The sequence below is a fragment of the Cucurbita pepo genome, chromosome 19, assembly GCF_057944985.1.
Source record: "Cucurbita pepo subsp. pepo isolate OVF chromosome 19, ASM5794498v1, whole genome shotgun sequence".
Classification (NCBI taxonomy): domain Eukaryota; kingdom Viridiplantae; phylum Streptophyta; class Magnoliopsida; order Cucurbitales; family Cucurbitaceae; genus Cucurbita; species Cucurbita pepo.
The window spans coordinates 3029773-3097200 of NC_141816.1; the positions used below are offsets into that span (position 1 = coordinate 3029773).

At 37.1% G+C, this 67428-nt stretch overlaps 5 protein-coding genes, 2 long non-coding RNA genes and 1 other non-coding gene across 9 annotated transcripts; 6 read left to right on the plus strand and 2 right to left on the minus strand.

Moving 5' to 3' along the window:
- The first annotated feature begins 6958 nt into the window (after positions 1–6958).
- Positions 6959–7098, plus strand: LOC111794171 (small nucleolar RNA Z247). Its single transcript, XR_015414600.1, has one exon. It is a non-coding gene; the product is annotated as a small nucleolar RNA Z247 (small nucleolar RNA).
- On the plus strand, positions 7034–8183 carry LOC147786683 (uncharacterized). Its single transcript, XM_087120220.1, has 2 exons — positions 7034–7520; positions 7694–8183. The coding sequence occupies exons 1-2, from the start codon at positions 7034–7036 to the stop codon at positions 7732–7734; spliced, it is 528 nt and encodes a 175-aa protein (XP_086976346.1). The 3' UTR covers positions 7735–8183.
- Positions 8184–12270: 4087 nt separating this feature from the next.
- LOC147786684 (uncharacterized) lies at positions 12271–14690 on the plus strand. Its single transcript, XR_015414339.1, has 4 exons — positions 12271–12463; positions 12569–12639; positions 12852–13298; positions 14503–14690. It is a non-coding gene; the product is annotated as an uncharacterized LOC147786684 (long non-coding RNA).
- A 20144-nt stretch (positions 14691–34834) lies between these two features.
- On the minus strand, positions 34835–37710 carry LOC111782335 (NADPH-dependent aldo-keto reductase, chloroplastic). Its single transcript, XM_023663198.2, has 7 exons — positions 37461–37710; positions 37068–37118; positions 36612–36688; positions 36315–36402; positions 35760–36035; positions 35363–35611; positions 34835–35221 (listed from the first exon to the last, which is right to left on the minus strand). Exons 1-7 carry the CDS (start codon positions 37578–37580, stop codon positions 35138–35140), a joined length of 945 nt encoding a protein of 314 aa, XP_023518966.2. The 5' UTR covers positions 37581–37710; the 3' UTR covers positions 34835–35137.
- A 3031-nt stretch (positions 37711–40741) lies between these two features.
- Positions 40742–42767, plus strand: LOC111782018 (CASP-like protein 5B2). Of its 2 annotated transcripts, none has more exons than XM_023662776.2 (3): positions 40742–41155; positions 41722–41827; positions 42420–42767. In XM_023662776.2, exons 1-3 carry the CDS (start codon positions 41025–41027, stop codon positions 42621–42623), a joined length of 441 nt encoding a protein of 146 aa, XP_023518544.1. In that variant the 5' UTR covers positions 40742–41024; the 3' UTR covers positions 42624–42767. The 2 variants fall into 2 exon arrangements, with proteins under 2 accessions (XP_023518544.1, XP_023518543.1); XM_023662775.2 differs by having other exon boundaries at positions 40746–41155; positions 41722–41854.
- Positions 42768–42812: 45 nt separating this feature from the next.
- Positions 42813–45142, plus strand: LOC147786685 (uncharacterized). The gene is made up of 3 exons (XR_015414521.1): positions 42813–43131; positions 43548–44574; positions 44810–45142. It is a non-coding gene; the product is annotated as an uncharacterized LOC147786685 (long non-coding RNA).
- On the minus strand, positions 43311–46880 carry LOC111782017 (wall-associated receptor kinase-like 20). The gene is made up of 3 exons (XM_023662774.2): positions 44793–46880; positions 44633–44695; positions 43311–44540 (listed from the first exon to the last, which is right to left on the minus strand). Exons 1-3 carry the CDS (start codon positions 45571–45573, stop codon positions 43465–43467), a joined length of 1920 nt encoding a protein of 639 aa, XP_023518542.2. The 5' UTR covers positions 45574–46880; the 3' UTR covers positions 43311–43464.
- A 10310-nt stretch (positions 46881–57190) lies between these two features.
- On the plus strand, positions 57191–58438 carry LOC111781921 (putative transcriptional regulator RABBIT EARS). Its single transcript, XM_023662655.2, has one exon. The coding sequence runs from the start codon at positions 57427–57429 to the stop codon at positions 58129–58131; it is 705 nt and encodes a 234-aa protein (XP_023518423.2). The 5' UTR covers positions 57191–57426; the 3' UTR covers positions 58132–58438.
- The last annotated feature ends 8990 nt before the right edge of the window (positions 58439–67428 follow it).

Sequence of the window (67428 nt, forward strand, 5' to 3'; positions counted from 1 at the left end):
TATCTATACTAACAAGATATATCTTCCTTTTTAATTGCTTAATCATAGAAACTTCATGGTTAAGCATGCTTATTACATGGAGCAATTTTATATTGGAACATTTGGAATTACTCACGTACTTACCCTATATGAGAAGGATTCAATTTCATCTCGTAGCGTGATGGAACGATCATGTTTACACCTGTCAGGGCTGCAAGACCTTCGGCATTGGTAACCGATTCCGATGCCATATCTGCTCCGTCGACGTCCACATCTACTGCCTCGATTGCCCACCTCAATTATCCTCCTTCCTCCACACTCACTCCCTAGCTCTCTTGCCCCCGTATGGACCATCGGAGCTGCGACGTTTGTCATGAACGCATCGAGGGCTTGTTCTACCGATGCGATAGCTGTGACTTCGATGTGCACCCACTTTGCACCCAACTCCCCGAGCAGCTCCACCATGTCATCGACAAATGCCATAAGCTCAGGCTCCACAAGCTCTCCTCTGGCCGTTGTTCTGTTTGTGAATCGGATTGTTCTTCTCTCTGGGTCTATAGCTGCAACGTTTGTCGAGTCAATATCCATCCCCAATGCATCCTCAAGCCGTATGGTCCGCGCCTGTTAAATAAAAGCCATGCCTTATTTAGTTAGGTTTGTAAAACATCTAAATTCACGCGAATGGAGGAGCGTGATTATAGGAGCCATTGTTTTGGCAATTTGGGCGAAGTCTTCGTCCACTTATTCTATTTTTGTATAATTGGTTTTTCTATTTTTGTAATTAGATTTGTTATTTAAACCGTTCAACTGAAGTAAAATAAAATTATCGAGTCTTCAGCAATTTCAGCAAATCTCTCACTCTCTCTCCTTTTACTTCCGCAAATTTTTCTTTCGAAGAAACCTTCGGCCAATTTTTCGTCGACACTGTCTTCCGAATTGCCAGAGTCAACAAGTGGTATCAGAGCCTCGTTGAAGCGATTGGTAGTATACCATCACAGAAGAGCCAACCTATCAACAATCAAGTTGAATAGCTCAAGTGGTTAGAGTGTCGACCTAACAACACACAGGTCTCAGGTTCGAGTAGAAGAAAATGCAAAGGGCGAAAATAAGCACATCGTGGGGTCCATCCTGAGCAGGCTCGCTCACTCCTCCACGCCGCCGTCAAGTGCAGGCATCTCCATCACCACCACGAAGAGGCCGACGCCGTGATGACGGGCGTCGAGTTGTCGTTGAGTGAGTGATCAGGGAGACAACGACTGTCGTCGTTCAGTACCCGATGTTGACAAGGTCCAACTACAACGAGTGGGCCTTGTTGATGCGCGTCAACCTACAGGCGCAAGGGTTATGGCACGCTGTCGAGCCAGAGGAAGAAGAAACGATCGAGTACCGGGAGGATCGGCTGGCGTTCGCCGCCATATTACGATCTGTGCCCCCAGAGATGCTGGCTTCTCTTTCCACCAAGCGCACCGCACAATCGGCCTGGGAGGGAATCAAATCCCGTCGGGTCGGTGTACAGCGTGTGCGGGAATCCAACATTGAGCAACTGCGAAAGGAGCTCTCGGAGATCCGGGCGAATCCGTCGATGATTTTTCAATGCGGATCACGGGGCTCGCCAACAGCATCACCACCCTCGGTGGTGGCATCAGCGAAACAGAAATCGTGAAGAAGATGTTGCAGGTCGTCCCCGATCACCTCGAGCAAGTCGCGATTTCAATCGAGACATTGCTTGACGTGAACGACCTAACAGTGGAAGAGGTGACCGGAAGACTACGTAACGTTGAGCAGCGGAAGAAGAATACCACTTCAGCTGTTGACAAGGAGGGCCGTCTACTCCTCACGGAGGAGGAATGGCTTGCACGCCTAAAGCTCCGCGACAACACCGGCGAGAGCAATGGGTCCTCCTCCAGCCGCAAAGGCGGCAAGAAGCCATGGATGTCCCACGGGCGCACGCGTGGGAAAGATGGGAATCAAAAGAAGGAGTCGACCAATGGCAGGCCGATCCAATGCTCGAACTGTGGGAAGAGAGGACACCTGAGCAGAAATTGCTGGAGCAAGCTCAGGAATAAGGAGAAGGCCGAAAAGGCCCATGTGGCTCAATCCGAGGAGGACGAGCCAGCTCTCTTCATGGTAACTGCATGCGTCCCCAGTTTCGATTCCAAATCCGACGACGATGTTGAACCCAAAAAAGAGCTCCAGTTGGGCGTAGCAAAGATGGCACCAGCTGGGGAGCCAATTCAACTGGAGGAGGAGCGAGTATTCGCTCAGATCGGCGAGAGGGACGAGCAACACGAGCACCGGCAATGGATCCTTGACACAGGGGCAACAAACCATATGACCGGGGCTAGATCTGCGTTCTCCGAGCTCGACTCGGGGATCCGTGGGACGGTGAAATTCGGCGACGGCTCCGTCGTCGAGATCGAAGGGCGCGACACCATCCTGTTCGTCAGTAAGGGAGGCGAGCATCGCAAGCTGACCGACGTCTACTTCATCCCGAGGCTCAAGGCTAACCTTGTGAGCCTAGGTCAACTCGATGAGACAGGTTGCTTCATTTCCATCGAGCGCGGACTACTCAAAATCTGCGATAATCAACGACGGTTGCTCACGCAGGCAAGGCGCACGACAAAACCGTCTTTACATCCTGGAGTTAGAGATAGACCAACCCGTCAGCCTCTCGGCCAAGACCGAAGAGGTATCTTGGAGGTGGCACGCAAGGTACGGACACTTAAACTTTCCTGCCCTAGAAAAGCTGCAGAAGAAGGAGTTGGTGCACGGCTTGCCAGAAATCAAAGGCGTGAACAAGCTGTGCGACGGGTGCCTCATCGGCAAACAGAGGCGCACACCCTTTCCGTCTCGAACAGCCTACCGAGCCGATGAGCCGTTGGAGCTTGTACACGGCGATATCTGCGGGCCCATCAAGCCGGCGACCCCAGGCGGTAAGAGTCTCTTCCTCCTGTTAGTCGATGACAAAAGCCGCTTCATGTGGCTGACTCTGCTGCAAGCGAAAAGTGAGGCGGCAGAGGCGGTTAAGCGCATTAAAGCGCGAGCGGAGGCCGAATGTGAGAAGAAGATGCGAGTGCTGCGCACAGACCGAGGCGGAGAATTCACCTCGGCAAGTTTCAGTAAGTACTGCGACGAGATCGGCATACAACGGCACCTAACGGCGCCCTACTCCCCCCAACAGAACGGAGTGGTAGAGCTCCGAAATCAGACCATTGTCGGGACAGCAAGGTCATTGTTGGTGACGGCCGGGATGCCTGGGAGATTCTGGGGAGAGGCAGTAATGACGGCTGTCTATCTCCTCAATCGGTCACCAACCCGGAGCCTCGACGGGAAGACGCCATATGAGGTCTGGTACAACAAAAAACCAACAGTACATCATTTTCGCGTGTTCGGCTGCGTCGCATACATGAAGGTAACACGTCCCCATCTCGCCAAGCTCGATCCCAGGGGGCTGAAGGTCGTCTTCATCGGCTACGAACCCGGGAGCAAGGCGTACAGACTCTATGATCCTGTAGGGGGGCGAGCTCACGTGTCTCGCGACGTCGTCTTTGACGAAAGCACCTTCTGGCAGTGGAATGACGTGATCGAGGCAGACCGTAATCCAAATCAATTCACGGTGGAGTACCTCGTCACCGAGCCCGAAGAAGGAGGAGCCCAGCATCAGGAGACGTCACCGCCGCCAGCAGGTGCACCACCTGAACCAGTGGAATTCGCAACACCACGGACTGCGGATTCGACGCTGGATGCCGATCACGATACTGATCTGGAGGCTAGGTACCGGAGGATGGATGACCTAGTGGGAGGAGGTGAACCACCTGGACTAGCAGCGCGCGAGCTCGAAGAAGTGGCCGAACTACATGCCGTCAGTGCAGATGAACCAAACACCTTCGCCGAAGCAGAAAAGAACCCGTGCTGGCGGAAGGCAATGCAGGAGGAGATGACATCCATCAATGAGAACCAGACGTGGAGTCTGGAGGATATGCCACCGGGACACCGAGCCATAGGGCTCAAATGGGTCTTCAAACTGAAGCGCAACGAAAAAGGAGAAGTTGTGAAGCACAAGGCTCGTCTGGTGGCGAAGGGCTACGTCCAGAAGCAAGGAGTGGACTTCGAAGAGGTATTTGCGCCAGTAGCAAGGTTAGAATCTGTTCGTTTCTTGCTGGCAATTGCGGCACATTACTCTTGGGAGGTTCACCATATGGACGTAAAGTCTGCTTTCCTTAACGGAGAATTGAAGGAGACCGTCTATGTTCGTCAACCACCTGGCTTCCTGGATAACGACAACCCTAATAAGGTACTGCGCCTGCACAAAGCACTCTACGGGCTTCGACAAGCCCCACGAGCCTGGAACGCGAAGCTCGACAGTACCCTACTGTCACTGAACTTCAAACGTTGTGCCTCTGAGCATGGCATGTACACATATGGCCACGGCAAAAAGCGACTGATCGTGGGAGTGTACGTCGACGACCTCATAATCACTGGAGGCGACGTGGGAGTCCTCGGAAGGTTCAAAAAGGAGATGTCGAAAAACTTCGAGATGAGCGATCTCGGTGTGCGCAGCTACTACCTCGACATCGAAGTGCAACAGAACTCTTCCGACATCTCCATCTGCCAAAGTGCATACGCGAGGAAGCTGCTGGACACAACTGGGCTTGTGGACAGTAATCCTACCAGGACACCAATGGAGGCCCGACTTCAACTAAGGAAGGCCGGCACTACGACGACAGTCGACTCCACCAATTACCGCAGCATTGTCGGGAGTCTGCGCTATCTGGTAAACTCTCGTCCTGATCTTGCTTACTCTGTTGGCTATGTGAGCAGGTTTATGGAAGCACCTAGGGAGGAGCATCTAGTGGCTGTCAAGCGCATCCTGCGCTATGTAGCCGGAACCAGAGGCTGGGGTGTAAGATATTGTGCAGGGAGCGGAAAGGAGAAACTCAAGCTGGTCGGCTACAGTGATAGTGACATGGCCGGTGACGTCGATGATCGTAAGAGCACCAGCGGAATGATCTACTTTCTCTCAGGCGGCGCGATCTGTTGGCAATCAACAAAACAGAAGGTGGTTGCTTTGTCTTCCTGCGAAGCAGAATACATCGCCGCTTCGATGGCAGCAACACAAGGGATCTGGCTTGCACGACTAATGGAAGAACTCATCGGGAGAGAAAGCGATCCACCAATGCTATACGTAGACAACAAAGCTACGATCTCCCTGATCAAAAATCCAGTTTTGCACGACCGGAGCAAGCACATAGAAATCAGATTCCACTATATTCGAGAATGTGCAGATCGAGGGCTCATCAAGATTGATTTCATCCGAACAGAGGAACAACTTGGAGACATTTTCACCAAGTCCCTGGCGCGGGTGAAATTCGAAGAACTACGCTCAAAGATCGGAGTTCAAATAATAAGGTACAGCTTTTAGGAGGAGATTGTTAAATAAAAGCCATGCCTTATTTAGTTAGGTTTGTAAAACATCTAAATTCACGCGAATGGAGGAGCGTGATTATAGGAGCCATTGTTTTGGCAATTTGGGCGAAGTCTTCGTCCACTTATTCTATTTTTGTATAATTGGTTTTTCTATTTTTGTAATTAGATTTGTTATTTAAACCGTTCAACTGAAGTAAAATAAAATTATCGAGTCTTCAGCAATTTCAGCAAATCTCTCACTCTCTCTCCTTTTACTTCCGCAAATTTTTCTTTCGAAGAAACCTTCGGCCAATTTTTCGTCGACACTGTCTTCCGAATTGCCAGAGTCAACAGCGCCCAAGTGAGAACCCGGCTGTCCCGCCGTCGGATTCTCGCTCAATACCATATGCGCACGCGCCGTCGGGGTTTGGCGGTTATGGTTATGCAGGAGTAGGAGGTGGAGGCCATTCTTCCCATTGGAGATTTCCGAATGAACCTAATTCTTACGGATCTGTTCAATTCCCACACAACAATCCGTGTCCGAGGCCAATTTATGGCGGACAGACTTTGTCACCGTCGCCGTCTCTCTGGGGATCGATGTTTGGGGCTACAATGATTTCTTCTTTGGTTGAAAATTTAACAGTAGGCGCTGTTACCGACTTTATTTTTGGTTCCACTGGTTTCTAATTCTTCATCTAATTAGTGTGCTTTGTTTATCATCTTAAATTGAAAATGGCTTTCACTTCTATTCCTTTGAATTGTATCGTTCATAATGTGCATCATTCAGTTAAACTATAATTTTATATGTGGAACCTGTTAAACCTAAAATAGATCATAACTGTATATACTAAAATAGTCGTTATGATTTGAAGGGTTTGTTACCAAATCTATGATTTTATGGTTTGTTACCAAATCATAGATTTGGAATGTAATCTTCATTATACGCATCTATAAATACATGAGGTCGTGACCCATATAGGTCATCGTGCCATTCAATCTAACATGGTATCAGAGCCAAGGTTTATTTTTTAAACTCCTCGCCATGTCTTCTTCCTCCTCTCCATCCACCATCTCCAACACCGTCTCAACTACCATGGCGACTTTTGGCCTTAAACAATATCCAATCCCTCTACACCATGTTGTCACAATTCGTCTAACCAAAAACAACTTCATCATATGGCGTGCCCAGCTCCTCCCCTACCTACGGAGTACGAAGCTTATGGGCTACCTCGATGGGACCAATGTTGCACCTGTCAAGCTGATCCCTTCCTCAACTGCTGCTGGTGCTGAGCTGGTCTCTAATCCGGCCTATAATCAGTGGTATGATCAGGATCAACAAGTCCTTAGCGGCCTTCTCTCCTCCATGTCTGAGGAGATTCTTCATGATGTGGTTGCCGCTACTACGTCCAAGGAGGCGTGGGATACCCTGCAGCGGATGTTTTCATCGTCAACTCGTGCTCGCACTACTCAGATTCATGTTGAGCTCGCCACGTCCAAGAAACGAGATCAATCTGCTGCAAATTATTTTTGCAAGATCAAAGGGCTAGCCACCGAGCTGGCCGCCGCCGGCTCTGCCTTGCAGGATGATGATGTGATCGCGTATCTTCTCGCTGGTCTTGGCCCTGACTATGATCCCTTCGTCACCTCAATGACTACCAAGAGTGAAGCCCTCACCCTTGATGATGTGTGTGCACATCTAATGACGTATGAAGCTCGCCAACTACAACACCAGGCTGAACTTCAGTTAAATCTTGGATCTTCTGCCAATTATGCTAGTCGTGGTGGTCAGCAGAAGAATCGTGGGCGTAGGGATCGCGGTCGTGGTCGTTCTCAAGGTTATGCACCCTCTCGTCCTGCTGGTGATCGTCGTGGCCCTTCTGCTCGTCCTTCCTGCCAGATCTGCGGCAAAGTGGGGCATACTGCTATCCGCTGCTGGCATAGGATGGATGAGTCCTATCAAGATGAACCTTCTTCTGCTCCTCCTACGGCACTGGCGGCTACTTCCTCTTACAAGATTGACCCAAATTGGTACAGCGACACAGGCGCTACAGACCATATCACCAGTGACCTGGATCGTCTCGCTGTGCGTGAACGTTATCATGGAGGTGAACAAGTTCAAGTCGGCAATGGAGCAGGTTTGCGTGTTTTGCATACTGGTCATTCTCTAATTAATACTGCTACTCGTCCTCTTGCTTTGCGTAATATTTTGCATGTGCTTGAAATTTCCAAACATCTTCTTTCTGTTCATAAATTTTCTCGTGATAATGACGAATTCTTTGAATTCCATCCTTGGCATTTTTCTATAAAGGATCGACAGTCGAGGAAAAGTCTCCTAAATGGGAGGTGTGAATCTGGTCTTTATCCTATTAAGCCATCCGATGTCGATAATCTCAAGCACGCCTTGGTGAGCAGATCTACTACTCACGCCCAATGGCATGCACGTCTTGGACATCCTTCATCTCAAGTAATAAAATCCATTTTGCGTCTAAATAATATTTCGTGTGCTAGTGAGTCATCTTTGTCAGTTTGTAATGCGTGTCAATTAGCAAAGAGTCATCGATTACCATATACTAGTTCTTCCCATAGGTCTTCGTTAACTTTGGAACTTATTTTTTCGGATGTTTGGGGCCCTGCACCTCCATCTGTTGGGGGTTTTAAATATTATATTAGTTTCATTGATGATTTCAGTAAATTTTCGTGGATCTATTTGATGCATGATCGTACAGAAGCTCCTCGTATATTTTTGCAATTCCAAGCTCATGTTGAGCGCCTCCTAGATACTAAAATCAAGTGGGTCCAATCTGATTGGGTGGGGAATATCAGAAAATTCATAACACATTTTTTCGTTCCCTTGGAATTGGTCATCGTGTTTCGTGCCCTCACACACATCAACAAAATGGGTCTGCTGAACGCAAGCATCGTCATATTGTTGAAACTGGCCTAGCCCTTCTAGCTCATGCTCATGTACCTATTAAATTTTGGGACGACGCGTTTCTTACAGCCACATATCTCATCAATCGTCTTCCTACTCGTGTCATCGATAAAAAAATGCCCCTTAGAGCTTCTTTTTCATACCCCACCAAATTACTCCTTATTAAAAATTTTTGGGTGTGCTTGTTGGCCTCATCTTCGTCCTTATAACAAACAAAAGTTCTCTTTTCGATCAAAGGAATGTGTCTTTCTAGGCTACAGTTCTTCACATAAAGGGTATAAGTGTCTTGACACCGATTCTGGTCGTGTCTATATGTCTAGAGATGTCATATTTGATGAAAATGTTTTTCCATTCAAGAGAGCCTCACCTAATTCTTCCCCAATCATGCAGTCGACGCATAATGCCCCTGATTTGTGCACCTTACATTTGGGTAATAGCAGTACTAATTTGGAGAATGATCACATGCATATGTCTGGGCCTACTAACTCTTTGGATGCAGAAAATTTGGTGTCTACATCAGCTTCGGAATTGCCGCAACAATCCTCCGCGTCGCTGCCATGCGAATCGGCGTTGGTTGTTCCGCCAATGATTGAGGCCTCGGCTCCTCCGCCAGCAGATGATATTGCGCAATGCCCGGTTGAATCCTCGGCCGTTGGTCAACCAACTGCTGTAGCATCGGTTGCTCCCCTCGCAACGGCTGATAGGGCCGTCCCCTCAAATGTGGATCCTGCACCTACTACTCATCCGTATGGTACTCGATTGAAGCACAATATCAAGAAACCCAAGGTGCGTACAGATGGAACAGTAACATATCTTGTAGCTCGGTCTTCTGCCTCTGAACCTACTTCACATATTACTGCTATTGAGCATCCCCTCTGGCGTCAGGCAATGAATGATGAATTTCAGGCACTTCAAAAAAATAAGACATGGCACTTAGTTCCTCCTCGTGCTGGTCTTAACGTTATTGATTGCAAATGGGTTTTCAAACTCAAACAAAAGCCAGATGGCTCTATTGATCGCTACAAAGCACGCCTGGTTGCTAAAGGTTTTAAACAGCAGTATGGCGTTGATTATGATGATACCTTTAGTCCAGTTGTTAAGCCCACTACCATTCGGCTCTTATTATCTCTTGCTATTTCTCGTGGTTGGGCTATTCGGTAGATTGATATTCAAAATGCTTTTCTTCATGGCCTTCTTAATGAAGATGTTTATATGAAGCAGCCCCCTGGATTTGTGGATTCTCAACACCCTGGTTATCTGTGCAAGCTGGATAAGTCGCTTTATGGCCTTAAACAAGCTCCGCGTGCCTGGTTTTCTCGCCTTAGCTCCAAACTATTACAGCTGGATTTACACCTTCAAAGGCTGATGTCTCTCTTTTTATTTTTAACAAAACGGGCATTCAGATGTATATCCTCATCTACGTTAATGATATTATTATCATCAGCTCATCTTCTACGGCTACTGAGAAACTTCTTACACAGCTTCAGGATGATTTTGCCGTCAAGGATCTTGGTATTTTGAGTTATTTTCTTGGGATTGAGGTCCGCCATACTTCTAGTGGACTTATTCTGACACAACATAAATACATTCGAGATTTATTAGCCAGAACCAATATGCTCACCTCCAAAGGTGTGCCCACACCTATGCTTCCCAGTGAGAAGTTGTTATTGAATGGTGGTGAAAAGCTCTCACCTGAGGATGCTACTCGCTATCGAAGTGTCGTTGGTGCTCTCCAATATTTGTCTCTAACACGTCCTGATATATCCTTCTGTGTCAACAGAGTGTGTCAGTTCATGTCCTCTCCGACTTCTATACATTGGGCGGCAGTCAAACGAATTCTCCTTTATCTACATGACACGATTGATATGGGTTTGTGTCTTACAAAGTCCAGCACTGATTTGTTGAGTGCCTTTTCAGATGCTGATTGGGCTGGGAATCCTGATGATCGTCGAAGCACTGGAGGCTATGTGATCTTCTTTGGTGGCAATCTTATCTCTTGGAGTTCGAGGAAACAATCGACAGTTTCTCGCTCTAGTACGGAAGCCGAATATAAGGCGGTTGCTGATGCCACTGCCGAATTAATTTGGATCCAAGTCCTCTTGCGTGAGCTCGGGATCTCGCAAGCGCGAGCGCCTAGCCTATGGTGTGACAACATTGGTGCCACCTACCTATCCGCCAATCCAATCTTTCATCGACGGACGAAGCATGTTGAGGTTGATTATCACTTCGTTCGTGAACGAGTATCGACTCGTCAGCTTGATGTTCGACTCATATCTTCCAAGGATCAGCTCGCCGATATCATGACAAAGCCACTGCCAGCTCCTTCTTTTAGCTATTTTAGGCGCAATCTGAACTTAGTAGTACATCGTCCAGATTGAGGGGGGGTGTTAAACCTAAAATAGATCATAACTGTATATACTAAAATAGTCGTTATGATTTGAAGGGTTTGTTACCAAATCTATGATTTTATGGTTTGTTACCAAATCATAGATTTGGAATGTAATCTTCATTATACGCATCTATAAATACATGAGGTCGTGACCCATATAGGTCATCGTGCCATTCAATCTAACAGAACCTTTGAGCATGTTGTGTACTCATATGTACTTGGATTTACTCTCCAGATATGTTATTTTGTGTTATATTTCTTTACGTTGATTTTGACTGTGTGAGAGTCTACAAGTCCTTAGGCAAGTTGAGGGTTTAACCTATAATATGTTATTCTCTGTTCTATTTCTTTATGTTGATTTTGATCGTGTGAGAGTGCACAAGTCCAGTTATAAGAACAATAAAACGGGTAAGCTCAGCAATTGTGTGAGTCATTATATATTTATGTCAGTAAAATGACTTATAATTTTACGAATAAATTTAGGAAAATGATAAGCACAACACACAACTCCGTGAGTCATTATATATTTATGTCATGAAAATAATTTAGAAATTTAGAGATTTTAGAAATAAATTTCGTAAAATGATTTAAGTAGGTTAGGAATAAAGATATCTAATTATTTTAGGAAAAATATTGAGAAATTCTAAGAATAAATTGTGTAGCCTCTACGGTAAATATTCATCCACTCTACCTAAGTTATCATCTCAAGAAATACAAAGATTAAAAAGTGTCTTGTAATCTCTTCTCGATTGGTCTTAATAGAGTGTGCGAGTGTCTCCCACAAAGATTTGTATTCAATATCAGAGTGAGGTTGATGTAGGGTGTCAGATCTCTTGGAATTTTTAGTATGCGATCTCCACATCATAATCAGTTTCTTGAGATTATTAGTGAGTGAATTTTTTTGTGTTGTGAGTAGTCAATGACTCTGCAAATTTTGTGTCGAAAAGGCTTGTTTGGTATTACTTAGGTCTTACCAACAAGATGGGTGATTTCCAAATTGTTGGAGGAATTAAGAAACTCAATAGCAACAATTACAATAAGTGGGCAACATGCATGACGTCCTACTTACAAGGACATCACTACCTTTGGGAGATTGTGGGCAGGAGTGAAACTACAGCGCTAGAAGAGGATTCTAACAGCGCTTGTGCAAATGGAGAATCAAAGCAGACAAAGCAATGTTTGCTTTAAAGACCACAATCGGAGAAGATATGTTGAAGCATATTTGGGATGACAAAGACACCGAAAAAAAATATGGGACATGTTCATGATGTTGTTCTCAAAGAAGAACGATACGAGGCTACAACTTCTAGAGAACGAGTTGTTATCAGTTTTATAACGTGACATGACGATTTCTCAGTACTTACACAAAGTTAAGTGGATTTGGCAGGAGATTACTCAATTAGACCCCAAGTCCGCTGTAATACCCGAATTTTTAGATAAATAAATAAAAAATAAATAAAATAACAACATAGGGGCAAAAGGGTCATTATGCCCCTACTCTTACCTAAGGGGTCTAGTTGTTTGCTAGTTGTTTGGGCTACAGGAAGAAAGAGAAAGAAAAGAAAAAAAAAAAAAAAAGAGAGAGAGAGAAAGGAGAAAGGCGAAAGGCGAAGAAGTTAGGGTTTGGGAGAGAGGAAGAGCAGAGAAGACAAACGGAGATCGAATCCAAGGCAAGAAACTTACTTCTCTCAGTGTTGGAAAAGGAGTTTGGGTGATGGATCAACTCATTCCGGCAAGAAAATCCGAGAACAGACATAGTAAGGTTCCGAATTTCTTGTTTCGATTTTATCTAGATAGGAGGAGTTTCTTGAGTGTTAGAAGTGGAGTTTTTGAGGTATGTAACTAAAATAAGATTCACACAGGTTTCTTGAAGTTCCTGGACGAAAATCGGAGTTTAGTCAGAGTTTGGGTAAACCGATCGAAAACAGAAAATGTGAGTTTTTCCGTATCTTTGGACGACCTTAGCTCATCCTGTGCTCAAGGAAAAAATAAAGGAAAAATATATTGTAGAAGTAGAATATGAGATCTATAATTTTCGAAAAGAGACTTTGTTGATATGGATTAAGGATTGAAAGATAAGAAAATCCGAAGAAAATAGATCGAAAACGCGAAAACGCTAACATCCGAAATTTGAAACACACGCAGGAGAGAGAAAGAGACCACCACGCGTCGATCGGCAAACGGAAGAGCGCGGCGGAGCCGGAGTGCGTCAGGTGGCAGCGTTCCACTAGTGCGCTGAGTCGGGTCGACCTGTACGCCCGCCAAACCAGTCTGGAAACCTGCGGTCCAACCCGACGTTTCCCGCCAAACATTGTGCGCCATGTGTCGCGCTCGTAAAATTTGAAGGTCCGCGGCCACTGGGGTTCGAAACGCGGCACTACCCGCGTGCGTGCCGGTGTGTGTGGGGACCTGCTGGCGCGTGGGACCCCATCCCCATTCTCTCACCCGTTTGGCCTCCGTTTGCTTGTTTTTTGCCCTGATTTCAACTCTGATCCTATTTTTATGTGAATTAGGACCTATCAAGGAAATTTTAGAATTTTTGGAACCTTTTCCGGCAATTAATTCGAGCTTGGGAAGGCACGCGTCAACCATGTAAGTAGCCATTTGGATTCCCACGAGCAATACTTGTAGGAATCGCTAGGAACAAGCATGCATGCTTCCACCCATTAACTTAGCTAGCCGGACCTTGCATATTAGTATGAAAACTGCGAAAATGAAATGATTAAGGAAAGCTAGATACGAAATGTTTAATTAAATCTGTTTTGATTGAGAATCTGATAAAGTATGTATGCATGAGGAGGATGGGAAACTTGTGAAATCTGCGCTCCGGGTGAAGATGGACGTTATCTTCCCGTTGAGCATGTTTGTTAATATTGCATGAACTGTTGCGTGTGAACTCTTATGCATGATGATAGCTTGTGTTATCTTTCTTGTTGAATAGGAAGGAATTATGAGTGTGGATTAGGGTGCTTGTGACTAAGTAGGCTAGACGAGATCTTAGATTGGGAGACCTCTAGAACACCGTGCATATAAACCCGTGAAACGATTACTGGCAGATCCAGAGCCCAGAATTCCAAACCCGATAGGTTTGTGAGACCAGGCACGAGAATCCTAGAGATGCATGAATCCAAGTCTAAGCCACCAAGTTCCACCCTAGAAAGGATAGTAGGACACCACAGTAACGGTAGGTAGCCCGCTAGAGTTGAGCAGTGTGGGTAGTGTCATCAGAACCTCCATTTCCCTCTCTGCTCCGATACCGTACTGTCGAGACAGAGCTCCGATACGAAGATCGTTGAGCTTGGCAGATCCGGATAGGGAAGTGTGACAGGTGCCCAGACCTAGTGGTAATAGCTAAGGGGTCTTCTGAATAGGACTCCTAGGTCGTAGAAACCCGTCCCTGAGTGGGGAACGTAGAGCCACGTAGGATAACTCAATAGCTGACCGGCACACAGGGGGTCGCACCCCGAATTTAGTGGATGTATGGTCCCGTGTGAGGGTCGTCAGCTAACCTCCACGGATGATGTTCAGAGAGAGTCACGTATTCAGATCCAGCCATACGATCCCCTCAGATTTACTTATGAGGTCGCGCCTCACCTCAAGACACTAACCATTTCACTGCATAAGATGGGCAAGCCTCCTAAGATACAGAAAAGAGAGTTGTAGCGTGATTCGTACTCACTACAACCCAGAGATAAGACCGTGGATACGTACTAAGATAAGGATGCGAAAAGAGCCTACAAGTAGGTTGCTTACTGAGTATAATTTTATACTCACCCCTTTCTCCCATTTTTTTCAGGTACCAGTCGATACGGGGAGGTGTTCGAGAGCTGAATTGTCACAAAGGGGTGTCGTTCCGGAGCGTCAATCCCTTGTCGGTCTTTTAGAGTCCTTTGTCCGTTTTCATATTTAGAGTCTTTTGTATTTCATTTTATATTTGTAACAATTGACTTTGATTTTATATTTAATTTTGGTATCCTTGATTTACTTTTCTTGTTTTAAATTTTGCTGGATTTTTACCTTCTATTTTACCTTCTTTTTATTTTTATTTGTTTTCGAGTTCGTCTTTTTAGTCACGATTCGGTCTTTCGAAGCCTTGAAAGTCGGGTCCTGACATCCGCCATTGGAGAATCCCGAATAAAAAGAATCATTATCCACAAATTGTGATCAAAATATAGAAGCTTCGTTATTGCTGTACGAGGATGGCTTGCTCAACCATCACTTGTAGAGTTCAAAAATTTGTTAGCCAACCAAGAAGTCATGGCTAAACAAATGGGATGCATCACATTGAAGAGTGAAGAAGCACTCTACACAATTGAAATTCGGAGCAACAATAAGTCATCTACCAAATATGAATACAAAAATTTTAACAAAGGAAGAAGCCACCAAGGAACTGCACAACCAGGGAGAGCTCAGAAGAACGACAACAAGAGCTCTCAAGAGAAGAGATTTGAAGGTGTTTGCTACAATTGCGGGCACATGACCATGAATTGTTGGTCTAGAAAAAAGTCTATCGAAAGAATTGTGACATTCTCCAACATGGAGATGGAGGAGGAATGAGATACAGAGGTACTATGTATCATAGAAGAAGACGAGCTAGCTCTCATGGCGATGACGGGAGAGCATATCGAGTATGAGAATGATTGGATCGTTGATTCAAAATGCTCAAACCACATAACTGGCAATCAGAGAAATTTGCAAGACAAGAAAGAGTACAAAGGAAGCCGTATGGTACGCACAACAAATAACACATAGTTGTCAATTGCTCAGATCGACAATACGACAATCATGCCTCACAAAAAATCTGATATAGTGTCACTACATAATGTTTATCATGTACCGGGAAAAAAGAAGAACTTGTCAGTGTCACAACTAACAACATCAGGAAACTATGTCTTGTTTGGGCTAGATGTGAAGTGAAAGTCTACGAAGATATTAAGATAACAGGAAAGCGAACAATGAAAGGACGAGGAGTGGATTCTGTTTACGTCCTATCTGCAAGGTCTGCTTATGTTGACAAGACCCGGAAGAATGAGATAATAGATCTATGACATGCAAGATTGAGACATGTGGGCTACCACAAGTTGAAGTTGATTACGGAGAAATTAATGCTCAAAGGCCTACCTCAACTTGAAGTCAAAACAGAAGTTGTCTGCGCTAGATGTCAATATGGTAAAGTTCATCAATTACCATACAAATAGTCAAATTTCAAAGCAAAAAAAACCATTAGAATTAATTCACTCTGATTTGTTTGGTCCAGTCAAACAAGCATCGATGAGTATGCGGTATATGGTGACGTTCATTGACGACTACTCAAGATGTGTGAATTTTCTTTATGAAAGAAAAGTCGGACACGTTCTCAAAATTTTAAAAATTTAAGATGATGATCGAATGAGGAGTAGGAGTGAAGATTCGTTACCTACGTTCAAAAAATGGCGGAGAATACACATCAAATGAGTTCGATCAATATTTACACAAGTGTGAGATACGACATCAGTTTACATGTGCCAACACACCACAACAAAATGGTGTAGTAGAAAGAAGAAATCGACACTTTGGGCTGAAATTATGCGAACGGCTGCTCATGTGATCAATAAGATTCCCAACCAAGGCTAGGTTTCATCTCACCATTTGAGATACAATGGGACATGAAACCTACGGTTAGCTACTTCAGAGTATTTGGTTGTGTTTGCTATGTGTTTGTGTCTGACAATCTAGGTAGCAAGTTTGACAAGAAAGCAATAAGTGTATATTTGTTGGATTTGACAATCAAAGAAAAGGGTGGAAGTGTTGTGATCCAACAAGTGGATAATACAGTACATCAAGAGATGTAGTTTTCGATGAAGCATCTTCATAGTAGCCCTCAGAGAAGAAAGACTTACCAGATTCAAATAACATCGAAGAAATTTTACAATAGAAGATGAGGGAGCAAAATATGCAAGTTCAGTCAAATATTGATGTGCTTGAAGATCCAAGTGACATTGATGTTGACGAACAAGAAGTGACTCAATCAAGCATAAAATTGAAATGAAAAATTGTAACGCTAAATAAAAAAAAATGTCGGTCAAAGTGAGAGGGGCAAAAAGGGCATTCTGCCCCTCAACCCTTATAGGGGGCTTGAGGATTTTCAACAGAGCACCTGCAAAAGAGAAAAGTGTGAGAAGAAAAGTTGGAGAGAAAAACTTGAGAGGGAAAAGTAACGCGCCGGACTTCTCTGTTGTTTTTCGATAATCGGCAAGTGAAATCCGGTGAGAGGAAATCGTTTGACGGGAAGTTGTTGGAAGAAAATAAAAATGCGAAAAATAACAAAGAGAGAATTGTGGAAGACTTTTGCTAGAATGAGGTGAAAAGATCATTTACCTATTTAAATATTTAAGTTATCCTAAAAATGTCTGGAGAGTGGCCAACTAAATCTGTGCCACTCCCTACAAAATTGCCATCTAAAAGTTTGGTAATCCATTCGACGTGTTCGTCAAATGGTCAAACGAAGGTATTCAATCAACTAATGAAAACGTGTAAATCTAAATAAGGAAAACCTCAGGTAAAACATCAGGTTTTATCTAACAATCTTCTCCTAAAACCTGTGGTATATCTACCTTATTTTGTTTGAACTCCGATTTGAGCCCTATGGCTCGGTGTCCCTGGCGGCATGTCCTCCAGACTCCACGTCTTGTTCGGCCACCTCTTCTTCGAGCTGGCGCGCCGCCAGTCCAGGTGGTTCACCTCTTCCTAATAGGTCTTCCATCCTCCGATACCTGGCCGAGAGGTTGACTGGTTGCTCTATCTCCAACTCTAGGATGTAAAGACGGTTTGCCGTGCACAGAAGTTGCGTGAGCAACCGTCATCGATCATCGCGGATCCTTATTAGCCCGCACTTGATGGAAATGTGGTAGCCGACCTTATCGAGTTGACCCAGGCTCACAATATCAGCCTTGTGCCTTGGGATGAAGTAGACGCCGGTCAGCTTGTGGTGCTTGCCTCCCTTGCCGACGAACAGGATGGTGTCGTGCCCTTCGATCTCGATGACGGAGCCGTCGCCGAATTTCACCGTCCCGCGAATCCCCGAGTCAAGCTCGGAGAACGCAGACTTGGCCTCGGTCATATGGTTTGTTGCCCCCGTGTCGAGGACCCATCGCCGGTGGTCTTGCTGCTCGCCTCTTTCACCGATTTGAGCGAACATCGCTCCTCCTTCAGTTGAATTGGCTCCCCAGCCGGTGCCTTTGTTATGCACAGTTGGAGCTCTTTCTCGGGTTCAACGCTCACCGGAGCAGTTATGCTGTCGTCGATTACCTCCGTGGATTTGAAATCGGAATTAGAGATGTCAGGTAGGACTAATGCAGTCACCATGAAAAGAGCCGGCTCGTCCTCCTCTGATTGAGCCACATGGGCCTTCTCGGCCGTCTCCTTGTTCCTGAGCTTGCTCCAGCAATTCTTGCTCAGGTGACCTCTCTTCCCACAATACGAGCACTAGATTGGCCCGTCATCAGTCGGTTGGCTCGTCATCAGTCGGCTCCTTCTTTTCATCAGCCTCTTTCCCACGCATGCGCCTGCGAGATTTCTATGGCTTCTTACTGCCTTTGCGGCTGGAGGGCCCATTGCTCTCGCCGGTGTCGTCACGGAGCTTTAGGCGTGCAAGTCATTCCTCCTCCATGAGGAGTAGACGACCCTCCTTGTCGAGAGCTGAAACGATATTTTTCTTCCGCTGCTCGACGTTACGCAGTCTTCCGGTCACCACTTCCACCGTTAGGTCGTTCACATCAAGCAATATCTCGATTAAAATCGCGACTTGCTCGAGGTGATCGGGGACGACCTGCAGCATCTTCTTCACGATTTCTGTCTCGCTCATGCTGCCACCGAGAGTGGTGATGCTATTGGCAAGCCCCGTGATCCGCATTGAAAAATTATCGACGGATTCGCCGTCCTTAAAGCGGATCTCCGAGAGCTCCTTCTGCAGCTGCTCAATGTTGAATTCTCGCACTTGCTGTACACCGACCCGACGGGATTTGATTGCAGCATCTTCCTCACGATTCCTGTCTCGCTCATGCTGCCACCGAGAGTGGTGATGCTGTTGGCAAGCCCCGTGATCCGCATTGAAAAATTATCGACGGATTCGCCGTCCTTAAAGCGGATCTCCGAGAGCTCCTTCTGCAGCTGCTCGATGTTGGATTCCCGCACTCGCTGTACACCGACCCGACGGGATTTGATTCCGTCCCAGGCCGATTGTGTGGTGCACTTGGTGGAGAGAGACGCCGGCATCTCTGAGGGCACAGATCGTAATATGGCGGCGAACCCCAGCCGATTCCTCCCAGTACTCAATCGTTTCTCCTTCCTCTGGCTCAACAGCGTGCCATAACTCTTGCGCCTGTAGGTTGACGCGCATCAACAAGGTCCACTCGTTGTAGTTGGACCTTGTCAACATCGGATACTGAACGATAGCGGTCGTTGTCTCCCTGATCACTCGCTCAACGTCAACTCGACGCCCGCCATCACGGCGTCGACCTCTTCGTGGTGGTGATGGAGATGCCGGCACTTGGTAGCGGCATGGAGGAGTGAGCGAGCCTGCTCGGGATGGACCCCACGATGTGTATTTTTGCGCTTTGCATTTTCTTCTACTCAAACCTAAGACCTGTGCTTTGTTAGGTCGACACTCTAACAACTTGAGCTATTCAACTTGACTGTTGATAAGGTTGGCTCCTCCGCAATGATATACCACCGATGGCTTTAACCGGGCTCTGATACCACTTGTTGTTTTTTGATAATCGGCAAGTGACATCCGGTGAGAGGAAATCGTTTGACGGAAAGTTGTTGGAAGAAAATAAAAATGCGAAAAATAATAGAGAGAGAATTGGTGAAGACTTTTGCTTCAAATGAGGTGATAAGATCTTATGAACACCTTTACTATTTAAATATCTAAATTATCCTAAAAATGGCTGGAGAGTGGCCAACTAAATCTGTGCCACTTCCTACAAAATTTTCATCTAAAAGTTTGGTTATTCGACGTGTTCGTCAAATAGTCAAACGAAGGTATTCAATCAAGTAATGAAAACGTGTAAATCTAAATAAGGAAAACCTCAGGTTTTATCTAACATTCTCGTCGGAGAACCACCATCGAAGTTCACTCTCGACCAAGACTTACACGTTGGAGCTTCTTCTTGAAGAAAAGGAGGACTCGTGTTTTTGAAGTTCCATCTTTTGTCAAGATTTGAGAGAAATCCGCAAGGTAAGATCTCGAACGTTCCTCTTCATATATGAGACCTTTCTTTAGGAATAGAGTGCTAAAGGTTGTTATCTTCATCTAGGGAAGATCTGCTGCTCATTTCGTGAAGAAAATCAGACAGAACGATGAGATCTGAGAATTTTTCCAAGAACGGTAAGGATGTTAACGGACCTCCTTCTGACGCTCATAATTCATCATATGGTTAAACAAAAATCAAGAAAAAAATACTAGCACATAGTTTGTAATATGATCTAAAACTTTGATGAAGAAATCATTTCAGTTTGGACTAGAAATCGGGAGATAAAAAAAATGAGAAGAACATCGAAAAACTAATTAGAAACTCATTTTTCTATAAGGAGGAGAGAGAAGGCGACGGTGTGCCACGTGTCAACCGGCAAGAGGGCTCCCGTGCGCCAATAGCCACTAGACACGCTTCGAACAATGCCTAGAGCGATGCAATTCCAATCTTCCAGCGACACGCGTCCGCGGCACCGTCAACCCAACCTGCGTTCCTCAGCCAACCCGGTACCCGCGCGACGAACCGAACCACAGCGACCTACGGTCCAACCGAATCACCATACCCGAACCAAATCGATGACCGGCGGCTACAAAAAAGCGCCCGTGAGTGGAACCTGCGAGTGAGCTTGTCCCGACGCGTGGCTAGCGCGTGTAAGCTTTTTTTCATCTCATTCAAACCTAAGCATTTTCTTCTACTCAAACCTAAGACCAGTGCATTTTCTTCTACTCAAACCTAAGAATGTCAACGCAGTTATTGTAGAAGACGGAGTTAATGAGCCAGAGACATATGAAGAAGGATCACAAAACTCGACTTGGCAGAAAGCGATGAAGGAAGAATACAGATGACCAAGTAGCAAACTTGTTAACTTAAGGGGTTAACATGAGAGCTTTCATTGTCAGCTCAACATGGTGCAACGAATGAGAACTAGTGCTGTGGAGGAGTGTTAAAATATCATCACTAACTCAATAAGGTTAAGCCTAACAATTATGTGAGTCATATTTATGTTAGTAAAATGATTAGAATTTTAGGAATAAATTTAAGAAAATGATTTAATTATTTTAAGAATAAAAATATCTAAATATTTTAAGAAAAAGAGTTATATTTTAGAAAAAATGAAACAAATTTTAGGTTATCATCCTAAGAAATACAAAATAGTGGTATTCTACAACAAAGTGTCTTATAATCTCTTCTCGATTAGTCTTAAAGAGTGTGACGGTTTCCCACAAAGATTTGTGTTCAACATATTCACCTAATACCACATAGAGTGCTTCTTAGATTCTTCAATTGGTAAATGCTGACATTTGTGGACCATATCTCCGGGCTTGGAATGTCTATAGATTCAAAAAAACAATTAGAGCTATTTTTGAAGAAGAAAATTTATGGGGTTTTAACTATAACCTCTACCTTGGTTTGAATGTTACTTTCCTAATATACAAATTCAACTTGGGAGTGAGGGAGGTGTATGGAATCTTTCATAGTTGGTTAAGAAAAAAAAAAACAAAGCCCATGTGACAGTGACCTGTAAGAACAAGTCAAAGAAACAAAAAAAAAAAAAAAAAAACCCAGCACCTAAAGTCGTCGCCTTTGCCAAAATCATAGAGAGGAGACTATAAAAGAAGTGCTCTACAAGTACATGAAACACAACACCCAAAGCGTCTTTTCCTCTCGGCTGATCGGATAAAAATGGCTCCGCCGCCGACAGACCCAAACCACCCAAACCATCCTCCATTGCATCACTCCGACTATCCCCGCGAACTCTCCTCCTTCCTCCACCGCCACCTTCTCACTCTCATGATCCGTAATCCTCTAGTTCCGTCGCGTACGCATCGGATTTGTGACGTTTGCCGTGAATCCATCGACGGCGATTTCTACGGCTGCAACCACTGCCATTTCCACGTCCATCCATATTGCACCCACCTCCCCAAGAGCCTGCGCCATGTCATTGACCCCACCCATAAGTTGAGGCTCCACAAGCTCTCTGCTGGCTGCTGTTCCGTTTGCAAAGCTGATTGTTCTTCTTTTTGGGTGTACGGCTGTGACGATTGTAGAGTTAAATGTTCATCTTAGATGCCTCCTAAAGCCGTTAGGTTCGCGGGAGAATACCGACCAGCCTTCGGTTCACGTGGGATACATAACCATCACCATGCACCGCCGCCACCGTGGGTGACGGGGCCACCTCATTTTCCCGGTGGCTTTCCCGCTGGTGGGTGGGCTTTCCCAAATGGTCACGGTTGGGAACATCCGAGTAACCATTTTGGGCATCTTGGACCTGTTCCATTTGCACATAACAACCATCCAAGTCATCACCCAAATCATGGTGGACACGGACACGGACACGGACACGGACACGGACACGGAGACAGCCAAGGACATGGACATGGACAAGGCCATGGACAAGGCAACGGACATGGTCAATGTCATTGTCATGGACACGAACATGCACCTTCGTCGAGTTTGGGATCGCTGTTTGGTACTACAATGTTTTCCCTCGTTGGGAACTTAGCAATCGGTGCTCTGACTGAATTTATTTTTGGTTGTTAATCCTTTAATTTGTAAGGGTGTTTTTTTCATCCTCTACTACCACTCTTTTGTGTTGATATGATAACTAAAATAATTTGGCGGAATTCCAATAGATGAAAGTTCCCCAGCTAATTTAGGGAATGATATTTATAATAAAAAAAATACTCTCTCCATTGGTACGAGGCATTTTCAAGAAGCCAAGTCATGATAGCTTATGCTCAAAGGAGGGGGACAATATTATACTATTGTGGAGAGTCTTATACTATTGTGGAGAGTCGTGTTTATCTAATCCATCCTACTTTTCAAACAGTTTTAAGGCGTATTTAAAACAATTTACAAATCGAGAAGATGAGCTTCACTTCTCAAAACATATATAGACATTCTATATTTAATAATTAGATTTGAGCATTTAAACATTCATTAAACTTCATATAGAGACAGAGACAGGTCAATTTCATATATGTTTAGTCCCAATTGTAATATAATACTATAGATATATATGACATACAAATCATGAAGTGGGGATCTATAATATGAGTTTAATAATTATACTTGAGTATTTAAATTTTGAGATTTTTAAAAGACATATTAGGAAGGGCACTATGGCCTCTTTGGATGCCACATCCATGGTCCCTTGGGTGTCCTTGAGGACTGACTCAGTTAGATATTTAAATGGATATTATCTTGTTTAAATATTTTAGTTTATGTTTTTAGTATTTTAAGTGATTAATAGCATTATCTCCCTAATTAATTTGTTCCAATATTTTGATTATGTATATTATGTTTGGGGGATCGATAGGATGACCTTCATAATAAGACATGTACAAGAGAACTACGTTAAGATTAGGACACAAGATTTAGAGCGGTTTCGAGTTGACCTAAAGTAGTACATTTTTAGTAGATTGAGTACCCTAGAATTGTGAATGGCGATCAGAGGTTTAGATTTATGTGCATCCACAGAATAATAAGCTCGAGAAGATAGTCCCTAAACGTCTAGAAATGACAAATGAGATTTAAACAGCCTAAACGCCCTTAAGAATCCTAGTAGACTTCCATGGCATCCAAGAATGAATAAGGTAACACTCCAAGCTATAAGCAATAGAGACGATGTTATCATAGTCTCCACAATCCTTTCCACTCCAATATCAATATTGTCGAGCTAGGCCTAGGCCGATTAGGGTAATGCATGTCCCAACCTTGTGGAAATGGTTAGGAGTCTCCTAAACAGGGCCACTGAGCTATAAACTTGTTTTTTTAGAGGGGGCGTGGGACCACATAGGTTGACACAGTAGTTGACCAGTACATGGAGGTCACTCCTCCCAAACTAGAGAGACTTTATGATTCTATGGGAGGATCACCCAACTAATCTTCCACGGATGATGTTCAAATTAGCAAACACCATGTTGTCCCATCAAATTTTTATGAGGTAGCACTTCAACCCAAGACATCGATTTCACATTGCATCGACAAAAGAAGCTACCCTAAGTCAAGTAATAGTAAGGTCGTAGAACCTATACAAACTCCTAGGAGGTAAGATTTGAAACATAGACTTGCTCGAAACTTCGAGGCACCTCAGATGCTCATATAGCAGTAAAGATTAGACTCGAACTTCTTAGAGCCTAATAAAAAGTCTGTAGATACCTATTAGGTTAAAGATGTGACAAGAGACTACAAGTAGCTTCTTTTTTCTAGATGGTCGTAAGTATAGGTCGAGGTGGGGGATTTTGGAGCTCGTTGTCACATAGGGGCGATCCGAATGGAGAATATGCCTGCCCCATCAACCAACTCTCTTCTTTAGTCAGCTCCTTGCAAACTTTTGCAGTTTTGAACAAAACCAGAGCTTCTTTGTTGAGAAATTGCTCACACCAATGGCTCTTGCTCGTCCAAATGCATACAAACCCGCCATTCCATTCCATGTTTCCGACGTACACAAATAGTTCCACGACCTCGGGACGAACCCTCTCAACCTTTGTTTCATCCTAAACCGCCAATCAATCTATAATCAACATGTCACGTCAATATTTTATTCTCTAAGTCGATTGTAAAACGTAAAAAATAGGAAGTCATTTATTATTGCAATGTTTAGGGTTAAAAATTCAGTTGTTCATCCAACCTTTATTGAAATAAAAAATGACATAATGTTGTAATGGAATGAATATTATTTGTTAAAGTAATACTGATAATGATGTTAGTACGTGAGAATATTATTATAAGAAATTTCTAGTCAGTTGAATTTAAGAACCCTAGTAAGTGCTGGGATACACAAACCCACGAACCCTTAATTCGCATATGCTCAAACTCCCATATCAATTTGATTTCACTCCAAGAGAAAGTAATACTTGAATCACCTTGTTGATCAAATATTTCAAGCAAAAACACTTATTTGAGATTCAAATCAGTCCACAAATAAAATTGATCTTGTCAAGTTTACATGATTCCAAACATGTAATCTAAACGTCTTGTCTAAAGTAAAGCACAAATATTCTTACTGCATTTTTCAAGTCTCATTTGCAAGGATAAATATATGGTTTTATATAGTCTCAAAATGAAACCTTTGACCTTCCACTAGTCAAGAGTACATAACCTTCCTATTTTATGAGCATAATTAGCCACTCTAAATGTAACCTAAAAATAAATAAAAAGTTTTAGAATTTAAAATACATTAATCAAACACCATAAATCTAGATTTTAATCATTTATCATGTAACCATCTAAAAATAAATGAAGTCCGGTCTAGAGTATCTTCAAGTTATTGCTGCATAAATGAGACTTAATTCTTCTTAATATAAAATTGATTACAATTTAGTTCAACCTTGATAGAACTTGACTTGGTGTTAATTTGAACAACATTCTTAACTTCTTATTCATATTATAGTTCATATTATTAACTTCAACCTTCATTTATATTAATTATTTTTTAAATGTTTTAATATATTTTGTTCTTACAAACATTTTTAACTCTGCACATTAATATGCCAATTTGCAATTCATACCAACCACCCGAGTATTTACCATGAAAGTTGTTGGATCGGTATGGCAACCCTAGAGGGGGGGTGAATAGGGTTTTAACGATAAAAGTGTTTAAACGTGATTAATTTTTCTAATGATGAAACTTTTTACAAATAAGTAAAAGATGATAATTACTATAACAAAGTAATTCAAGTCAAAACAATAATCAAGTAGAACATGCAATAAATCACAATAATAATTTTGAAATTAAATAGAAAAGAGTCAGAGAAAATGACACCGTAGTTTTATAGTGGTTCGGTCAAACTCGACCTACTCCACTCCCCAAGCGCCTCTTGGGAATTTGAATAAAGAACTTTCTCGACTCTTTCCACGGATCTGAGCCAAACCGCTACACCGCTCTTTTTACGAGTTCAAGAGCAAACTCAATCCTTTCCACGGCGCAGGATCAAACCGATACAAGTATTTGAGTTTGATAATAACACACCACAACTCTCTCAAAGAGTAGATTTACAATTTGGGATACTCACAACTATTTCCTCACAATACAAAAATAATCCCTCTCAAGAATAAGATGAAAAGAAATAAACTTGTAAGCTTGGAGAGAGCAACAAACAATGAAGACTTTGAACAAATGAGGATTGGAGAATGTATGTAAGTTGTGCATTTTAAAATGTGGGAAAGATGAGTTTATATAGAGGAGAAAAGTGGCAAAATGTAGGATTGAATATTGACCATTGGATTGTGTTAGGAATAATGGAAGGTGGAGATTAAAAGTAAATAAATAAGAAAATTTTCTAAATTCATTTATTTCAAAATTTTAATATAATAGTAATATAATATAATAATAATAAAAAGTTATGTGAGTAAGGGTCAAATGAAATTCAAAATTTATTATAAATATAATAATATAATAATAATAAAAACGATGTGAGTAACTACCAAAATTTTAAAATATAATAATATAATAATATAATATAGTAATAATAAAAATCGATGTGAGTAACGGTTAGATTCAAATTTATATTTTGTAAAAATAACTTTATTTAAAAATATAGTAATAAGAAAAACTCCACCATTTGTTACTCTCCCAAAATCATAAATGTCATACTTTGATATATTTTGATTTGTCCATCATTTTGATTTTGCTGCCACATCATCACGTCGGGTATGTTGTCTCTACTGTAATTTCTTCGTTTTAGCTCTGATTTGAGTAATTGAAAAGTCGTTGAAATTGTTATTCCCGACCTTATACTGTGGACAGTTCAAAATACTGAAAATAATTAATAATTAAAAAGTAGGTTTGTTATCATCAAAACATCAATTAATTGATTGAAATTAATTAAAGTGAGATCAAGGCCAAAAAGCCAACAATCTCCCACTTTTTGATGATGACAAACCATTTAAAGAAAAATTCATAAAAACCAAGGTAATACACCATCCATGTAATAATACTAATACATGCTAATATATTATCATAAATTTTACTCAAGCATATTCTCCCCCTATATTAATGCCTCAACCTCAAGAAATTATGAAACATCAAACAAGTAAATGATTCATAAATAATAAAACAACAAACTTAGAGCATATTTTTCTTAATTTTCTCCCCCTTTGTAATCATCAAAAACAACAATTGAAAGAGAATACATTTAAGAATGACATAATGGCTCCCCCTAAAAACATGCATTAAAAAATTATAAAATTCAAGATATATCACAACGAATAATACCAAGCTCAAGCCTATTTTTGCAAAAATTTTCTTCATTTAATGGCTTGGTAAAAATATCGGCTAGTTGATTATTAGAGTTTACAAAATCAAGAATAATATGTCCATTTTGCACATGCTCTCTAATAAAATGATGTCTAATGTCAATATGTTTAGTTCTAGAATGATGAATAGGATTTTTAGTTAAATTAATAGCACTTGTATTATCACAAAATATAGGCACACTATGAAATTTTAATCCAAAATCACAAAGAGTTTGTTTCATCCAAAGAATTTGAGCACAACAACTAGCAACCGCAATATATTCCGCTTCGGTAGTAGATAAGGCAACCGAATTTTGCTTTTTACTAAACCAAGAAACTAAGGAACTACCAAGAAATTGACAAGTTCCACTAGTACTTTTACGATCAAGTAAGCTTCCGGCAAAATCCGCATCAGAATATCCTACCAATTTAAATTCAACATTTCTAGGATACCACAATCCTAAATAAATAGTTCCAAGCAAATATTTAAATATTCTCTTAACCGCATGTAAATGAGATTCCTTAGGAGAAGATTGAAATCTAGCACAAAGACACACACTAAACATAATATCGGGTCTACTAGCGGTCAAGTAAAGTAAAGATCCAATCATACCTCGATAAGTTTTAATATCCACACTTTTACCTTTTTCATCCTTGTCAAGCTTAGTGGATGTGCTCATGGGAGTTCTTGCAATCTTACCTCCATTGAACTTGAATCTTTTGAGCAAATCTTTAGTGTATTTCTCTTGATTGATGAAGATACCATCCTTGAGTTGTTTGATTTGAAGTCCAAGAAAGAAACTAAGTTCTCCCATCATACTCATCTCAAACTCATTATGCATACATTTAGCAAATTCTTCACATAAAGAAGGATTAGTAGAACCAAATATGATATCATCCACATATATTTGCACTAATAGCATATCATTTTCTTTAATCTTAATAAAGAGTGTAGTGTCGAGTTTGCCCATTTTAAAATCATTCCCGATAAGAAAATTACTAAGTCTATCATACCAAGCTCTTGGAGCTTGTTTTAAGCCATAAAGAGCCTTTTTCAACTTATAGACATGATGAGGAAATTCTACATTTTCAAATCCGGGAGGTTGTTCTACATAAACTTCCTCCATAATATAACCATTCAAAAATGCACTTTTCACATCCATTTGATATAATACAAAATTTTTGTAAGAAGCAAAAGCAAGTAACATTCTAATAGCTTCTAATCTAGCAACGGGTGCAAAAGTTTCTTCATAATCTATGCCTTCCTCTTGACAATAACCTTGAGCTACAAGCCTAGCTTTATTTCTAATGATATTCCCATTTTCATCCATTTTATTTCTAAAAACCCATTTGGTTCCAATAATAGATGTATTAGATGGCCTCGGCAATAATTCCCAAACTTTGTTCCTTTCAAATTGATTTAGCTCTTCTTGCATGGCTAAAATCCAAAACTCATCATTTTCGGCATCCTTAAGACTTTTTGGTTCAATTTGAGAAACAAAAGCAAGATTATTAAATAAATTAATAGAAGAGCGAGTTTTCACACCTTGTTCGAGATCACCAAGAATCAAGTCTTTGGGATGAGACAAGGCATACCTCCATTCTTTTGGCATTGATGAAGAACCTTCTTCCTTTAAGCTCACATCTTCTTTACTCGTAACCATTTCTTTGCCGTTGTCACTAACGAGTAAATCTCCAAAATTTCTTTCTAAATCATCACTACAAATAGACTCATTAGAAATATTATTGCAAGATTCATCAAATACCACATGCATAGATTCTTCAATAACTAGAGTTCTCTTATTGAAAATTCTATAAGCTTTACTAGTAGATGAATAGCCAAGAAAAATACCAATATCCGTTTTTGAATCAAACTTTCCAAGCTTTTCTTTGTTGTTCAAAATAAAACATTTACAACCAAAAACTTTGAAATACCCAACATTCGGAATTTTGTTATGCCAAAGTTCATAAGGAGTTTTATTTAATGAAGGTCTAATTAAAACTCTATTTAAAATATAACAAGCGGTATTAACGGCTTCCGCCCAAAAATATTTAGGTAAATCATACTCATTTAACATTGATCTAGCAAATTCTTGTAAAGTACGATTTTTTCTTTCAACCACACCGTTTTGTTGAGGAGTCCTCGGAGAAGAGAAGTCATGAGAAAGACCATTATCTTCACAAAATTTTTCAAAGGCAACACTATCAAATTCTCCTCCATGGTCACTCCTAATTTTAGTAATTAAAAATCATTTTTCATTTTGAACTCTTTTTACAAAACTAGCAAATCTTTTCAAAACATCATTCTTATGTTTTATCATCAAAACCCAAGTAAATCTTGAAAAATCATCCACTATAACAAAAGCATAATAATTTCCTCCATAACTAGCTATTTTAGAAGGGCCAAATAAGTCCATTTGGAGTAGTTGAAGAGGTCTAACAGTAGAAATCATATTTTTAGATTTGAAAGAAGACTTAGTTTGCTTACCCATTTGACAAGCGTCACAAATTTTATCTTTTTCAAATTTAAGTTGAGGAAGACCTCTAACTAATGAATTTTTTGAAATATTTGAAATCAAGTACATACTAGCATGTCCTAGTCTTCTATGCCATAGCCAAGAGTTATCAAGCAAAACCGAAAGACATTTATCATTTGTAGGACAATCATTCAAATCAATAGTATACACGTTATCATCTTTATTTCCTACAAACAAAACTTTTCTATCACTAGCATTTTCAATTATGCAATTATTCTTATCAAATACAACTCTAAAACCTTTATCACATAATTGACTAATGCTAAGTAAGTCATGCTTTAAACCATCAACTAATAATACATTTTCAATGAGAGTACAAGAGTCATTACCTATAGTACCCTTACCAATTATTTTACCCTTCTTGTTATCACCAAAAGTTACTAAGCCACCATCCTTCTTGGAAAAATTCACAAACTTGGATGGATTACCCGTCATGTGTCTTGAGCAACCACTATCCAAGTACCACTTATTTTTCTTGGAGGCTTTCAAACAAACCTAAAAACAAACATATTCAAAATTGACATTTTGGTACCCATACTTGTTTGGGTCCTAGAAAGTTAGTGTTCACAAATTTAGGAATCCATTTCATATTTGCATTCATATTAAAGATATTGTATTTGGATAAGTAACAAGAATAATCTTTATGTCCAAACTTACCACATGAAAAACAAACAACATTATGCAATAATTTATTTCTTAGACTAAATTTGTGTATTCTATTTTTATTCGAAAAATTATTTTCTAAAACATTGTTAAATTTTGTATTTTGAGAAACTTTTCTTGCTAAAGGGATGTTTTGAGAATTTTTCAATTTAAAGCACTTAGGTCTAATATGACCTTCAACACCACAATAATGACATATAGGCACAAATCTAGATTTATCATACTTAGATACAAATTTACTGTTAGATTTAGACAAGATAGGGGATGCTTTAACAAATATTGTTTTAGAATTTGAAGGTGTAGAGCATTCATCAATATAGCCTAATCCTCTTTTATCACCATATGACTTACCTCCTTCAAGTATTTTATCTAATTTTTGAGCACCTATCGTTAACATTTTAATAGACTCCTTAGCCCTACCAAGTTCTTGCAAATTATTTGATTCATTTTCTTTGAGCAATTTAATTGATTTATCTTTTTCACAACAATCATGCTCAAGAGACTTGACTTTATCAATTAATGCATTTTTCTCATCACAATCAAATACATGCTTTTCACAAGGTACATCAATTTTAACAATATTATGATCCTTCTCTTTTAAGCAAGAAATTTCATTCAGTAAAGACTTATTTTCAATAATTGAAGTCTTATATTTCTTTTTAAGCACAACATACTTTGAACTAAGTTTTTCTAAATCAATTGTCATCTCATCAACAAGTTTAAATAATTCATGATAAGAAAGAGATTCAAGAGTTACCTCATCTTCTTGTTCATCATCTTTGTCACTATGAGCCATGAAGCAAAAATTTGCTACTTCTTCATCACTTCCACTTGCACTTTCATCACTATCATCCCAAGTAGCCTTCATTGCTTTCTTCTTGGATTTCTTAGATGATTTGAGGAGAGGACAATCCGTTCTTATATGACCCGGCTTTTTACATTCATAACATATTACCTCATCGTTTTTGCTCTTTTCACCTTTTGACTCTTTTTGATTTGTGAAATGTTTCTTGAATTGTTTCTTCCTTTTAATAAAATTTTTATACTTACGTGTGAAGTAGGCGACATCATCTTCATCAAGGACGTCCTCATCTTCAGAGTCAACTTTGATGGACTTTAGGGCTATACTTTTCTTCTTTTTGGATTCTTCTTCCATGTGGCCGTTCATGGTAATCTCATGTGTCATGAGAGAACCAACGAGTTCATCCAAAGGAAGCTTTGTGAGATCCTTTGCTTCTTGAATCGCCGTCACTTTTGCCTCCCAACTTTTAGGTAGAGACCTAAGAATTTTTCTTACATTTTCGGAAGTAGAATATACTTTTCCAAGATTTTTCAAAGCATTTAAAATATTAGTAAATCTAGTAAACATATCACCAATAGGTTCATTTTCCTCCATTTTAAATAGTTCATAATTATGAACTAACATGCTAATTTTTGTTTCTTTAACTTGATTGGTTCCCTCATGAGTTACTTCAAGAGTTTTCCAAATTTCATATGCCGAAGAACACATACATACTCTATTAAATTCATCATTACTTAAGGCACAATACAGACAATTGATAGCACTAGCATTTAAAGAACATTTTTTCATATCATGCTCATCAAATTCATTTTCTAATTTAGGCACCTCAATATTATTAACAATTTTTATTGGAATGTAAGGACCATTACTAACATTTAACCACAATTGATAATCAACGGATTGCAAATAAATTTTCATTCTAGCTTTCCAACATGTATAATTTGTTCCATCAAAATAAGGTGGCCTAGAAGTTGATTGCCCTTCACTAAAACCATTTTTAACACGTAGGTTTGCCATAAGCTCGAACAATAAAGTTTAGATAAAAAATCTATGGGAGCAACCTGCTCTGATACCAATTGTTGGATCGGTATGGCAACCCTAGAGGGGGGGTGAATAGGGTTTTAACGATAAAAGTGTTTAAACGTGATTAATTTTTCTAATGATGAAACTTTTTACAAATAAGTAAAAGATGATAATTACTATAACAAAGTAATTCAAGTCAAAACAATAATCAAGTAGAACATGCAATAAATCACAATAATAATTTTGAAATTAAATAGAAAAGAGTCAGAGAAAATGACACCGTAGTTTTATAGTGGTTCGGTCAAACTCGACCTACTCCACTCCCCAAGCGCCTCTTGGGAATTTGAATAAAGAACTTTCTCGACTCTTTCCACGGATCTGAGCCAAACCGCTACACCGCTCTTTTTACGAGTTCAAGAGCAAACTCAATCCTTTCCACGGCGCAGGATCAAACCGATACAAGTATTTGAGTTTGATAATAACACACCACAACTCTCTCAAAGAGTAGATTTACAATTTGGGATACTCACAACTATTTCCTCACAATACAAAAATAATCCCTCTCAAGAATAAGATGAAAAGAAATAAACTTGTAAGCTTGGAGAGAGCAACAAACAATGAAGACTTTGAACAAATGAGGATTGGAGAATGTATGTAAGTTGTGCATTTTAAAATGTGGGAAAGATGAGTTTATATAGAGGAGAAAAGTGGCAAAATGTAGGATTGAATATTGACCATTGGATTGTGTTAGGAATAATGGAAGGTGGAGATTAAAAGTAAATAAATAAGAAAATTTTCTAAATTCATTTATTTCAAAATTTTAATATAATAGTAATATAATATAATAATAATAAAAAGTTATGTGAGTAAGGGTCAAATGAAATTCAAAATTTATTATAAATATAATAATATAATAATAATAAAAACGATGTGAGTAACTACCAAAATTTTAAAATATAATAATATAATAATATAATATAGTAATAATAAAAATCGATGTGAGTAACGGTTAGATTCAAATTTATATTTTGTAAAAATAACTTTATTTAAAAATATAGTAATAAGAAAAACTCCCCCATTTGTTACTCTCCCAAAATCATAAATGTCATACTTTGATATATTTTGATTTGTCCATCATTTTGATTTTGCTGCCACATCATCACGTCGGGTATGTTGTCTCTACTGTAATTTCTTCGTTTTAGCTCTGATTTGAGTAATTGAAAAGTCGTTGAAATTGTTATTCCCGACCTTATACTGTGGACAGTTCAAAATACTGAAAATAATTAATAATTAAAAAGTAGGTTTGTTATCATCAAAACATCAATTAATTGATTGAAATTAATTAAAGTGAGATCAAGGCCAAAAAGCCAACAAAAGTGAATGGATTTGAAACTCTTATCTTTTAAAAGATCGCTAACATTTTAACTATTTAAGTTCTATCTTTTAAGTTGAGATATCTTTTAAGTTGAGAGAACATCTTTTTACCCACCTTGCTAAAAGGAGAGATATGATTTAAGTTCTTTCTTAAGTTAAAATGGTGCCCGTGGAGCTTCTATATGGTGTCCAATTGACATCAAATTTGTCTAGCTTTCATCTTTCATACATACATACTTAACTCTAGAATAGCATGCGCAAACTCCTTCTAAAATGATTTTTGAGGTTAAGGCTTGAGATCATTACCTCCGTCTACTTCAAGCACATCTTCCTCCTCGGTCGCACATGGCACTCATCTATCTTAGCCCTCACGTGGCCAGGGATGAGCACCACTTGAGGGTCGCTACTTTGCTTGTCGCTATATGAGAGTCACAATCTATTCTATTCATAGTATGGTAGAGGGTCACAATCTATTTTGTTCATAGTGTGGTATTCATAGTATGGAAGAGAGTCACAATCTATTCTATTCATAATATGGTTGTGACGCTTTGTCCCATTACCACTTTTTTACATATAAAAATAAATATTTTTCTATTATAAATTATAATAAATCAATTTTTTTTATATTTCTTTCCTTTATAATTATATTTTCGACTTTCTATAAATGGACCACCAAACCAATTATAGCCAAAATAATGAACTTTGAGCTTCTATAAAAACTATAAAAATGAACTTTGGAGCTTCTATAAAAACTATTACTCTACATCCAACAATTTTATGCTAATATTAAATTTTGATTTTGAAAAATTATTTTAGTAAAAGGTTATATTATATTTTTGTGAACCTTAATTTAAATTTATTTACATTTTTTTTAAATAAAAACTATATTGTAAAATGAAATCATGTAGTCAAAAAGTTTATTCAGAAAAATTATTTAAAAAATAAAATAAAATAAAAACATGAAAAACCTTCAAAAAAAAAAAAAAAAAAAAATTCACATGAAAAATGAAAAAAGAAATGGGATAGGGATAGGGATAGGGATAGGGATGGACTTTCAAAAGCTTCAAACAAAAAAAAACATGAGCTTTCAAAACTCATGCCCATTCCGACCTTCAAACCAAACACCCCTAAAAGTTCTGAACTTTGATTCTTCGAAGTTCAAATCTTTACTTCTCTCCTTGATTGGTTGTTTGAATGTGTTTTCAAAATATCAGGTACCTTTTGGTTCATAAGAAACAACTTACAAGCACGGTTCAATCAGTTGAAAATGCTTTAGAGAAGCACACTTGACTAAAAACAGCACAAACCAAAAGCGTTCACACTAAAAGTACATCCGTACGGTGTACTCAAAAATTTTAAGGCATCTCATCTCTCCATACAGACTCTAAAACTAGAGCACAATGTACAAGGAGAAGAACCCAATAACTAGAGAATACAACCAGATTTGGAATGAAACAACTTCAAATCCCCACAGGAGAATATTCAAACTTCAATTATTTTCTTTCAACCGTCGGCGATACGGGTTATCTACTTACCCTCTAAATGATAGAGCTGACAGCTTTAGATCTCTCCATCCCATAAATCCTCAACAGTTCGGTAGACATAATTCTCATTCGCGGCAAAGGTTCCTCTGAGTAGCCTTGCCTGTCCAAGTGAAGAAAAGAGTGGATCTCAGTACAATAATACAATAACTTTGTGAATAGAACCACAACATTCATCATTAAAATTATAGGGAAATATATTCCCTACAAGTATACGAACAAGAATATAACTCCATTTACTTACCTGATCAAACTTAGAAAACTTGGCCATCAAATCTTCAGGTATGGACCAATCGGAAACATCTAAGTTCTCTTTGATCCTTGACTCGGTAGTACTTTTTGGAAGCACGCTATGACCCTTTTGTAGTCCCCAGCGAAGAGCAACTTGTGCAGGAGTCTTGCCAAGTTTATCAGCAATCTCTTTAAGAATTGGGCTCTGGAGAACATCACTCTTGAGCCAAGTTGTCCCAGGTGAACCCAATGGAGAGTATCCCTGAATTAAGGTGAAAGTCAAGTGTCGTAATCATATAGTTTGAAACTATTCAAAAGCAGACATATTCCACAGCCATGAAGAGGAGGCTACCGTTGTGGATTAGATAGTGAACTGATAAAGGAAAATCAGTCAGGACTTTGCTACTCACAGATAGATGAACTCCTTTTGATTTACAGAATTCATGTAATTTGTCCTGCTGCCATGATGGGTGACACTCCACCTGATTGACAGCAGGAGGAACACGAGCCACCTCCAGTAGATCTGCAAGTTTCTTGCTAGAGAAATTGCTTACACCAATAGCTCGGGCTTTTCCAGAATCGAAGAGTGCTTCCATGGCTCTCCATGTGCCCGGTAAGTCTGGGGCCACAAGATTTTCAGGGGTAAAGCCAGTCGATCCCTTTTTCATCCGAACTGGCCAATGGATCTTCAACGAAAAATTTATGTTAAATAGTACGAGAGTAACACCATTAATAAAATGACCTTTCATAAAAATGACAGAGAAACAATTAAACGTGCATTAAACAGTAGCCAAGCTGACGAGAGACCAATACTTTAAACAAGTTTGTTTATTTATTCTCCTTCAACATATGCAAACTTGTTTTCTTAACATGCAAAGTAAGTTTAGATGAATTTCCAAAAGACTGCTAACTAAGGCAAGAGAGAGCTTGTAGTGACAACTTTTTAGTAAACTCGCAATACATACAAGGTATAGATCAACATAATCAAGCTGCAAGTCTCTCAAAGTTCTGTCAAGTGCTGCAGGAACATCTTCTGGAGCATGATCAGTACACCTGCAGATCATGGCCCAATTAAATAATTTGCAGTCCTTTTTTATCCTTTTATCATTAATAATTTTATGTCCAAATTCAGTTCAGAAATTAGCAAGGAATTTTACACAGATTTTACACCGTAATATAAAGAGAAAAGTGAAATTTGCGGCAAGTTCCATAGTATTGCAAATGAATAATTTTGCCAGAAGAACTAGAATCCTAGAACAAACCAGAGTTTCGAAGTGATCCACAAATCTTCACGCTTAACCACATTATCCTGAAAAAGTTTTTGGAGAACTGAACCAATCTGCCACAAACAAGAACATATTAATTACCAAAAGTCCTACAGCTTGAGCTACAATCAGAATATGAACTGCTATGTATTAATATCCTAATCTAGTAGCATCACAAAGTGTAGAGTATAATCGTAGCAGTCTAGATTACATTGCATGAAACAGCAGGAAAAGAAATGAAATAGACACAAAAGAAACCTTTCAGACCACAAAGAAGTTAGTCCAGGACTATTAGTACCTACTTTCAAGAACTGTTATATTTCTGAAAAAAGAACTTGTAAAGGTCCAGTGTAGAAAATCACAATCAACCACAATACATGAACAGATATCATACAAAATGTAAAAGAAAGACATGCAAATTGCTTCCACGGAATTAGAAGTCGATGTAATTACCTCCTTCTCGTTGCCATAGATTTGAGCACAATCAATATGACGATACCCGATCTGCAGGAATAATAAACACTCAATTTAAAACACACAATAATCCGCCACAAGATTCCTACAGTATACGTAAAATGTGTTCTCTGTAGTGAGCAAAGTAAACAAAAAATCAATTTAATCGCAGCTGCTCAATCTCATTTTGTTATGGCTAGTAATTCTACTTCAACGTCATTCCATCAGAACAAATACAAACAAACTTCCGGAAGCATCTTTCAGATTCTAACAGCAGATCAAGAATCCTATTACCAGTATAAAATAAAAACTAAAAAAGAAAAGCAGAAATCGCCATTACTGCTGATTAAAATTAGCAAGAAAATAGAAAGAAGATGGAGTATACGATAAAACCTTGACGGCGGCGGCAACGGCGTTACCGACGAGACCATCGGGTGCCTGCCAAGTCCCGAGCCCAACGGAGGGGATCTTAGCCCCGGTATTCAACTGGAAAAACGAGATTTGAGTAGCCATTTCCAAGCTTTCACGAGAGACGGAACTTGAGTTCGAGGGAACCAAACGCAAATGAAATGGACGGAAATGAACAGATACGAAGTGGATTGATTTTCCCCCCCACTTTTATAATGCTACGTTTTGGTAAGTGGTTCAATATCCAAGTAACGCCCCCTTTTTATTCACTTTTTTTCTTTTTCTTTTTTTTTTTTAATTATTTTTCTTAAAAGAAAAAATAATAATAAATAACACTATTTATTTTTCTTGGGTTCGTTCACGTGACATTTTGTGTGGTAAAGCCATTTTTTATCCGGAATTTTCTCCTTTTAATTTCTTTATAATTTCTCTAATTTTTAATTTTATGTCTAATAAATTTCTAAAATTTAATCCTTTATGTTTAATAAATCTTTTATATATTCCCGTATTTTAAAATCATTTAATTGATTTTGGTGTGTATTACTTTTTTTTTTCATAGATTCATAAATTGTAAATATATACATATATATATGATATAGGCATTAATATTAATATTATTATTATTATTTTAACATAGGTTAAAATTTTATTAAACAAAAAAAAATTAAGCCCATATCATAATCTTTTTATTTTTAAAGTCAACTTAAAAAAAAAAAAAAAAAAAAAAAAAAGTAGGATTTAATTAATAATATTGGATTTTTGGAAACGTGGGTTACCTTCCGTCTTTAATCCTAAAATAAATGGAAATGCTGGAAATCTGCCAGCCGCCTTTTTCGACGAAGGACGGTTCCCCACGTCATCCTTGCCTGGCTGGGTCAGTGCCCTTTTCTTTTTGGTTTTTTACGAAACTATTGGCTGGGTCAAGGTGTGTGGATTTTATAGTGTCCACATTGTTCTAGTGCCTTTACAACTAAAGGGGTATATGCGCGTGAACGAGTTGGGTTGTATTGGGAGAATTTTTTGAACCAACCCATAGATTGGTTAGATCGGTAACTCAATCCAACCCAACGTTTATTTGTTCAAACTCTGAAAGAAGGGTGTAATGAAACTAACTTTATACTGCTCTAATTTTATGTCTACTGTCAAATCACTTTTAAAATAATCAATGATTCTTTACTTGATACTTCACTCCAATATTAATTTCTGTTTAGTTTAATGAAAAAAAAAAATGATTATTCATTTGTTAATTTATTCATATTATAAATAATAGATTTAAAAACAATATAAAATATTGAGATATTATTTTTATCCTATTCCCACCTGTGTGTTCAAGAGGGTTATACCACCCAATTATCACTCTAACAAATTCAAGATTATATAACTTATTTTAATATATTTTATAAGATTTTGTTTGTTTTTGGTCATGAAATTGAAATTCAGGCTAAATTTATTTAGTTTCAAAAAATGAACTTAATCCAACTCAAAATTCTAACTCAATCCAATCGAACACAACTCCGTTAGATTGATTGGAACGGCCATATTTGTAAAGCAAAATTGATAGAGTAAACGAAGAGGTGGTTTGGTTTATGAAAAAAGAGGTAGGAATGAATTGTTTTCGAGTTTTGAAATAGCTTGTTGGATGATGAAAGTCTCACGTCCGCTAATTTAGAGAATGGTCATGAGTTTCTAATCAAGGAATACACTCTCTATTGGTATCTTATGCTCAAAGTGGACAATAATATTATACAATTGTGGAGAGTCGTGTTTGTCTAACATGGCATTCACAATACGACTCGAACCCACAATCTCTCGCTCATGGATTTTTTTGTTATTTCACCTCTTTTTTTTTTCACATTTATTAATTTTTTCCTTTTATTATATTACAATTTATTATTATATAACATCATATTATCATTATTTACGATTAAGTATAATTTTATTAAAATTATTTATTTGAGAATAGTTATTAATATTAATCACCATTTATTAATTTTTCTTTCTTATTATATTACAATTTATTATTATTATCATTATTTACAATTACATTTTTTCTATAATTTTATTAAATTATTTATTGGAGAATAATTATTAATATTGATTAACAAACTAAAAAGTTTATAATTTAATGCGTACTTATTAAAATTAAAATTAAATTTAAGGATGTTATTATTTTATTAATAAAATATTATAATAATATAAAATTTATAAGTATATCTCATTTAATATAATTTACTTTACTATTTTAATTTTTAAAATATAAATTGTACTAAATATTTCTCTTTGAAAGTTTATATAATTATTTATGCCAATTACAAATTCTAAAACTTAATCAACATCTAAATCTAAATTAAATTAAATCTAACGTAATAAAATAAATAATTGGCAACACTTAATTATCTAGAATTAAATAATATAATAAAAATGTAAAAAAATAATAATTTATTTAAATAAAATTTCAATATTTCTCCTATTTTTAGACATTATATTCTCTCTTCTTTTTTTTTTTTTTCTAAATATTATAAACAAAATATTCAACCAACCCACTCAGAAGAATATGTACGAATAAAGTATTATGGTATATTAAGGTAATATCACTTTTTTTTTAATTACATCATCATTTTTTGTGTGTGGAGAAGGTCAATTAATAAGGCAATACTTTCGTTATTTTACTTTATATAATATAGAAAAATAAAATTCTTACCTAATTATTATTTTATTCATTATTTTAACTTTTCTAATGTTTTTTTTAACAAGTTGTCTTAGTGCAAACCACCTTTATTTATTAATGAAAAAAATACCATATATAATTTATTTTTTTTATGGGTATAGCTTAAAAAAAAAAAAAAGAATTCTTAATTAAAATTACAATGGTTAAAATATATAAATCAACCGTCATGTTTAACCAAAAATATTAATCATATTTATGACACTTGTTGATAAATTTAAAAGTAATTATAATCGACTTTCAATTTTTTTAAAAAAACAAACAATTTATTGATTAAAAAAATATACTTTATTTTTAAATTTTTTAAGAAAAATGAAAGAAAATTAATTTCTTAGGTATATATGGATTTATATTTTTGTAAATTAAAGAGGAATTATTATATTACCGCAAAAAAAGAAAAAGAAAAAGAAAAAGTAAGAAAAATGAAAAATCCAAGGAGAGTAAAGTAGCGCCTGCACAGAGGTTTGTCTGCTGAATAATGAAGTAATTAACGAAGTAATTAACGAAGTAATTTGTTTTTAAAGCTCATAATTAAGAAAGAAAACAAAAACTGGTAAATCTTTATATCCTCAACCCAAGGATTTGGTGGGGTTTCAGCTCGGAAAATTTGATAAGCTAGACGAATATTGGTTTCTGTAGCTTGTTTTCTTCTGATCTTCATCACTTTGGTGCTTGGAATTGTTCGGATTCCGATCAGATTTGGATTTACGGGAGGAGTATAACGCCTAGGTTTCCGAATTGGGTCATCTTTTGTGAAGACTGAAGAGTTCCCGTCGATTAATCCCCCTGGCTGGGGGCCGGAGGTGGAGGATTGAAAGGGAACAATGAAGGATTTGATCGGAAGACCGGGGACGAAGAGTGGACTAGCTTTGAGAATGGGTCAATCGGCATTTGCGGCTGCTTCAATCGGCGTTATGGTTTCTGCTTTGGGTTTCTCTAGCTTCACTGCTTTCTGGTATTGCCATTTGCCTCTCTCCCTGTTCTTTCGATTAGTTATTCAACACGCGTCTCTTGTTTTTGGGCGATTTCGATAACTGGGGATTTTCTTATTCGTGGATTGAAATTGGAAGAAGGTTATGAAGTATTGCTATGCGTTCTTGATCTGTGAGTTTGTGAAGTTTTGTGAAGAACTACATTGACCATGTTTAACATAATTGTGCAATGTCCAAGAAGTTTATACGAATCCAACTGGTTTAAACTTCACAAAGTCGCAGATCAGTACTCCATGTATGATTTTAGGGGCTGAATGCTTGTTTAATATGGAACTTGGAGTACTCTATTACTGTCCTGCTTATCCTCTTAGATTTTACTGCAGACAATTCTCCAAACTGTTCCATTTTAGAACCATTTGTAATGTGAATTGGTAGGAATTGCCATGATTTGTTCTTCAATAGCAAAACTTACTTGAGTTTAGCATGAGATGTTCATTCTTTATGCTTCACCTTCCGGACTTGGAAGATGAGAAATGCACGTGTTTAGGAGTACTTCAGTTGACTGTGATCTGTTTTATTTGTGATTCAGCTATTTGATTGCATCAATGGGCCTTCAAGTGCTTTGGAGCTTTGGACTTGCATGCCTTGATATGTATGCTTTGAGGAGAAAAAGAGACCTTGAAAACCCAATATTGGTCAGCCTTTTTGTTGTTGGTGATTGGGTATTATACTCATCTCATGAACTTGTTAACATTTCTTATTCCTTCAATTAGAGACCCAAATGTCCCCGTAGGCTTAAACTGACTCAAACTATCACTTGTTTGCATAACACTCATCATGCCTTGATCCACATAAAATCTCCTCTTCCTTTAGGTTGAAGTTTTGATTGGTTTAATTATGTTGCTTTTCGATGAAAAGGGCCATTATTAGTCAATAGTTTAAGGTAATGCTCATATGAACTTGAACACAATTGCCTTTATGTCCTCTTCAGGTAGTTCAATCCATTAGATTACCTCTACTTCTTGTAAGGTGTTGATCACAAGGGGTTCTGATATTATTGATATGTGCTAAATAGAATCATAGTAATACAACTTAATAGAAAATGAATAATAACAACTAAAATGCTCTCTTAAGAAGTGCGACTTTAATGTCTCATTTAGACGATTGGGATCGATTACATTATCGTTCTATCTCATGAAGCAACTCAAACATCTTTGTCATCTTCTTGTTTCTTAATATTGGTTTGTTTTTAGTTCAATACTATAGACTAAAGCATGAAATATGCAGGTGACAGCCACTTTATCCCTGGCTGCTGCAAGTTCATCAGCAGGGATTGTTGTTCTTTATGCCAAAGATTTGGACGTCTGCAAGTCTCATAAAAATCTTCCTTGTAACATGTTCCAGATCTCCATAGCTCTTGCTTTTATCACCTGGGCTCTTATTGCTATGTCATCACATGTCATGTTCTGGATTTTATTAGCTTCAGTCTAGAAAACCCATACTCGATTCCTTTCTTTATTGATGAAAAGCAGGCCATCTGTAAATAATCTCGTTTTTATAACATTCATTTTTGACATTTTTCATGATTTCATGTACAAACTCTTGGTTTTGAAGCAAAGGGGATGTTTCCATTTCGCTCTGGTTTTTATGGTTAACAGCTTACACGGATGATTTGTAAGCAATCCAACCCTCTCGTTTAATCTATTAGTTATCAGAATCAGAATGATGTTGCTTTTTCATAGGAAGATCTGTTCTGTTACTGCTTTACTATGAGAATCTATTAAATAATACAGTTTCCTTGTCATATATGACCATAGATTTCTCCAAGGTGATAACACACGTTCGGAATGCGATGTTAGAAGTTAAGTGGCCCGTGGCATCGCACAAAAACTTAGGATTTCAGAACATGTCTCCTAGGATTCTTTTTCCAGTTGTCCCTCTCTTAATGGTAGTTAAAGGTTGGGGGAGAAGGGTCAACAATCACAAGTTTCTATGCAAGGTTTGATCTACCAAAAGGTTCACTAGAATTTAGAATAAAAGTTAGATTTGAATCTGTGTTAGAATTGAAGAAGATCTTGTTCAGTTTACCATTTACTTTAGAAATCAGAGTAGAAAAGGGTTGAAATATGAAGATTATGATCCTTTAAACGAAATCGAATGGCCTTATTAAGACAAAACTTAACTAAATACACTCTGTTAGAGCTTTTCATTGAGAAATTTCAAAGTAATACATGTCTATGGAGGAATCTATTGCCCTTTTTTTTTAACCTCTTCTTGTCTTTGATTTGTTTCATACAGAAAACTTTGACAAAAATGCATTCAAAAGTTACCTTTACAGTTCGTCAATATTTGGAATCTCTCTGTTAAGAACACAAATAATGTTGGCTAGCTCATCAGCAACTTCTTTCATTGTAGGTCTGTTTTGCCTCTTTTCATCCAAGCAAGCTGCTGCTAGAGACCCTAATGCCTTCATTATCTCTATTTGAACTCTGCTTGCTCTCTGTTTGATCACAGGATCAACAACTTCCATCAATCTGTCTTCTTTGATAATCTTCTTGATATAAACTACTAAGTTTACATCTTCCTCTTCTCTGTTAAAATCAATGGCTTTCTCAGAAGTCAACAGCTCGAGCATGACAACTCCAAAACTATAAACATCGCTCTTGTCTGTCAATTGAAAGTTCAAGTAATATTCCGGGTCTAGATAACCTAATGTTCCCTGAGCCCCAGTTGTAATATGGCTTGATTCAGTAACAGCCAGTCTAGAAAGCCCGAAATCGGCAACTTTAGCATTCAACTTCTCGTCTAGTAGAATATTGCTTGACTTTATATCTCGGTGATAGATTCTTGGCATGGCTGAAGTGTGTAGATAGGCAAGTCCATCAGCCGTTTGGCGAGCAATGTAGAGTCGACGACTCAATGTCAACGGTGGCCATTTACTTGAACTTGTATTACCATGAAGGTGATCAAATAGGTTCCCATTTGAGATGTACTCATATATTAGCAGGGGTTGCTCGAGTTCGAGGCAGCATCCAAGTAGACGAACAAGGCATCGATGGTTCACTTGACAGAGAATTCGAACTTCGTTTAAGATTTGATCGATACCCTTCATGCACCCCAACTTGGCACGCTTAACAGCTACTAAGGTTCCATCTTCTAAGCTGCCTTTGAAAACCTCTCCATAGCCACCAGAGCCAAGCAAGTTCTCTTTCGAGAAGTTGTTTGTAGCCTTTGCTATCTCTTTGGTTGTGAACATCCTCGCCGATTTGCCACTGCTGTTGGCTGTTAGAATCACTTCACGAACTTGTTTCGAACTGAGTTCGTTCCCTTTCGGAATCTGTTGACGTCTTTTGAAAATTATAAACATGGTCGAGCCACCAATCACCACGACGATCACTCCAACCATTGCTGAGAATGAACAAATTTATTCACCATTGTCAAAGTAAGTTCATTCTAGTTTCACACTCAATGAATACCACAATTTGCCTTGATTTATATACCTCCAAGAATAGCAGGCATCTTCTTATGCTTCTTGTGAATTCTCTTGTTCTGTATTTTCGCATCTGCATCAAACCAAAAGATTTCATGTCATCAAAGAATATTACAAAGCATTTAAATTCAAGTTTTTTTTTAGTGTAAATGTTGCTAAATTTTACTCACTGTTGCCATTACACAAGCCATTAACAGGATCCCACTTGAAAGGCACCTTGCAGAAGCACCTCCTCTGGCGAGCATTTGCAGGTTCCGGCAAACAAGCAGAATTCTCCCAATTCCGGCAGTCTGCAGCCACTCGACACGGCGGCTCTCGGGGAGGTGCCCATTGAATCTCCACCCCAGATTCTGGCCACTTCTTCTTCGCCGGAACAGAACCACCCAAATTCACAAAACATTCATAAGCCGAACACCGCTCCTTCCGCACCCTGATTCTGTACTCAGTAATGGACCCTCCACTTGTATACCAACAGCACGTCGGCGCCGCCTTACACGCCCCCATGACCACCGGATTCTGCTTGATGTAGTCATGACAGACGCTATTAGCCGAACAGTTCCAACTATTTTCCAGGACTTCCATCGAACAATTGAAGAGTAAAACCGTGTTTCTATTGGTAATGGTGAAAGGATGGCCGGTGTCGAGCCAAAATCCATGGCTCCCGAAATCCGATGAAACGCAGGCGTTTTTCGCCAACCCCGGTGGCCGGATAATCAACCTCTGGGCCACCGGATTAACGGAAGTGATCAAATAGGAAGACCCATTGACGGACTCGAACCAGAGCACGCCGGCGGTGCACCGAACTCTGTAAAGAGGGTCACCGCAATCTGGGCGTGTGCTGAGTGGGTACGGCACCGGCGTGCGGCCGCAGTCCGGGCAGCGCTTGGCGGAGCAGGAGAGGAAGATTGAAATCAAAATGAGAAGAAAGAGAAGGGGAAGATTGGTTTCCATTTTTGATTGGAGATTAAATTTTGAAGTGCAGAGCAGAGAGATGAGTTATGATTTGAGATGGGAGTTTGGCCTGCATGGTTGAAACTTCTGAACTCATAAACTACAAAAAGCTTCGAACTTTACAAGTGGGCACTCATTTAGTTTCTCAATGCATCGAAGAAGAAAAAGAAGAAGAAGAAGAAGATTGGCTGCATCACCATGAGTAGAATACAAAATTATTAATACTTTGTGGAATCTCAAACCGGGCTTAAACGAGAGCATATTGATTCTTCGTTTTACTCGTTAATATTCCCTTAAAGAAGTTGTGAACTTCGAAGGTATAGTTAAAAGTGACTCAAGTATTGAACAAATTATGTACTTTGTTCGAGAGCTCTAGAGAAGGAGTCGAATCTCATTTCGAGGAGGCTGTTCTAGGGCTCCATAGGTCTTAAGAGAGGATATAGTTGGTTCGAGATGAAGATTGTTGAAAGTAGAATGAAAACATATAATTTGGTGAGAGAAGAGACATAATAATGATGAGATGAAATGGATGAGATGGTGTAAAAGAAAAATGGGGGCAAACAGCAATATTATTCCTTGAAGAAAACAAAAAAAAGAACAAATTTCAGTACTTTTGTCTCGCCGTGGTCCGAATTCTTAAGAACGATTCTTCCAATTTCACTGTCCAAACTCCGAGGAGCCAACCCAAGCTTGGTCTGTGTCTGTGTCTGTGTGTCTGTGTCTGTGTGTGTCTGTGTTCCCATTCCATTTCATCAAGTTTTGCTTACAAAACTAACCCTTTCAATGCTACCACAAATGCTTCACTTTTTATCATTCATCCCATGCCTTTTAAAGCCTTTTCCTGCTTCTCCGGCCAACCTCGCCACCACTCATGCCGCCCTCTATTCACCTTAAACAAAGATGATATGGTCGACGTGTTCGAAAGGATCCAGAAACGCGTTTTAAATTCGTGAGGCTAATGGGTATATATAATAGGTCAAAATCGATAGTATCTACTAACAGTAAACTTGAGCAGTCGCAAAATTGCCCATCATCAAACTCTAATCTACAAATTCATCTCATTTTATTAGGGTTGAAGGAGATCTTGAACCATTTTAGATATTCTTTAAAATGATTCTCATTCCCATTTTGATTCTTTAGCAAATTTGGAATGTTGTAGGAAGAGAAAGATATGAGTTTTCACTTGAATCGAGTTTTTGACTTGGTAGTAACATTAATAGATTTTTAAATTCTTAGATGAATTGGAATAAATGTATTAATTTATAGTTTAAAACGCGTCAATAGAATCTCAATCCATCTCCTCGGGGGCCAGCGTCTCCACGGTCACACCAACTAGTGTTGGTCGGGCTCTTATACCATTTGTAACAATCCAACCGACAGCTACTAAATTTTATTTTCTCTGTCTTCCCTACTAGGTTTCCGATCAAACATTTTAAAACACATCCGGAGAGAGAAGTTTTCACATATCTATAAAGAATATTTCGATCTCTACTCTAATTAATTAATATGAAATCTCACCTGCCAGATCGTAATTCGTGTTTTAGTTTATGAAAAGATCTTTAAACAAATTTGAGGGAAAAATAAAAATCAAACATCCATGAACAACCACACACCCTTACACTTCCAACAGACACCAACCCAATCAAAACCTTAAAATTACCAAACAAAAACAAACTTACTTACAACAAATAACTCAACCCCATCACCAAACTTAAAAGCCACACAATAAGCACTTCTATGTTCCTCCATTACACAGCGGCGATTGATCAACCCCAGACCCAGAAATTAGGACACTGTCACTCGAAGAGGAAGAAGAAGAAGAAGAAGAAGAAGAGGCCCCATTGATATTGTGTAGCTCATCATCATCGGCTGCGAGTCTTTGATATGAAGCTGAAGAAGGAGAGTCACAGCACCACATGGGTTGGTTATTATTGCCATTTCTGAACTCTACAATGGCTTTGTAAACAAATGGAATGAGACCCTCCATCTCCTTTGGCTTAAGGGGTTGAAGATTTGGATAAAATTTTATGGGGTTTGTTTGGATTTAAACACTCCACCTTCTCACGCTAACCCGAATAAAGATTACCTCTATTTTGATGATAGCTATGGAAAGCTATATCCAAACTGCACCCATTTGCATTGTAATCTCCCACTAAATTCTTCTTTATTCAATTTCTTTTGCTTATTATTATTATTATTATTATTATTTTTTTTTAGGGTTTTCTTGGTATTAGCTTCCAATTCAAGCCGGTCGGTATGTTTGTTCATTTTCGTTTGTTTTCTACTAATCACCACTGTTCATATCAATTTTAGGCTTCTTTCTTGTTAGGTTCAATAACACTTTTTGACCTATATGGTAACAATTAATTAAATCACGAGATTATCTTACTATGTAAGTATATGATATCCTACGTTTAACAAACTCACATATTTCAAATTTGATATACAAGACGTTAATCGTTGGAGTTGGGGCCTTGCAGGAACCTACTTGTAATGGGCGAGGGGGAGAGATGTTAGGATCGCTCAATAACACATTTTGAAAGTACAAGGAAAAAAGTACATTTTGAAAGCACTGTTGCGTTTCTCCAAAGCCCTCACACGAATGGAGAGAGTATTCTTTGTTTATAAACCCATGATCATTCCCTAAATTAGCCGATGTAGGACTTTTCATCCTCCAACACCTCCCCTCGAACAAAGTACGCCTCCCCTTAATCGAGACTCGACTCCTTTGGAGTCTTAGTCATTTTGACTGCCTTTAAGAAGGCTTGACTCCTTTTCTTTTGGAGTCTTTTGTTCGATGTTTGAGAATTTACCAATCTATTGGCACGACTAAGTTTAGGGCATGACTCTGATACCATGTTAAACGAACACACTCTCCACCACGATTGTATGATATTGTCCACTTTGAGCATAAGCTCTCACGGCTTTGCTTTGGGCTTACCTAGTGGGTATATATATGGTTTGATGAGCCAATGGTGTTGTCACAACCAAGAAGCATAAAAACCAAAACTTTGGATTCCAGACTGTCACAACCACAAAGGGAAATGCTATACACTTGAAACCCATTTGAAATTAGATGTAACCCTAAGTATACTTTATATTATCAGAAAATAATAATGAAGATTATTGATGAAATAAGAGCCGTAGATGATGAAGTCATTGTTCAAATCATGAGGCTTGAAAATGATCGAAGCCGTCCTTTTCCATTCTCATAATTCAAAGCATAGAATGATCTTAAGCAAAGACATTTAATTATTAGGTGAAGATTATCATAAATGGAACAATCCTGGCTTTGTCACACTCTCACACTTTATGAATTATCGTTCATTTTGAGTTCACCAAATATTAAAATTTCGGCATTTAAGAGGCTATAGTAATGTCGGTTGTCAACTATATGTCGATGTTTCGTTTATAAAATATAATGCAATGTTAGTATCAACGCTCTAAATTCAGTTTTTATATTGTCCTTGAGAGTTGAACATTAATTGACCTAATGAAATCCGAGTAAGATATGCTTAATGAAATTTTTATTTAGTATATTTTTAATGTAATGACCTTATTTTTCCATTGAAACAGAGCCGTAACCCTATGGATGACGTGACCTCTTAATATAAAAATATTCATTTTAAATAGTTCATAAACGATGCTATGGACTTACACATTAAAAATAAAATCATTAAATCAATACAAAAGCATATAAGAAACAAAAATAAACAATACGTCCAAAAACTAGAAAACAACACATTGACCTAATCTAATCTGACCAATAAACGATGTTATGGTCTTCATGTGTCGCCTCTGTCATTCGTACAGGGGTGCCTTATCTTTACTTGAAACGTAAGAGTAACATATGACTTGAGTATTTTAAGAAATACTTAGTAAGTGACCCAGTGTTGGGGTTAGGTAATGCAAACACACACATATATGATGGGACCTATCTTTTAAAACAACATAGCATGACCTTGAGTTATTTCTAGTCTAGGCTAAATTGGATATGTGGTACTTCTCCATGCACGGCTCACGCACATAGACCCACCAAGCGGACTCATATACATACCCCTTGAACCTGGCTTCATCAGGCTAAATAGTTGACGTGTTGCCAAACACCACAAAGAGAAAGATCCGCATAATATCATGACAAACATAAATAACGAAGGTACGAGTCTGTACTAACATAACATAACTACGAAATCTAATTGCACATGACATACATAAATGCATGGAGTCCCCATGATTGAAAATCATAGCATATAATAAGAATCATTCCATTCTTCCTTTCTTTCATGTCATAGTACACATAAAAGTCATGTATGCATATAATCTATAACATGACTTCACATGGCATCACATAGCATAGCATTCATAGAATTTCATATCATACATATCATGGCACAATAAAACATCACATACATGTATAACATGGCATTGTAGGTCATCACATAACTTACATAAGCATAGCATGACATTATGACGCATGTAGAGGCCACGAGGCATGCATCATCACACATCATACAATTCTTCTTACCAACCAACCGTAAAACACTTACTTGGTTAACTTAGATCGAAGTTACTAATTATTCTTGATACCGGTCTGAATGTGCTCCTCAAAGTCTAATTCAACCTCAAAATCATCATCTTGATAATATCAATTAAAACAAAATGACTACAAAGATCAACCAGCTTGTAGTCTAATTATTGAGGATAAAAAAAATCTTGACATATCTACTTTATTTGTTTTTTTAATTCCCAAATCAAGTCTATTATTTCGTATTTAAAATTCTTGAAACTAAAAGTAACGTGTAATTGCTTTCGTATAATAGGAAATAGATTGTTTTTTTTTAATTAATTAATTTATTTATTTATTTATTGAGACCACATATGTGGCTTTTGAAATTTCAAAAGGTCAAATAAATTTCAAATTTCAATCTCAATGGCCAAAACTATTAATTTTGTAAACATATTAATCAAATAGAAATTAATATTATGTTTACTACGAAAATAAATCATAATGAAATTATAAGGAATGGAATATGTATAATTATCATAATAATATTTACAATTAATTAAAATGCAATAACTAAATAATATGCTACAATATAATATTCCATTTTTATTTTCTTATTTAAAGTATTTATGGTTTAAAATATTCAAATTTGTATATTTTAAAAAATAATGTATAAATTAAAATTTAAAAAGCGTAATTTTTTAAATAATTATCTTCTAATTCAAATTTGGATTTTGGCGTCTTTTTTTTCAAAACTCATAATCTAATATATATATATATATAAATTACAGAAATCATATAAGAATGAATTAAAAAGAAACTAAAAAGATGGATATGAATATTAATGTTTTTTTTTTTTTTTTTTTTTTTACCAACATGAAGAAATCCTAGAAAGAAAAAATGTAACCGCCGAGGTCGAGTACTATTAGTTAATATTGTTCGCTTTGATAAGTTATTTATTACTGTTTGTTAGATGATGAAAGTCCCACGTCCACTAATTTAGGGAATGATTCTGGGTTTATAAGTGAGGAATATTATCTTTTGGTATAAGACCTTTTCGGGAAGCCCAAAGCAAAACCATACTCAAAGTGGACAATATTATACCATTGTGGAGAGTCGTGTTCGTCTAACATGGTACTAGAGCCATGCCCTAAATTTTAGTCGTGCCAATAGCCTCCTCGAAGGCACGAAGGCGAAGTTGAGCCTCGTCAATAACCTCCTCGAAGGCACGAAGTCAGTAAAAAATGACTAAGACTCCAAAGGAGTTGAGCCTCGATTAAGGGGAGGATGATGAGAATGATGAAAGTCCCACATCGACTAATTTAGGTGAATGCCATGAGAGCTTATACTCAAGGTGGATAATATCATATCATTGTGGAGAGTCGTGTTCGTCTAACACTGTTAACTTCATGATTTTAAAACGGGTCTGCTAAGGAATATTTTCACATCTAAGGAATACTTCATTTTCCAATCTAATCGATGTGAGATCTCAGTGTCGACCAAAGTTCGAATCCTAAAAGAGATTGTGAAAATAAGAAAGAAAGCTTACACGAAAATGATTATAATGTGTTCTCACCTCTTATAACCTTTCAAAGATGGAAAGCTGCAACACCTGAAATGGCCATGGCGAATCCACAACCACCGCCCCACGCATCCTTCCACCGTCGTTACAACCCGGAAACCACACCAGCTCCGCCGAGAGCAAAACAGATTTATCCGGCAAACCACCGGGAAGATAGCCCCACATATAAACGGGAGCCACAAGATTGAGCTGAAAAGATTCTGGAAGCCAAAAAACTTCTCAACTCCAACCTTTCCCAACATGCTTGCCACGTGTAGCCAATCAGATTATTTCAAATTCATTGAAATTGCCACTTCTCAATGCACGGACTAGATCGATCCACGTGTAGAAATCTTAATAATCGTTATATTTTAATCTATTTTATTTTATTTTGAATTATGTAATACGTTGTGTACTTATATATTATTTAGTCCTCGAACAAAACAAATTAACATTAAACATTTAATTTTATATATTTCATAATTTATAAATTGAAATAGATTATTAAAAAAATAATAATAATAATTGATTTGTTGAATGTGGATTCGTAGAGCCAAAAGTGGATTATAAAACAATTAATTTCGGAATTAAATAGAAATTATTTAATATTAATGGAGAGATTAAACCAAAAGATTAGGGGACGACCATGATCAAATTGGAGCTAAAAGATTTTCTTTTTTTTTTCAATAATCATATTTGTGAATTTATTTTTGGCAATAAATAAATAAGAATGCTTGATTTATATCCATAGATAGGCTAAGTGGTCACGCAAAGAGGGGGAAATAATTCATTTTTAAATTATATATATATTTTTGGATAACGAAGAATAATAATATTATTTAAGATTAAATAATATTAAGTAATAACTAAACATTTGACCACATGATTTTTTTTTCTTAAAAAAAACTATTTTCATGTGATTACATTAGGATGGAATAATTATAACTTTTTTATAGATAATTAATTTTTTTTATATTTAATTTTATGATACTTTATTGCGACCTATGTGCGAAACGTATAAAAAAAATTATAATAAAATCCAGCAATTAAAAATGATAGTAGACGCCTCATAATTGACGAATAGCTTAGATTTAGTTAATGAAACAATGATAAAATAGTAGATATCACGGGGAAAGAAATGCCTCATATAATTCTAACAACAAGTTATTTTATGTTGCACCAATAAGTGATCAATAATTTTTTCTCATTATTTTGAATTCACTCGTGCACCGTAGCTGACAAGCAGTCCCTCATTCCGTATCCACCTTGCACGCACCAACTGAACAACCCAGACCCGCACACTTGAACCTGCATGTTATTCTACTCGAGCTTCTGTCGACCTACGCCCTAACTCGGTTTCGACCTGCACAATTATTGATCTGCTTGCTCAATCCGACCCAACTATTAGTCCAACCTACTCTAATCACTACTTTGATCTGCCCCAACTTTCAGTCCAACAAGGTTCATTGTCTTTTGGATCCTTTTGACTCTTTTAAGCAGTTTCAACACAATTTAGTTCTATTTCCACCAAATTAAGCTTGATTCAAGTCCATTACTTTCCCATGGGTTATTTTAGAATGTACTTTAATGGAATTAAAGGAACTAAGGGTCGGGAAGAATTTTGAAACAATGTTAATGGAAGAATCATGTATGTTTCTATCACAGGTGTGAGTGGCTTCGAAGAATCGTTGGAGTACATGAGATGCGCAAATAGCTTCAAATCAAGTTCTTTGTGGAGTGACATTAAAATTGAGGTAAGTGAACATACTACTGGACGTTCTAAACTTGGTCGTATGACTAGTCATTATATGTATGTATGTTTACGAGCCATGATACTTAGAGAATATAAAGATTTAGTGATATGGCAAGGTTTTAAACTTCAATATCGCTGAAAATGTCGATATTTAATTTTTAAAAAAAATATAAGATCAAATATCTTATTGATATTTTTGTTATATTTTGTAGATTTTTCTACGCTACAATCGAATAAATATTGTATCATCACTTATCGATTTATATCCCGATAATTTTTTGATATTTTTACTATATTTTATCGATTCACTCTTGAGATCGAGTCGAGCCATAGATAACCATGTTCGGACCATTGATTTTTTGAATACCGTGTTCCTTAAGAATTATATCATGTGTCGTTTTAGTTATAAATTTTGCTGACGACGGCATACAATTGATGTCGTTGAAAAAATCACCCCCCTGCACCGCAAGTCTGCAAGCGTACTTTACGACGTGTCGGTGTCACTGTGCGAATTTGTCAAATCCTGTCCAATAACCAAATTCAGCGTGGTGGTCAATAAATTGGCCTACAATAAATAAATAAAAAACTAAAATTCATTTTCTATTATTATAATTTATCAAATACTAAATTTATTTCCAATGAATTATATTTAAATAAAAATATTAATTATAGATTAAATGACAACTTTAGTCCAACTTTTACGTCTAAAAGTCTATTTAATTCATTTTAATAAATTTCTAAACATCTTTGAATTTAAAAAATTGCGTTTGATGTCTCTTAAATTTAATTGGATTTATTTAAAAAATTTTAAGATATTATTTAACTTAAAATTTAATAATAAAATTGATATCTAATATATTTGTTAATTATTAAAAATTATGTCAAACAACTATTAGGCATAAAATAAAATAAAAATTTAAAGGTCAATTATTATTATTTTTTTTTTTATAATTTCAAAGACATAAACTTAAAAATTCAAATACATTAAACTTGAATTTTAATATCTAATAAAATTTTAAGATTTGATTTTTTGGTTAGTAGATGTATGAATTAACGAATTTGTAGTTTAACCCATTTACAAAAAATAAAAATAATAAATAATAAATAAATAAATCAATCAATCAAACTCGTGATTTCCTCCTGAATTCGCGAATGTGTGATTCCTGATATTGTTTACTGTGAGTATAAGTTCTCATGGTTTTACTTTTACTTTTCCTCTTCTGACAATTGACATAATATTTTTTTACTTATAAACCTATGATGGTATAGTTAATTAGCTAATAAAAATAGAAAGTATAAAGATTAAAAAAATATATATGGAAAAGGATAGAAACCGGAATAAAATAAAAAATGTTTTAAAACACTAATCTTAATTAAGTGGCTGTAATAAAAACAAAAATTAAACTGGTTTGTTAGTGTGGATTTGTGATGTCGCACATAGGTTGGGAGAAGAACAAACCATTATTTATAAGGGTGTGGAAACTTTTCCCTATCAGACCCATTTTAAAGCGTTTCAGGGAAGCTCAAGAGGGAAAGCCCAAAAAAAACAATATCTGGTATTAGAGCCAGACACCGCACGATATGTCAGCCTTCTCGTTGTTTCTCGAAGGGGGTAGACACGAAGCGTATGCCAGTAAGGACGCTAGCCTCAAAGGGATTATTTAAGTTTAATGGAGAGATTATTAGGGAAGGAGAATGATGAAATTGTAGCTTAGAAGAAAAGGATTAATAATAATATTTATGAATTCTTTTTTAACAATAAATAAATAAGAATGATTCTTCCTCTATGTCAAATACATCGGCTAAGTGGTTACGCAAATAGGGGAAATTATCGTGGCCTATTAACAATTCTCAATTTTATTTTTTATATAATATATTTTTTGGATTAACCAACAATATAATATTATTTCACATTAAATAATATTTATTCTCAACTAAACATTTGTCCACACGATTCTTTTTTTTATTCTTAAAAAATTATTTTCGTGATGTATCTTAGATTATATCATTCCGGTTACAACAATGTTCTCTTTTAAATCTCTCAACCAAGAGTTGCTAAAATTCGAGCACATAACAAGCCGTGTTGATCGAGGCAACATAACAATTAATCCTCTTGAAAAAGGCAGAATAAAGTTGAAACCGAGCCGTGTTAGAAATCAAATTCCAAATAGAGGCAACTGCGTTACCGTCCACAAACAAGTAATCAATAGTTTCCATGCTATGTTAACAAGACAACATACCAGTTGCTAGAAGGACAACGAATCTCTACAATTATCTCTACAATTGAACATTTATAATTTTTTTTTCTTTTTAAAGAACTTGGATGAAGAGACAGTATTTTCTACTTAATAGTCATGACTTTTTTTTAATAAGCCAATTTTAGACGGGTGCGGATGCTTCGAACCATCATTATGTACAAATTGTTGGATGATGGAAGTCCCACATCGACTAATTTAGGGAATGATCATGGGTTTATAATTGAGGAATACTAACTCCATTGGCATGACTCCAAGGAGTTGAGCCTCGATTAAGGGGAGGCGCACTTTGTTCGAGGGGAGGTGTTGGATGATGGAAGTCCCACATCGACTAATTTAGGGAATGATCATGAGTTTATAAGTGAGGAATACTAACTTTTTTAAAAAAATTTTAAGATGTTTTTAAAGTTTCTAATAAAATATAAAGGTATTAAAAGATACTTTTAAATTTTAAAAATTAGTAGCCTCTTAAATTTAAGAGTATTTTTTATTTTTAAAATTTAAAAATATTATTAAAACTTGAAAAAGTGTTTTTGAGAAAAAAATATAAAGTTTTAATTAATTTATCCTTTTTCCAAAAAACACTTATTTTTGTAAATATATTAGAGCTCATATATGGAATAAGAATTCAAACCAGTAACTTAGAGGCTTTTACCTTGTGAATTACATGCTCAAATCAGTAAAAAAAAAAAAAAAAAAGAAGAAGAAAATCCTTTAAATTAACCGGTCAATCTTTTCATTAATTTACAAATATTTTAACATGAACTAATATCACATTTGAATGAGAGCGATCTTCATAATATAATAGTTAAGAAAAGCTTTAAAATAATTGAAATTGAGCATATTCTTTTCAGCGACTCAATCATTAGAACTTCCTAATTAAGCGTGTTTTGCTCAGAGTAGTTATATATTGGGTCAGCTCTTGAGAATTTTCCTGGAATGCACGTAAGTAAACATGTTGGAAGAAATTGTGTTGGTTTATGGAAATAGTCTTCACTTGTAGAAGTATGTTGGAAACACTTATGTTTGCCTGTGAAGATAGTTTTCATTCATAGAAGTGAGGAGTAAGTAACCTGACTATGTCACAAAGGATGCAGGAGAACGCCAAAGTGCCAAATCCTGACTTTAATCCTGGGAATGGTTCGTGAACTCATACTGCATATTCGACATTTTTTGTGAGATCCCATATTGGTCGGAGAGAGAAATGATGGAAAATCTCTCCATAACAGATACATTTTAAAAACACGTACAATTAAACACTTGTTGTTCCAGGTAACGTGATTAAGAATATGATTAATAATTGGAGACACCCCTCTCTAATACTACCACAAATCATAGAGATCCATTGAATAAAAGTTTTGTTCATAATTGAAGAAGACACAAACACAGACACACACACACACAGACACACACACACACTTGTGAATTAATTATTAGTTTATGAGTTGTTTTAGTGATATCTTTGAGCAGATTTGAGTCAGATTACTTCAGTTAGCTACCCAACCCTCACTCTTCTCATCCCCAAAAAACATGGCTTTCAAAGACCCCACACACACACACAAACACACACACACACTTCCAATTTTTTATCCTTTCACCTTTCTAAACTCTCTCTAAAACTTTTAAAATTCTCAACCACATTTATGGATGAACTCAGTGGAATCCATCTACCCAACCCTAGCTCCCACAAAACAACCAAAACTCTAGAGCTCTATACCCCTACCCACCACTTCAATTTCAATCAACCTCACCTTAAATATCTCATTCTCTCTCAAATTCCATGGAAATGGAGCCCAAACCATGTTGGATGATGTGGGAAGACAACAACAAGAACCAGAACAAGAACAAGAACAAGAACGAGAATCGTTTGACTACTGCCTCCGATCATCTCAACAACAAAGCTTCTTCTTTTGATGATTCATGGGAAGAACAAGCTTTCGCCGACGATGCCTCCGGTCGTCTCGGCGGCTGCGTTTGGCCGCCGAGATTCTACTCTTGTAGCTTCTGCAAAAGGGAATTCAGGTCAGCTCAAGCTCTTGGTGGTCACATGAATGTTCACCGGCGTGATCGTGCTATGTTAAAGCATGAATCTTTCAAACCCCAAATCGAAACCCATCTTCAAATTCCCCCAAAAAACAACCCCTTTACGTCATTGATCGATCTTCCACAACACCCATCTTCCCAATTTGTTTGTGATGAAAATTTGGCGTTTAACCCTAACCCTAAATCCTCACAAAACTCCGTGGAGGAATCCGATCATAAATGGCGTCAAAGTTTAGACCTTTCCATAAAAACAACCGATCTCTTCAAAGATGATGCTGTTTGTTGCAAGAGAAAGCGAAGCGATCATCATTCGACGTCCACGGTGGCTTTCGTTCTCCGATCGGAGGTAATTGGACTTAGTCATAGTTCTATCGAGGATTTGGATCTCGAGCTCCGCCTTGGCGATGGCGGTGGTAGCCGAACAAAGCCAAAGCTAAAGTAAAATTTCACCGCCGTGAATTTATCTCTATAGTTTTTGTTTCTCTTGTTGTTTCATTTTCCTTTTGGAATCTCTATGTCAGTTCTTCTACTCCTTGTGTCCTTGAGCAAGATTGTAGCAAAATTCAGCAATATTGCTCGCAAAAGGAGATTGATGAAATGAAAAGCTGATAAAAATTGACATATTTGAAACCTTTCTTGTTTTCAGTTTCAATAAAATACTCATATACATATATACACTTGTAAGATAGGTTCATATCGATCAAAGTGAGAATATTTTTGTGGAATATTTAAGAGTTTGTGTTCCATCATTTCTATGCCCTTTTTTTTTTTCCATTTATTACACAAAAGTCTAAACTTTTATTCCTTTCTTCACCTTAATTCTTTAGTTTACTTCAAATTTTCTCCCCAAGATGCAAACTTTTTCATTAGAAAGCTCTTAAAGGTTCGAGCTTTGAGATATTGAGCTGATAATCTAGTGGGATAGGTTATACCCAAGAACTAAAATTGGAAGAAACCAGCCGATATTGTTCCCTTTGAGCTTTCTCTTACAGGTTTTCCTTCGAGATTATTAAAACGCGTCTCGTAGTGAGAGATTTTCACACCCTTGTAAAGAATGCTTCATTCTCTTCCTCAACTGATGTGGGATCTCACAATCCATCCCTTTTCCAAGCTCAGCCTCCTCACTGTCATATCACCCTGACTCTTATACCATTTGTAACGGTCCAAGGTCACTACTAGTAGATATTGTCCGTTTTGGCTCGTTACATATCGCCGTCAGTCTCACGATTTTAAAACACGTATGCTAGAGAGAGGTTTCCATTTCCACACTGTTTACGGAGTGTTTCATTCCTCTATTCAACCTATGTGGATCGAAAGGGTCACAAGATTAGGGTATGACAAAAGAAAGAATGAGGGTACCAAATGTGCATGGAAATATGTGAAGAAGGATGATAATAATATGATATATTATACACCTTTTTGCAATCAATAATAAGGTAATGACATTCCATGAGACCCATATATCAAAAAACAAAACCCACATAAAGTCGGATACTTGACAACATTGATTCCCTTTTCTCTTGGTTTTATTATAATACCCCACAACAGATATATATATATATATATCATCAGAGATCTATTTATTTCTCTCTTTATATACGTCCAAATTTATTCCAACAACTCAAAGGAATCAACAATTAAGTATTGCAAGGATTTGAATAAGGCCACTGCCAAAAAGTTTAGTTTTTTTTTAAATTTTTTTAAAGGGAAAAACCATTACTACGTCTGCTAATCGCCATCTCAGTCACTTTCTTGTTTCTTGTTGTGTATGTATTTGTGCAATAAAATCTCCAATTTGCAAAATCTGCAAAGCCCTAAAAAAGTTTTATAAAAATGGCAAAATTCCAATTCCCCTACGAAACCCTAATAATAGGCCATGCTTCAATTGGCACACCAAACAAGATCAATATTGGGTTCTTCAGGAGCTTGCTTCTTTCCCCCTTCTTTTAATGCCACAATTTTATGCAAAAGAAGCCTATTCAATTATGAATTATAATGGAAATGGTATATCTTTAAAGCTTTTGGCTAACAAGCTCGTAGGGTGTGCGCAAACCATACGTAGCTTGAATTGTGATGGCCACAATGCTTAGCTAGTGTCAATCCCCAAGACGTGTTTGGTTGGATCTTTATAGGCTGAAAAGCTATTGTTTGCTACCTACTTCGTGAGCCTTCACAGCCCTGTTCTGTTATACTAACTTAAAAGTAGTAGGCACAAAATAATGCCTCTGATCCTACAAGAATGAGGTAACGACGGTTGAATTATGCTGATGTTGACAACTTATATGTGAGATCTCACATCGGTTGAGAAGTAGAATGAAGTTCAAGAGAGAAAGCCCAGAGAACAATATCAGTTAGTGGTGGGCTTGAGTTGTTATAGTACAAGTTTCTTTAAAGAACCAAACGTCGATGAAACCTATCAAAATAGCAAGAAAAGAAGAATTAAAGGAATACCCATTAAATATTTTCCAAAAAAGGTAAGTAATTGAAGAATGTATTGATGAGAGGAGAGGGTTTTGTTTGGTACGATGCATGTGAAAAGGATTAAAGAGAAAGAAAATGTTGGTTTTTCGGGGAAAGCGAGATTGTTTTTTGGGGAGGTTTAGGAGCAAGAATCCATGGAAGAAGATGAGGTTTAAAAAGGTAAATGTGTGCTTTGAGGGCTTTGTCTTGTTCCAACAGGAACAGCGATGAGTTGGATCGGTCTCAGAAGGAACAGTCGGGCACATGGGACATCAGATGTCCATTTTAATTATTTCTCAAACTATACTTTTCATTAATTAATTAATTATCATATGGAATTATTATTAGGTTAGGGGAATAATTTGTGAGATCATGATTACTATTTTTAATATATGAGAATATTGGAAATGTTCCTCTGCCTGTTCATCAGAGAATAGTTGTTGGGTTTTGTTTATAATTATTTCATCTTGGAAAGGGTGATTTTCTTGTAAACTGGAAAGTGTTTGATGTGTTTTATATTCATTGTTGATATTAATTGTTATGAAATGCTTGTGGTTGGCTATGCTTTTGTGGCTGTTCATATTTAGTGAGGTATATAGCTTTGATTATGATTGATATCAATGTAAGAAGAAATGACATGCACATAAAAGAGAAAGAGGCTGCACATGGCTTCGTTTCGTTGAACATTCAACTACTTCATAATCAAATTTGATCATGCTATCTAATTTCACGATCGAAGTTGAGCTATTTGAATATCTAACTTTAACAGGAAACGAGGAGAGAGCAAGGAGAGTTTTTTAGGGATCGGGACAGATTATATTCCCTGTTCCTGCCCCCAATCTAACTATTTATTTATTATTATTATTGTGAATAAGTTATTGATTACCTGTTGTAATATTGAAATTTGAAATTTTAGAAGTTGGGTTAAAAACTACGCTCTAATATTAAATTTTAAATTTTTATAGTTACATTTTTGCTTATGAAATAATTGTTATCCGGGTTGAGAATAAATTTAAAAATTAGTGGAGAACTCAATCTCAACGAATTTCCTATCCCGTGTTTAGAGGCGGGAATGGAGAGGAGAAAGTCATCTGTCTATCATGGTTCTATCCCGTGAACATCTCTACCTTAACGTGTGTATCTTAACTCCTTATTGAAAAACGTCCAAAACTATGAATTCTTGCTACATACTCGAACGAGACGATGAATCTACTAGTTTAAAAAAAGAAAGTGGAAGAGTTCACCAATATAATAAAAATTTCCTAAACTTTAAAAGGTTTGAAGTATAAGCATGTGGTCTCTCATATACGTACAAAAGGAACATGCTTTCATGCATATTACTACGCACACTTCCCTTAATTTGAGGATCCTTCTTTGTTTGGATAAGAGATATTCTTTCATAGAATATATCTCATCTTAATTTAAAGATTTTATGGACACTTTTTTATAAGTGTTTATGTACTTTTCGCTTCACATAGCTTAACTCGTTAATTGAACACATATTTTTTAAATGTTGGAAATTTGAGTTTATGTATTTTTAAAATGTTGATCATCTAGATATTATCTTCTTTGGGATTTCCTTTTCGAGCTTCCCTTCAAGTTTTTAGGCTTTCGCTTATGGGCTTTCTCGTTACGTATCTACTAGGGGAGGTTTCCACACTCTCAGAGTGTCTTGTTCTCCTCCCAAACCAACGTGGGATATTACATCTCGTCTTTGAATTACCATGTTTGAACTCTAAAAAAAAATCTAGGATTTTTCTTCCTAAGTCGGCCAGTTTATTAATATATAATTTTACGAGTTTAAATACTTTTTAGAAAAATATATTTTTCAAAGAAATCTTTTTAGGGTTTAACTTTTGTGTTAGGTGATACAAAAGGATGGGACAAAATGTCAAATTACACCAATAAATATATATATATATATATATATTTGAGGGCAATTTTGTAATTTCAAATATTTTACATTAAAAAAACTCTACTTGTACATACTTGCAAAGTTAATCTAAAAATACTTTTACCTAGAAATGTGAGGGTTAGAAATGTGAGGGTTATATGTTCTGATTTAGGTTGAGTTCGGAGATTTTTTTTGGACTAACCAAAAGTTGGGGTTGGTTAGATTGATAACTCAACCCAACTTTAAAAATTGGAAACAACAGAGTAGTGAGCTAAGAAATCTGAGGAGAAACACGGAGTGGAGAAATCCAACGCAAAGCACTGAGCGCCAAACAGAGAGATAGTCGACGACGACGTTCGACGAGAAACTCCAAGACGAGGTCAAGCGGAGAAATGGAAATTGAGAAGAGAGTCCAATGGAGAAATAAAGATGTGAGCGTCAACCTCCGACGAGAGAGAGAGAGAGAGAATTATTGAGACAGTATGTAGAGTGCATATGCGCCCGGGGCAGACACAAAAGATTACTCATGGGCTTGGGTTGCGTGGGTTGGGCCATTTTATTTATATTTTTTTTGGAATTTTTGGGTTGGATCGGATTGTGTTCTCAATTTAGCAGGTTGGATGTACACCCTTAGCGGAGAAGGGAAGTCTATCCCATCTCATTTCTACTGCTTATTTCAATCTTTATCACTACAAAATCCTCCATTTATTTTTGGAGATAGAATTATTGTCGATAACTTTTTTACATTTTTCTAATAAAATAGATTAATCTAAGATAATTTTTAAAAGAATCATTTCTATTTTTCAATATAATTGTTATGGAAAAAATATAAATATTTTGTAATAGCCTAAAAATAAATAAACAAATAAAAATAATTTTAAAAATAGTTAAAATAATAATAATAATAAATTAATTAATTAAAATTAAGAAAAAAATAAAAAATCTTTCTCCACTTCTCTCCACTAACCTCTCATCCCTTCCCACAATTATCCCTCATCAACCCATCCTTACGCCAACGGGAAAAAGTAAAAAAATAAAAAAAATAATGGTCAGATTTGAGAAGTAAAATGGGCTTTCAACATATTATAGATTTAGAGATTTTTGTCAGTTGTTATGGTAAAATCATATCTCAGGTTTACTATGGTTATAAGAAATTAATTTAGGAAATCTTCTTTCATATTTTTAATAGGTCTATAATAATCAGATCTCATATCCAATTGATTAGATTTTTGTTAGCATTTTAAGTTTTATAAAGTTAGATTCAATAAAATTTTAGTTGGCAGATCTATAAACCAGAAGATCGTAGCCATACAATTCGACTTACAATTGTACTTACAATTGGCCAGTAACATCTGTTTACACAATCGAAAAACCTATCTACAGAATGAAAATAATATCTACAGAATGAAAGTAATTAGAGAGATGGGAAGAGAGATTGAGGAAAGATTTGTTGAACAAGATTTAACAATAAAACAGGAAATATCAGAGGGTAGTGAGCTCCTTTAAATTTTGTCTAATACTAAATATCAGAATTTTACGATGGCCAATATAAATTAGAGAAATAATTTTATAAAGTTCAAACTTACTGATGTCATGAGCTCATATAGGTTAACTCGGATTTCAAAGGACGGAATCGAACTTTCATTAAAGATATATTTGTGACAACGACTTAAGTTAGCTAGGTAAGTGACCTTACTATCGGCATGGTTATATTTGATGTTGACACGTGCCCTGTGGTTCTGCACGTGTTGATATGATAAGGAATTAACTATAAGGGGGGTAAGATTCGAATTACCTTGTTGATCGAATATCTCAAGACAAGAACATTGTTTGATATTCGAATCACTCCACAAGCAAGATCGATCATGTCTAACTTGAATGATTCTTGTTGATCAAATATCTCAGGACAAGAACACTTGATTGAGATTCGAATCACTCCACAAGCAAGATTGATCATGTCGAGCTTGAATGATTCTACATGCAACCTAAACTATATAGAATTGCAAAGAAACTTGGTCATTGGCTAAAAAAGAGCACAAATGCTTCTTTAATAATATTTTACAAGTCTCCTTACAAATACAACATACAAGGCTTTATATAGCCTCAAAAATGAAACTATTAAAGGCATTCCAAGAGTTGTAACATTCATACTTTATGACCATAATTAGTCATTATGTAAATGTAACCTAAAATAAATAAAAAGTCTTAAAATAAATTAATGAAATACAATAACTCTCAATTGTAACCCACCCAAAATTTATAACAATCAAACTTCGTTCTTCTTCAATGTGGCATGAATTGAAACATCTTTTGATAATTTTGACAACCTTTTCTTCACATCTTCGTTGAAGTATATTGTATGATTGATGTCTCTTGGTTCATATCACGTGTCATATATATTGATATGTGTGAATTGTCTGTGGATCGATATGCTTCCTATATGTTATGTTATGTTATAATATGTGGTTTGTATGATAATAATTATGGTACGATGTGCTCAAGAATATGTTTGAGATAAGATACGAGAAGGATGCACAAAACGAAATGTAACGATAGGAGTAAGATACGTCATGAAACGTTAAGGTTAGGTTACATACCGGAGTGCTATGGGTAGGAGAGATTGATGAAAGAATACGGTTAGGTTATGGGTAGAAAGGGATAGGTTTGTGATAGATTGATAGAACGATAGCGTTAGGGTACGTTCTTGTGACGATATGACTAAGGTACGTTACGTAATGATATGTCTGTGATAGATATAAGAACGTTAAGGCTATGGTAAGTTAGAGAACGATATGACTATGAAGTGTTTACGTTATGACTTGTTTATGATATGATACATTATATGCTAGATTATTGTGCTTAAGTACGTAATTATGTGAACATGAATGTATGCTATGTATGCTTTTAGTCTGATGTGATGTGTAATGCATGTAACGATATGAAGTCCTTGAATGATTATGACATGTTTGTATGGAATATGTGAATGTGAACAGCATGAATTGTATGACATGAAACACGGTAAACTGTCTGGAACCATAACCCCGATAGAAATGTGTATGAAATGTGAAATGAAAATGAGAATGACATGAAGCCTGGAACGTGATAGGGGGGTTATGGTCATTAAAGATAAATGTAGCAATAGGGGGACCTCATGCATTATGTGTGTTCATGCATCTGGGGGGATACCCCCATCCCATCACGAGGGTACGGACGCGTACATCCAATGGCAGGACAACGATCGTTATGCATTGCATAGCGCTGCCGTGACAGTTCTAGTTTTAACGGGTCCCGGCATAAGGGGCTCCCAGAGTATGCCCACTGGATAAGGACAGTGGCCCAGCGGTATGCGAACTAGCTGGTGAGCCCATACTCGCACGTATGGGCTGTGTGTAGAGTATATGGTACACGTCCACGATTACCCGTTAGGACAGCACCGTAGGGAAAACGAAAAGAAACGAAACGAAATGAAACGAAAGATAGGTCCCATCATTTCATTGCATGTGATTGTTGCATTTAACCCCAATAGTGGGGTCACTTACTGAGTATTTCTTTGCTACTACATTTTTCAGTTAAGGCAAGACATTTCTGTACGGCTGACGACAGCATCGCAACTCGAGATCATGGCACATGCATAGAATAGTGGTATTTATTTTCTTAGACTTAGGATATAGTAGGATGTTTTAAACTTAAACGCTTATTTATTTTATTTCGGGTCTTTCGTTGTGTCGTTTTAAAGATGTTTTCGAAACACATAAATCCATGACTGTGTTTTAAGTTAAAAGTTATATTTTATGAAATTTAAATGAAATCTTCCGCATTCAATGTTTATGGTACGTATACAGTAGCGACCTTAAATTGAGTAGGAAATTTTGAGTCGTTACATATTCTAATAAATTTAATAATATTTGATCGACAAAGATATAATATAACAATAAATGTAATAACTCAAATTTCAAGTTTTCTTTTAAAAAAAAATTATTTGTATTTTGTGTCTGGGTTTCTTTTAGCCATTTATTTTTTATTTTATTTTTTCTTAATAAAAATTATTTTTATTTACCAATAATTCTCAAATACCTTATAATAGTCGAGAAAGATGACAGTATATTGAAATAAATGTATTTTACGTTAAAATGCGTGAAATAAATTAATTATATTTAATTTTTGAAATATGACATATATAATGAATTTTTCAATACAATTATCATACCAATAATTTAAAATTTTATCAAAATCATTTATTTAAAAACAATTATTAATATTGACAACTAAATAAACTCAAAAACCTATTTAAGGTATATTTAATGAATGAAAATAATTATTTTAATAATTTGACTTAATAAAAATAAACTAACTAACAACAATTAATTATCTAAAATTAACTAATCCAATATGACATTTTGTAACGGTACAAGCCCACTCCTATGTATCGCTATCAGTCTCACGGTCTTAAAACGTGTCTAAGAGATTTCCACCTGACATATCACCATTTATCAATTTGTGAGTGTCATCCTTGCGCAAAAGTCATACTAATCTTCCATGTATGAACAGTTCACGAACAAGAAACAATCTAAGAAAAGAAACAAACTAACAAAAACGGTACTGTAATGTATACGTTGCTTAAGCATTTAAGAATTGAATCGAAGAAAACGAGTAAGTAGGAAGAAGAGAGGAATGAGAGAAGAAGAAGGCATTGAAAAAAGGTTGCTTCTTTTATCCAAAGTCTTCCATTTTTCTTGACCTTCATGACCACAAAAACTTGAAAGTGAGTTTGAAAAGATCAAAAACTGGAAATTTCGAAGCAGGTTCTGAGATGAGAGAAATTGATATCGAGTCTGTTTGGCGTTTGAAAATGGGTATCAATGTCCACATCAAATGGGTATCAATGTCCACATCAAATGGGTATCAATAATGACTCACAAAACCAACACGCTCACTCTAAGACTAATTATTCACAATAAAACTCTTGACCTCTTCTTCCAACCCTTTTTCTTTTCTCCCTTTCCCATTTCCTTATCATATATACAAACATATTCAACAAAAAAAAAAAAAAAAAAACATATATATTCAATCCTCAAGTTTTGATTTAATTTATTGTTAGCCATTATTGTCGTCTCATCTAACATCTAACATCAGGTCGAGTCGAAATTTTAAGCATACTGTAAAAAAAGAACTTGGAAGATAAAATTAATAAAAATACTCTTCCCTTTTAACTTTGTTTAAAAATATTCCTAATTTTTTTTAAAAACACTCTTTTAACTTTCAAAATATCATTTAACTTTTAAAAATATGGCCTTTTGCTTTAGCTCTCGAGCCTCAAAAAGGTTCAAATAACCTTTAAATTATTTTAAAGACTTCAAAAATACAATAAAAAAACATAATAATAAA

Coding starts and splice junctions, on each gene's coding strand:
- LOC147786683 (XM_087120220.1), top strand. CDS start 7,034: ATGACTACCAAGAGTGAAGCCCTCACCCTTGATGATGTGTGTGCACAT. Junction 7,521..7,693: donor TCAAGTCGGCAATGGAGCAG/GTTTGCGTGTTT, acceptor TTTTCTATAAAG/GATCGACAGTCGAGGAAAAG.
- LOC111782335 (XM_023663198.2), bottom strand. CDS start 37,580: ATGGCTACTCAAATCTCGTTTTTCCAGTTGAATACCGGGGCTAAGATC. Junction 37,119..37,460: donor CCGTTGCCGCCGCCGTCAAG/GTTTTATCGTAT, acceptor TTATTCCTGCAG/ATCGGGTATCGTCATATTGA. Junction 35,222..35,362: donor AGTTTTCTAAGTTTGATCAG/GTAAGTAAATGG, acceptor TCACTTGGACAG/GCAAGGCTACTCAGAGGAAC.
- LOC111782018 (XM_023662775.2), top strand. CDS start 41,025: ATGAAGGATTTGATCGGAAGACCGGGGACGAAGAGTGGACTAGCTTTG. Junction 41,156..41,721: donor TCTAGCTTCACTGCTTTCTG/GTATTGCCATTT, acceptor TTTGTGATTCAG/CTATTTGATTGCATCAATGG. Junction 41,855..42,419: donor TTTTTGTTGTTGGTGATTGG/GTATTATACTCA, acceptor TGAAATATGCAG/GTGACAGCCACTTTATCCCT.
- LOC111782017 (XM_023662774.2), bottom strand. CDS start 45,573: ATGGAAACCAATCTTCCCCTTCTCTTTCTTCTCATTTTGATTTCAATC. Junction 44,696..44,792: donor TGGCTTGTGTAATGGCAACA/GTGAGTAAAATT, acceptor GGTTTGATGCAG/ATGCGAAAATACAGAACAAG. Junction 44,541..44,632: donor GATGCCTGCTATTCTTGGAG/GTATATAAATCA, acceptor GTTCATTCTCAG/CAATGGTTGGAGTGATCGTC.
- LOC111781921 (XM_023662655.2), top strand. CDS start 57,427: ATGGAAATGGAGCCCAAACCATGTTGGATGATGTGGGAAGACAACAAC.